The sequence below is a fragment of the Eptesicus fuscus genome, chromosome 2 (assembly GCF_027574615.1).
Source record: "Eptesicus fuscus isolate TK198812 chromosome 2, DD_ASM_mEF_20220401, whole genome shotgun sequence".
NCBI classification, from domain to species: Eukaryota; Metazoa; Chordata; class Mammalia; order Chiroptera; family Vespertilionidae; genus Eptesicus; species Eptesicus fuscus.
Window position 1 is genome coordinate 70,519,018 of NC_072474.1, and position 60,948 is coordinate 70,579,965.

General features: G+C 39.0%; 1 protein-coding gene and 1 long non-coding RNA gene across 2 annotated transcripts; one reads left to right on the forward strand and one right to left on the reverse strand.

Moving 5' to 3' along the window:
• Positions 1 to 28,037: 28,037 nt before the first annotated feature.
• AREG (amphiregulin) lies at positions 28,038 to 40,291 on the reverse strand. The gene is made up of 7 exons (XM_008143679.3): positions 40,249 to 40,291; positions 37,769 to 37,886; positions 36,476 to 36,706; positions 33,637 to 33,835; positions 32,294 to 32,449; positions 30,747 to 30,858; positions 28,038 to 28,205 (listed from the first exon to the last, which is right to left on the reverse strand). Exons 2-6 carry the CDS (start codon positions 37,827 to 37,829, stop codon positions 30,765 to 30,767), a joined length of 741 nt encoding a protein of 246 aa, XP_008141901.1. The 5' UTR covers positions 37,830 to 37,886; positions 40,249 to 40,291; the 3' UTR covers positions 28,038 to 28,205; positions 30,747 to 30,764.
• LOC114232254 (uncharacterized) lies at positions 38,436 to 60,663 on the forward strand. The gene is made up of 3 exons (XR_003618297.2): positions 38,436 to 38,675; positions 40,349 to 40,443; positions 60,262 to 60,663. It is a non-coding gene; the product is annotated as an uncharacterized LOC114232254 (long non-coding RNA).
• The last annotated feature ends 285 nt before the right edge of the window (positions 60,664 to 60,948 follow it).

Below are 60,948 nucleotides of genomic sequence, written 5' to 3' on the forward strand. Positions count from 1 at the left end.
ATCTCCTACCTACCAGTGCCAGGCCCTTCTTATTGTACTCAGGTACAGGAGCATGACCCGCTTGATGTCTTGTATACAATGACTTCAAGACCATGAACTTGGTGCACTCTTTCCATAGCCACACCTCTCCCTGGCAAATCCAAGGACTCAGGGCCATGAACAAAGACTCAAGCTGAGGCGGGTTAGATGAGGGCACGTTGCCCTGTTTTACCAACCTGTCAACAACTTAAGGAGAATTGCAGAACATTTCATTTGGCAAGAGAAAGAGATCAACCTAAGCTGTCAAGTTGCCCAGATTTAAGGGAGTCTTAATTACACATATAAAACTATGAACATCATAAGACCTTTCTCAATCTGCACGTGCCCCCTCCAAGGTTTATCAATGCATTTCCCATAGCTAATCAATTCCCATATCATTTAGATGATTAAGGGTTAAAAAATATCAATGGCTTAGATATACAGTATGTACAAGGTACCAGCTGGAGTGTGGCTGAAGATTGATCTTTTTTGGTTCCTTTCATGATCGATTGCCTGAAAGTGTGGGAACACCCCATCGGCTCTCGCAAGTACCCACAATGACAGCACTTTCTGGAGGAGATGGCAAATCATGAAGTTGCCCAGAACATTTCTGAATCTCTTATTACAATTTGCAACTTCGAAAAGTTGCTGAATAGACAATCTAAGGCTAATTTTCACATTATTCCATTATTACTCTTCCAGTTTGCACTTGTCTTAGAAAACCATCATCTAAAAGAAGAACTTCCAGGTATGCTTAAATACTGAGTAAGGAGAACTGTTTTGCTTAGAGGAGCTAGATTATTCTGACCACACAGAAGTAGCTGAGGATGGGAATGTTGGCTCAACTTTAAAATGTCATATTCTCCCTGTTGTGTAGAAGTTGCTGTGCTATATAGTGGTGATGGTAGGGTATCGATGGGGAACCTCATCTATCAAAAATCAGAGAGTGAGTCTCAGGAATGATACTGGATTATACTTCTAGGATTATATCTGTTTCCACTTTAGGTTTCCAGCTAGGTAATGAGCATGCAAGAGTGGGTAGTCATTTATGAAATACTGGAGAATAATGGCATTGGATAATTTAGCAGGAAATTATATGACCAGCAATTTATTTTTTCAATTATAGTTAACATCCCATAATGTTTAGACATTTATATAATTTACAAAGTGATCCCCCAATGCCTAGGACCCACCTGACACCATGCATAGTTATTAAAATATTATTGATTATATTCTCTATGCTGTACTTTACAACATACTTCTTAATCCCTTCACTTTTTCACCCACTCCTCCCATCACCTTCCCACCTGGCACCATCAGTTTATTGTCTGTGTCTATGAGTCTGTTTTGTTTTGTTTTAGATTCCACATATAAGTGAAATCATATAGTATTTGTCTTACTTTGACTGACTTATTTCACTTAGTAAAATACCCTCTAGGTCTGTTCATGCTGTAGGAAGCAGTTATAGGGTTAAGCCTCAGACTGACCTGCTGGCAAAGTCGCAAACAAGTCCCAGCTTGGAGGGCACAGTCCTCTAAGCATAATTAAGCTTGATCTTGTAACTGCTCCCTAGATCTTTCCTGGGTAGCTAGTGGGCTGTGGGAGGGGCAGCAAGTGCTGCCAAAACAAGTGAAACTTACAAGAACATTGTAAATTACCTTGTTTGTCCCTGACTATAAATAAAGCCTCAACTTTGCAGTCTGGATCTGTTCTGTGGCCTCAGCCAGGCACAGAAGATGCACCTAGACCCAGCTTTTTCTCTTTGTCTATCATTTCTCCATCCTTCGTCGCCCCCGCTCAGGCTCGCCGAACCCTTGGCTGTGCTGGCGCGGCACATATGCTGTCCTGCAAATAGTAAGATTCCATTCTTTTTTTGGCCCAATAATATTCCACTGTATATATTTACCACATCATCTCTATCCATTTGTCTATCACCTATTTTGGCTATAGTAAGCAATACTGCAATAAACATAGGGGTGCTTATGTCTTTTTTAATTAGTGTTTTGAGTTTTTTTTATAAATATCCTGAAATTTTTTGAGTAAACTCCATAGTGTTTTCTACAGTGGCTGCACCAATCTGCATTCCCATGAACAGTGCACAAGGGTTCCCTATTCTTCACAACCTCACCTACACTTGTTCTTTGTTGATTTATTGATGATAGCCATTCTGACAGGTATGAGGTGATATTTCATTGTGATTTTAATGTGTATTTCTCTGATGATTAGTGGCATTGAGCATCTCTTCATAATATGACCAAACCAGGGAGTTCTCTAAAAAATTGATTCAGGGACAGGTAATAAGTGGTTGAGATGCAAGAAATTCATTGGAAGGCTTTGTGACTATTTAAGCATGAGATAATTGGGGCCACTTAATAGCAGTTGAGATGAGAAATAGGGAGTCAATGTAAGAAGTTTTATTTGGATATATTCAGTGTGATTTTGATTTTCTATTCAATGAAGTAGGGAGAAAAGAAAGTATGTAAGGGATGGGCAGAAATAAGAAACACAGAGGTTTAAGAAATAAGGTAATTTCTTCTGTTTGGAAAATACTGGTAGAAATGTCATCCCACGCTATAAGGAATCAGTGTGATGGGGTGACTCCCCAGAGGAGACTGCAGCACAAGTCAGAGATAAACTAAGTAACTTGGGAGAAGGAGCCAACTCTGGGGAAAAAAAGATGTGGAAAAATGGAGAGGTTCTGGAAAAGAAGCTCAAGCATTTTCAGAGTTGGTATATTCTCTGAAAAAGTAAATAAATAGATAAATCCCAATCTAGAGTGGGAGAAATAAGTTCCTGAGCAGGGGAAAAGGAAAAGAGAAATTGAACAAATGGGACCACATCAAACTAAAAAGTTTTGCACAGTTCAGGAAAATATCAACAAAAGAAAAAGACAACCTACTAAATGGGGTAGGTAATTCACAAATGACACATCTAGTAAGGAATCAAAATCCAAAGTGTATAAAGAACTCATAAAACTTAACAGCAAAAAACAATCTGATTAAAAAGTAGACAGAGGACTTGAATACATATTTCTCCCAAGAGGACATACAGATGGCCAACAGACATATGACAAGATGCTCATTGTCAATCGCATAATAAGGGAAATCCAAATTAAAACCACATTGAGATATCACTATACACCTGTCATAGTGACTATCATTAATAAATCAACAAACAACAGGTGTTGGCGAGGATGTGGAGAACAGGGACCACTCATGCACTGTTCAAGGGACTGTAAATTAGTGGAACCACTATGAAAAGCAGTAGAGAGGTTACCCCCAAAATTAAAAATAGAGCTGTCAAATGATCCAGCAATTCCAATATGAGTATTTATCTGAAGAAAACAAAAGCACTAATTTGAAAAGATAACTGCACCCACATGTTTACTTCAGCATTACTGGTAATAGCAAAGATATGAAAGCAACCTAGATGTCCATCAAAAGATAAATGGATAAAGAAAATGTGGCATATATATATATATATATATATATATATATATATATATGAATATTATTCAGTAGTAAAAAGGAATGCATCCTGCCATTTTGGAAAAGACTGTTTAATTCTTTAAATTTCTTAAACTAATTGTGTAACATGACATTATGTTGCATATGACTGGTTTTTCCATGTGCCCTGGATCCCATCAGTGTTGGTAATTTTCATGGTGGCCTACCTTAGGGCAGGGATATACTGAGCAACAGAAAATAGGGGAAAAGCCATTGAACCTTCCCCGTGGCAAGGCCTTTGAGGAGAAATGGCCTAGCCCGCCCATTAATTGCTCAGAAGCTGCCAAGCCAATATTACCAAGGGCAAGCAGTGATAAGGACTTGATGAGGTAGCCACAGATAGACCCAAAAAGTCCCAATACAACTTGGTAAGTTCAAAGAGCCAGCCCTCTAAGAAAACTAACTAGAACACAGTCACAGAGGCACTTCTGTCTCAGTACAGTCGTCAGGGAAGTCTTTTTCTAAAAAGGCTGTTGAGCACGCTGTGTGGTTTTTGAGTACATCTTTGTGAACCAAACTCGCCTCCAACTTGGTGCCCAGACCTGGCACTTTGATGCTGAAGAAACATATTCTGGAATTAAACTGCCACGTTCAATATCCAACTGTGCCACTTAGAGTCTTGCTTAAATTACTATTTAAATTCTCTTTGGCTGAATCTTCCTCATCTGTAGAAGAGGAATAATAATACTCATAAGATTGTAATGGTGATTAAATAAGATAATACATGTAAAACACTTTGAGAAACTCCTGGAAGATCGTATATTCTCCATCAGTGCAGCTGTTTTAATTTTTCCAAACTGTGAGCAAAGAAGATAGTTGTCATATCTGGCTTAAACTGCCTTCCCTTGGAAGCCAACTTAATTCAATTTCATAATTACCTATAGATTATAGCTTCTTTGAATCAATGCACTAAAGATGCACTTGGTATCACTTCATATTATGATGTTTTTTCATGCTGTCGCCCAGTATTTTTAACAACTTTCAATCAATGTGTTGCTATGCCTAATCTAACATAGCAAGATATAATAATGAAGTGTATGTTTTGTCTGAGATAACACTTTTCAGTTGAATGCTTTAAAAAACCATTTGTAGGTTAAAAATTAAAAAAATATTTTATTTTATATTTTTACTTTTTATTTTTATTTTATATTTTAATTAAACTCAGATTGTAGATTCAAACTTCAATTCTGGGTGATTTTGGTGAAGTTCCTAAGCCCTTTTGGATCCCATTTTCCTCAGCTTGCTACAATAATATTTACTTCATAAATTCAATGTAAGGATTAAATAAACTAATTCACATAGAAGCATAGAACACTGACTGGCTTATATGAAGAGCTATGAACCTATTCACTCTTATCATTCCATTAAGTTGGGCTTTGAGCACTCTAGTCGGCAGCTTAGATGTAGCTTCCAAAAGAAGGATCACTGTTGTCTCTTTACTGACAGCTTCCCTCAACCCATCCTTACAACATCCTGCATGGTGCATGAAAGAGTCGGAAGCCACATTTGTCTTATGCATACGGAAGGGACAAATTGCTGTCACTAAGTGAATAAGGCTCAGAATATTTTAATCCAGGTACATATTTCTCATTAGAGATCAGATAATTTGAGCTAGATTTGAGGGGGAACAGGCTGGAATCAATACCAGGGAGCTTGTTTACAAGTCACAGCCCAGGTCTGTAATTCAATTTAGTCCAGGCCAAAGATTAGTCCAGCTCAGTTTTTGTCCCATTTGGCTACCTTAGTCTCTGTTCCTGGCTGCATTCTGGAGGGTGGCGCTGTGCTGCTGCAACCAGGCTCATGACTGGAGACTACACTTGGGCTTGCACAGCTGCTGGGCCCATGCAGCTGTAAGAACCCATGCTTGGAGCCCTATGACTGCTACTGAGAGAGAAGTGCACAAATGGGAGAACAAATGGGGGAAGGGAGAAATGCATGCTACCTATAGGGGCCTTTGTTAAGCTTTAATTATGTGTATTACCTTGCCCTTGGGAAGGGGTAAGCTTTCTTTCAAACTAACCAGATTTTTTTCCCAGGCTCTTTGCAGGCATGTGTTGCCCCTCCGCACCCCCCCCCCCACCCCTGCCTTATCCAACTCTTTTAGATCTTCTGGGGTTTTGTGGTTTGTGTCCCTTATCCAATCTAATTCTTTTATTAGATTAGACACTCCCCCTTTATGGTTGCCATCGTGGCTCCTATTGTGCATGCCCAAGCAGAGGAATTTCCCTTCCTTACTGGTTCTTTCTCCCTCAGGAAATCTGGGATGAATGGACTGGTGGTTCCCTACACAAGAGTGGGGGAGGTTAAACCCTTGGTGGGGGTTTGGCTGTCCCCTGGGATGTCTGAAGCTCTAATTCACAGACTCAGTCAGGCCCAGGTAGTCTAGCTCCCTTCTCTTTTGTTAACAACTAACTGCTTACACTAACAATTTCTTCTGTTTTCAAATGAGGGAGGCTACTGGACAAAGGTAGGTCACTTAGCTGAACATCAATCAAATTTGAAATTATAATTTGATCTATCTGACAATAAACTATTATTTTAAAGGGAAAATAATCCCCTTAAAAAGCTATTGCATACTCTTCCCAAAGAAAATAGTAAGAAAAATTGGAGAAAGCAGAAACTAGAAAGTCAATAAACCTACAAGAGATTGGGACTGATTGGGCAAGTTTCTTTCAAATTAGTCAATTTTTTTTTAACCCATCCCTTCTTCCTAATTGGTCTCTCTCACTTCTCCCTCTCCCACCCCACCTCTTTTTTCTCTGCACAACTCCTTCTAACACTGTGCTAGTTGCTAGTTCCATAATTTTGGTTAAATCCCTTTGCTTCAGTGCCATTTTTTGTTATCTCCCCAAGCCTTGAAACTAGTTGTCAGAGGCCTTGTGTGTGCCCCAATGCCACAGGCACTCTCTGCTTTTAAACAGAAAGCTTTCCCCAGAGATTGCAGTTCTGCCCTGAAGAGCTTTTGTTGTGTTTGGATAGAATCTAACTAATCAGCTGGGCCCTCCCAGAACAAGTTCAAACAGTACCTTTCCCTGAAATGTCTTGCTATATTTCTGAGTTACACCCCCCAACACACACCTGTCTCTGATTGTCTTCAATAAATTTCAAGGAAATCTTCCAACTGAGAAGATAAACTTTCAGTAAGGATGGATTTGACTCCTTATTTTTCATTACCTGGTGCAAATATTCCCTACATCTGCTTTAAACAAAAACATGCAATGCATATGAAGGTAGGCAACCAAACAGGGATGTATATGCAACATAGGAAGGGTTTTGTTCCCAGAAAGTGAAAACTTATCGCAAAGTCCATAATTTTGCCTCTTTCAAATAATTTTAATGGTACTTATTTATTTTTTCTCTTCCCAGATGAAAGCAGTATACTGATTGATCACAGTAAATGTCTGTCCAGGGTTAAAAATTTGTTACATAAGCAGTCGAGTATTAACTTCCTTATATTAAGTTATTGGCACTTGGATCTTTCTATTTTCTATTCACTTTATGAGTTAATAATTAAAATGCAATGTAATATTAGTGATTTTTATTTTTTAAGTTGTATAAAAGTTTATTCATATGAGGACCTTTTTAGAAGGCCATTTCAATGCACAAATGGAAGCAGAGATTCCTAATTGGAATAGGAGTAGAGGACATAGACTTTATGAAATTGTCCCCACCTCAACTCAGAGGATAATACTGGGTTGAGGTGGGGATAATTCCATAAAAAACATTACAGCAAAATAATTAAATAATGGCAGAAATTAAAACTGTCATACTAAAAACAGGGACAATAAATTCCAAACTGAATTCTTAGCTGACAGGAAGCTCTGTCACAACATGACTTGAAATGTTACCAATTGATGCATAAATGTTTAAATAATGTTTATTATAATTCATTTAAGGATGCCAGTTTATATTGCATAAAAGTGAAAATTGAATACCTGAAAGTTCAGGACTACCTTTATAAGATGAAAAATTGAGCATTTTATTGCTGTTATATAATTTTACTGTCTATCAGGGCATCTGGCACATAATAGGTAATCAATGTATGTTTCTTTAAATGAGTTGAATAAGATTATTTTTATGTATTTTTTACAGGATTGATATGTAATATTTTCCTTTGCAAATTGTATTAATAAAGCATGGGATATATCTATTATCATTTTATTTGAGGTGAGACTAGAAAACAAATAAATTGAGAGTAGTTTTCTCCAGTCTCTTGTAGTGCAGAAGATGAATCATCACACCAGGGACATCTTGCATTATGCTTCAACTTGTAGTCCCACTGTGCACCAAAGGAAGCCTGACAGCCTTGAAGTAATAGCTAATAGGAATAAAAGGGCATGGTGCTTTAGTTCTAGTAGAAATATATATTATTTAGAGCAGGTCCTTCTTTATTAGCTTTGAGTGGGGTCAAACAAACCTTTGAGGTATGTAAATAAAACTGAGGAAGAAAGTACCACCCAGAAAAGAAATATTTGGGGGCCACATAATATATTAAAATAATATGATATCCATGGCCACACAAGCCTGCCCATATATGCTCAGTTACACCTTATTGTTCAAGCACCTGGTAATCCAGAAAAATGCTAAATCTGTCAAAGATGTAATTCATTCAAATAGACTGTTACGATGACAAAACAGCTAAAGAGTTAACTTTAGTTTAAAATAAAGGTTATTCTGAAGGAAATTTTAAGTAGAAAAAAAGTCAACATAAAAATAATAAACAGAAATTGAGAAAACATGACAGGTGTGTGTTTTTTCCATTGGAACTTGAGCAAAATAATGTGGTTTTGATGTCCAGAAAGTTTTGATTGGATGCTGGACATTTTGATATTATGTTGGTGAGTGTCTAGATTTTGTTGTCTTCCTGTTCAGAGTTTTTCTTTCTTGGTATGAAGCTATGTTACTTCAGATAAATTTGATGCTTTTGTGACTTGTCCTTAAGCTTTATTTGGATTGGTTTAGAGTAGTCTCTAGTCTAGTAATAAGACATGACTCTACTGAAGTCTCTATTGAAAGTCTCAAGTGCTCAATAAGGTCTCTCCACAATAGATAATTTTTTTGAAGGTTTGGTTGATTCCAAGAATGTAATCCATACAAAAACATGAAGATTTGCCATCACTGAGGATTTTCAAAGGCATGCAATATAGTCTATTGTGAAAATTTCAGTGGAAAGTTTGAGTACCAATGGACTAAGAATAGAGCTTTTCAACAGGCCAACATGGACTTTAGTGGCTAAGTTCTGATACATTTCCAAGGAAAAAATTAGTACGCATTGTGCCTGAGCTCTTATTATTATGCTTTCATCCTTTTATTATGATAGTATAGGCCCACAATAACTCATCAGAAACTTTTAAAACCAAATTCACTATAAAATATATAATTTTTCTGGTTTGGGGAAGGTAATACCTTAGATATTTCATATATTTTATATCTTCAGTTGGGATTGGGCAATATAAGAAATCACTCTCCATATTTCTGTTAATGAAATGAGTAAATATTCTTACTAACTGGAATAAATAAATAAACAAAAAAGTTACCTTTTGGAGATTTTTAGATTTATCAGATGCAGATAAAGGATTAAAGATATGTATTTTAAAGGTCCCTAAGAAGCCTCTAGGAAATGAAATATGTTGAGATATTGTCATTACTAGTGTAACATGCTCACATATATATTATTCATTATATTAAAATGTATGTTAGAAAAGTAATATATATTTTGCTTGAAAAAAAATTTTGTAGAAAACACCTTTTTCCCCCTAATTTATGAGTTAAGTGGCTTACTAATGAAACATCCTGTATAATAAAAGTGTAATATGCAAACCAACTGAACGGTGGAACGACTGGTCGGCTGGGGCCAGGGCCAGCAAGCAGGCAGTGCCAGGCCAGCCAAAGCACGTGCCAATGTGATGGGGGAGTGGCGGCGACCAGCGGCAGTGGAGGGGCGATTGGGGGGCCAGGGCTGGCTGCTCGCCGCCAGGCGTCATCCCCTGATCAGCCTGCTGGTTGCTGAGCGGGCCTAAGCTGTTAGTTGGACATCCCCTGAGGGTCCTGGACTGCAGGAGGGCACAGGCCTGGCTGAGGGACGCCCCCAAGTGCATGAATTTTCATGTACCGGGCCTCTAGTTAAATCAATAATATTGAAAGAAACATAAGGGAAAGTAATGCATTACCACTAACAATTAGGGTGTTGTTATATCTCATTTATTTATAATACTATTATTTGCAAAGCATTTCAGATATTATTTGATTTTTATTAGAATCTTGTGTGGCATATGGGATGGATATTATTATTGCTCTCATTGCAAATGAGAACATTAAGATTTAGAAAAGCCACCTGCCTTGTCAAAGTCCATTTAGGACTCACACCTGGGATTTCTGATGGCAAATTGAGTACTATATTTTACTGTCAATCCAAGTGCAACAACCTTTATTGTAACATATTTTACATGTCAAAAAGTCATTCATTCCCTCTGCAGTTCATAGGAGGCCAAAGAGTCTGTTTGCTAGGCTCAAGTCTCCTGACTCAGGGTTTCCTGTCCTTTCCAGCATTCCTTTCTGTAATGTTCAGAGTATCTTAAAGATAACCTTATCTCCTCTCAGGGGAGAGGCCTGAACCTTTATAAGTGAAGAAAAATGGCACACAGAAAGGAGAAATGCAAAAATTACACAGCAATTCCTGGCTGATCAGGAATGGACATAAAGTCTCTTCTCATCACCCTGGCCCTTTTGGTGAGCACAAAGGACAGGATAAACAGATCACCGATCCAGCATCTTAGTACTATGCCTGTGGTGGTCCAACATAATCAGCTATTTGGTCTCCCTGAAGGCCTCTTGGATTTGAGCAGCAGAGTGCTGATTGGGATTTAATTCAGTATTTTGTTTTCCTTGTTCATGATTTGTCTCTAATCAAATTTTGACCAATTAAGATTCTCCCTGCTCCCTTTTTATTGAAAGCTACTCAGTGAGCCACATCTCTAGCCCTTATCTTTAGCACTTTGGTTATTGGGTCAAAGGGCCTCTATAGAACGAGTCATGTGCTTGAAATGATCCTTGGGAGAAACCCAACAGCCTTGGCAGCCTGCCAAGTCCCTTGTTAGGTGACCTTTGACTAAGAAAAGTACCTGAAAATTAATGGGTCACTGATTTCAGGCCAGACTTGGAATCCCAGAATCTTCTTAATTAACTAATTAATTAAATAAACATTTAATTACCAAGCAACTGGGGATATATGTTTACATGGATGATAGGAACCAGTGTCTTAAAATAAGGCCCTTCCTGATGTGTTCTCCTTCATGATGGGTAAGAGTCACAGAGATGTACAGTGCCTTAGTCTAGAGCAACTGTTAATGTTTCTGAAATGAAGTGAGTATATATTCCCACTAACTGGGATATGTATGAATGTCCATGTTATATTCATTGGCATATATGAATGCTAAACTCGTAATATAAATTGCTTTTCCAGAAATGCCATATCTGCAAAGCCAACATAATTATTCTTAAGTTCACTCTACATATATATCCATTTATTTTCTTAGTAGTGAAGCATGATTTCCATTGAATCTTTAGCCTGCAAAATGAAAACTCTGCAAGGAAACAAGAGTTCATGAATTCTCCTTACCTGGAAAAAAATATGCACCAAATGAATTAGAAAGAAGAAGCAAGGATCCACATCCTGAGCTCACTGATGTATACAGAGCATCAAAGGGCTTTGTTTTTGGCCTGAGCAAGGGTTCGCATCAGCCCTCCTGATCTTCAGACTGTGTGCTCATCCCTGTTATTTTCACAAAGTACTTTGCACATTTTCAATAGTACAAGGAAAAGCTTCTTTCTTTAGCTTTAGTGACATTCTTATCCTGCTAATCTTTCTGCACTATTTCTTGGTGCATCCCTTTCTTGGTACTCCAAACTGCTAAACTTATTTTTTCAACTGCCATCCCTAGTCTTAGCAATTTCCTTCAACTTTCTTCCCATGAATGAAGAGACCTGATTCTTGTGTGTTCTACCAAGCATTCCTGTGTTTAACAGAAGGGTAAGGACTAGGATTACCTAACAGACCCCTAGAATTGGAGTTGAGTCTTTGAGAATACCAAAAACTTTTTGAGTACATTAGAGAGTCAATAAATAAATAAATAAATAAATAAATAAATAAATAAATAAATAAATAAATAAAAAATGAAGGTCCATAGAACCTGAATGGAATTTTTAACCCGGAGTTTTTTTTTAATCCTGGCTCATGAACTCTTGGGTGGCTAAAGAATGTACTTCAGCAAGTCTGTGGCCCATTGTCATTGGAAACCACAAAAAAATATGAAAGGGTGGGGAAAGCTTTCATTTATTTTCAAAGGATTTTGTTATCCAAAGGGTCCCACAGTTATCCCCACAGTAAAAAAAAATTAGCAAATAAGAATGGCTGGTAGTGTGGAGTTTTAATCACTCTCTTCTCCCTATTTTAGGGCTTCACTAACTGGAAATAGAAAAATGCACCTAAATTTGGCCCAAAGAATTAGTGGTAAAGATTGGTACACCTGGACTGAACAATGGTGGGAGATCGGAGCCTCAGATGGGACTGCAGACTTCCTCCTTTCTGAATTAAAGAACGACAGAAGATGTGGACCTCCCTGGCCTACCCTTACTTACAGGCAGAGACACTGAAGTTCAGGCTGCTTGCTCACAGCGATCCAAGAAGAAGGAAGAGCATAGAGCAGGTTCAGGAGCCTTGTCTTTGCAAGCCAGGGACCACTTTCTGACAACCATGGCCCAGTGGATTTTTTCCTATTACTAATTCACCAAGTAGGTAAGTCCTCCATCTTCTTTTAGAGAGGATCAAGGAACAGGAAAAAAGAAGAAAGAGAAAATGAATTTCAAGAGGGCAAGTCACTTTGCCTCTGTGGAAATGCAGTATGGGAATAAGGGTTCCTAGCTAACAGGACACTTGATGTACGTCACTCAGGATCTACTTTTCCGTGAGCCCTGTGAAGTAAGTTCAGTAAGCTCATAAATGTAACCTCTGCACTAACCAGAGGTGAAGGCTGCTCTATGTGTCTTTTGCTCCCTCTGATCCCATGCCTAAGGTAGCACAGCACGGCGTCAGCTCCACAGGACTGGAGCCTGACGTTCCTAGATTCATCACTTGTGTGACCTTGAGCAATGTGCTAAGACTCTGTGCCTTAGTATCCTCATTTGTGACATGGCCGTTAATAGCTGATAAGGCTGTTATAAGAAATAAATGAAGTTATACATGTGAAGTGTTTAAATCTCATTTGCTCATGGTGAGCACTCAATTGAAGTTAGTTGCTACTTGCTAAGGCATTAGAGTTTATCCCATGAGAAAAATCCCTCTAACATTGTTTTTCAGTTCATACAATTTTATAGACTAAGCCATACATTTTATTTAGAAATCTTATCCACACTGTGTTCCATCATCCCACTTTCAAAATTATCCACAAAATGTTCAAGGATTGACTAAATGATGGGATACTATACAGCATTAAAAGTTATGTTATACAATAACATTGAATGATATTGGAGAGATATTTATAATACTAGAGGCCCAGTGCATGAAATTCGTGCATGGGGGGTGGTGGGGGGGGGAGGGAGTGTCCCTCAGCCCATCCTGCACCCTCTCCAATCTGGGACCCCTCCAGGGATGTCCGACTGCCCATTTAGGCCCAATCCCGGTAAGATCAAGCCTAAACGGGCAGTCGGACAGCCCTCTCACAATCCAGGACTGCTGGCTCCCAATTGCTCGCCTGCCTGCCTTCCTGATTGCCCCTAACTGCTTCTGCCTGCCACCCTGATCACCCCCTAACCACTCCCCTGCCAGCCTGATTGATGCCTAACTGCTCCCCTGCCAGCCTGTTTGCCCCTAACTACCCTCCCCTGCAGGCCTGGTCACCCCTAACTGCCCTCCCCTGCAGGCATGGTCCCCCCCAACTGCTCTCCCCTGCAGGCCTGGGTCCCCCACAACTGCCCTTCCCTGCAGGCCCAGTCGCCCCCAACTTCCCTCCTCTGCCGGCCTGGTCACCCCTAACTGCCCTCCCCTGCAGGCTTGATCACCTCCAACTGCCCTCCCTTGCAGCCTGGTCCCTCCCAACTGCCCTCCCCTGCTGGCCTGGTCTCCCCCAACTGCCCTTCTCTGCTGGCCTGGTCACCCCTAACTGCCCACAACTGCCCTCCCCTGGAGGCCATCTTGTGGCAGCCATCTTGTGTCCACATGGGGGCAGCTATCTTTGACCACATGGGGGCAGCCATCTTGTGTCTTGGAGTGATGGTCAATTTGCATATTACTCTTTTATTAGATAGGATAGAGGCCTGGTGCACGGGTGGGGGCCGGCTGGTTTGCCCTGAAGGGTGTCCTGGATCAGGGTGGGAGTTCCCTTGGGGCATGGGGCAGCCTGGGCGAGGGGCCTGTGGTGGTTTGCAGGCTGGCCACGCTCCCCGGCGGCCCAAGCAGAGGCCCTGGGATCTGGGATTTATTTATCTTCTATAATTGAAACTTTGTAGCCTTAAGTGGAGGCCAAGGCAGGCCAGGGCAGGTGGAAAGCTTGGCTTCCTCCATTGCTGGGGAAACCCAAGCCTTCTGCTCTCTCCGTGGCCACAGCCATCTTTGTTGGGTTAATTTGCATACTCACTCCTGATTGGCTGGTGGGCGTGGTTTGTGGGTGTAGCGGATGTATGGTCAATTTGCATATTACTCTTTTATTAGATAGGTTATTTCAAATGTATCAGAATTTTTAAAGAAATATTAAAAGTGTGATAAAATTTTCTTTAGATAACGTATATTTGTTAGTAAAGTATCTGAAAGAATTTTATATCAGAATATTAACAGTGTTATTTCTGTTGAAATTTGGGGTGGTTTTTATTTTCTTCCTTCTTAAAATTCAACAATGATTATGAACGTCTATAAAAACAATTGAAGTTATCAAGAAAATGATTCAAGCTCTGCTCCTTCAAGGAGGTATTTGAGACCTGATTCCATTCATTCCAATGTAAGCACATTACCATGGTAGCAATGCTTTCACTATCCTAGGACTTAACAACACTATGAGTGAATATCTCCCACTTAGTTACATAGTTGTCTGCTCTTTTCATCAAATGAATGTACTTAGCATTGAATGACACTATAAAAGTCATTTAGTCCAGCCTTTTCATACTATGCAGATTTCACTATTGCTGTCTATTCCCTCCCATCACAGATTCAGACATATTCTTGGCTTAAATGACTTCATTGACTGAGAATCCAGAAATTCAGAGGCAGTAACATCTTTTGTTAGACAATTCTCAGGTATTTCCTATTTGCATTAAACAAAATCAACTCTTAAAGATGTGAAAATAGAAACTTGTTATTTACTCTAGAGCAACAGAGTAACTTTATTTTTTAAAGGATAAAGTTTAAACACTTGTCTAGAGTTTTTATTTCTCCCAAATTCTGTATCCTCCAGGCTATGCCTCCCATGTCCTTTCAAGTTTCTTATTTCTCTCCATTACCAGTGCCAACACCACTGCCAGTTCAAGCTACCTCTATCTCTCTCATCTGATCCATTGAAAGGGTTGAGTCACCTCACCAATTGATCACTGCTTCCTCCCCGTCCTTCTCTAGTTAATTCTCTACATAGCAACATGATATGTTGTCTTAACATGTGCCCCCACACTTCTCTTCTCACACTGGTCTCTTCTTTGCCTTCTCAATACCTCCCCTGCCACTTCCCTGCTCCTATCACCCACCCTTCCCTCATGGTTAGGCAACCATTCTGATGGTAATGTTCTATGTGACCTTTTTATATTCCATTGACTTAAGTTTTACTTAATATAAATAATTTGTGACCTGTGTAAAATGTGTATTTAATCAACATAAGAAAATATGAATTGTTCTGGTTTATTTGGTCCTCGCTTTAACATTTTAACATTTCAAAAAACTTACCCATGTTTCTATGAGATTATCTTTGTTTTTAATGGCTGCACAGTGTCCCAGTGTGACCTACCACATTTGAGTTCTACATTAGGCAGTAATAGACACCTAGGTTGCCACTATAGTAAACAACAGTGCAATGAACATCCTCATGTGAGTCCCTTTGTGGGCCTACATGTCTCAAGAATATGTTCACTCTGGGTAATAGGACATGTTTATTTGTCATTTGATTAAATACTATAACTACAGTTCTAGGCTAACCTCCAACCAGTAATGTTTAAGAGTCCCTATGAACACAGACTTCTGCCAGCATTATTCATCTTTCTATTTTTGTAAATCTGATGGACATAAAGAGATATCCTATTGTTGTTTTGATTTGTATTTCCATATTTTTAATAAGTTTGAGCATCTCTTTATATGCAGGGCCATGGTGTTTAGATGTCTGCTAGGTACTCACAAAAGAATGCCCAGCCAAGAATGTGAGTGGGAGCAGAGATCCAGCCCTTGTTCTGCATGTCCTGGCATGTGACTACAGCTATCTAGAGGAAGAGCTGAATTTGCTAATTCTCACTGGGCAAGCATTAGTCTAGATTGCATGCTGATTAGTCACTTAAGCTTCAAATTCTGGGAATTCCTTGCTCATATCCTTTCCCTCCATTTAAGTTGAGGTCCTGTCTTTTCTTGTTGATTTTGTCATTCCTTGCATATCATAACACCTTTGGGGTTTGATAAATTGCACATTTTTTTCTCTAATTCCCTCAACTGTCTGTCAAATTTGCCCATAACTTTTTTTCAATAAAACAAAAAATAGTCAATATTTTGCTTCATGGTTTTTGTGTGTTGTTTTTTTTTTTTTTACCCTCACCTGAGGATATTTTATCCTTTTATTTTTAGAGACAGTGAAAGGAAAGGAGAGAGAGTGGGGGGGGGGGGGCCAGGGACTGAACCTGCAACCCAGGTACATGTCCTTAACTGGAATCCAACCTGTGACCCTTTGGTGCACAGGCCAACGTTCTAACCTCTAACACCAGTGGGGCACTTTTATTAACATAGTAACATAGTAGTGTTACATTTCACATTTTGATACTTAATCCTTGTGGAACCCACATTTGACTATGATATAAGGTAGTTATCTAATTTTATTTTTCTCCACATTCTAATACCCCATATTAATTTCTAGTACTATCTTTATCCTATAATAAATGCTCTCTGGGCTCTCTATGTTATTCCATTGGTTTATTTGTTCATACTTATGCTAGAATTATACTGTTTTACTACTTTACTTTGTGTATGTCTTTATATATAAGGCTCTTTTTATGCTTTTTTGTTGTCGTTGTTCAAAATGGCAAATTTTCATGGACTATTATTGTCCTATGCAAATTTTAGCATATGACTTATAAAGTTTCTCAAAATACGCATTTGGAATTTTGATTAGCATTTTGTTGAATCTGAGGATTTGAGAAGAGAATTAATTAATCTCTTTATATCCTAAAGTCTAAAAGAAGGGGATGGTTCTTCATGACAAATTTCTTTATTTCTCTTAATAAACATCTAAATTTTTAAATGAAATCATATATTCATTGTTAAAACACATATATCTTACAGTTTTCTAGTAATTGTGAATGCTATTTTATATTTTATTTTAATATTTATTTAATTTTTCAGTGAAAAAAAATACTATTAATTTTGGAATTTTATATTACATCTGGAAATCCCAAGAAATTATCTTATAAATTCTAAGAGTTGCTATTCTGGTAGCTTATCATATCTGTGGACAAGAATGGTTTTATTTATTTTCAACAAATTGTTTTATTTTTTGCATGTTTTTTTTCAACTTTAGTCAACATTGAAAAAAAGGTTAGAACGTTGGCCTGTGCACCAAAGGGTCACAGGTTGGATTTCAGTTAAGGACATGTACCTGGGTTGCTATGTTCAACAATAGAAATGTTAATAAGATTTTGCCTCATTCCTAATCACAAAGAGAAAGCATCTCTAGATAAGTATAAATTCCACTGTAAGTTCCAGTATATAACTTTTATGAAGCTTTAGAAGTGTTTTAAAATCATTTTAAATTACAAAGATTTCACACTTAACTGCTTTCTTTGCTTTGTAAGAAAATACTTTTTTAAAGAGCATCCTTTTTTATTCTATTTGTATAAAAGAAAAAAAATTTATTTGTTTTTACTCTATTTTATCTAACAATGATATAGTTTCTAATGGTAAACCATCCTTGAATTCCTGGCAAAAACTCTATTTTGATTATGTAATTTTTCATATCTAGTCTCATAAGTGAAATGTGCCCATGATTTTTTTTTCTTTTCTTTTTTTGTTTTATATTTTTGTTGATTTCAGAGAGGAAAGGAAAGGGAGAGAGAAATAAAAACATCAATGATAAGAGAGAATCATTGATTGGCTGCCTCTTGCACGCCCCCTACTGGGGATTGAGCCTGCAACCTGGGCATGTGATCTTGACCAGATCTGAACCTGAGACACTTCAGTCCACAGGCCGACGCTCTATCCACTGAACTGAACTGGCTAGGGCGTGATTTTTTTTCTTATATTGCCCTTGTGCACATTGGCACTAGTATCATACAACAAGCTGGGCAGATTTTAGTATTTCTTTTCTTTTTCTAAATTAACTTAACAATTGCAAGGTATTATTTTTTCATTATTATTATTTCTAAATATTTTTATTGATTTTAGAGAGAGAGGAAAGGAGAGGGAAAGAGAGATAGAAAAATCTATGAGAGAGAGACATCGATTGGCTGCCTCCTGCAGGCCCCTACTGGGGATCTAGACTGCAATCTAGGCATGTGCCCAAAACAGGAATTGAACCAGGGACCTCTTGGTTCATGGGCTGATGCTCAACCACTGAGCCACACCACCCAGTCTACTCTTTCTTTACATTCTTAACAACTATAAAGCCATATGAGTTGGGTTTCTTTGGAGGGGTTGTGCTGAACTGTGATCACCCTTTCAATTTTTTTTTATTGTTTACTGGTTTATTTAAGTTTTCTATTTGTCCCATTAGACATTTTAAATATATGTAGTTTTTGTATTTTTATAAACATTTATTCATTATATCTGGGTTTTTGTATTTTAGTATCACCTTGCAACATCAGCAAAAGGGAAGGCTTTTAGATCTTTTAAAAAAAATTTTTTTTTTTAATTTCAGAGAGGAAGAGAGAGGGAGAGAGAGATGAAAACATCAGTGATGAGAGAGAATCATTGATCAGCTGCCTCCTTCATGCATGTAACCAGAGCCCTGACAAGGAATCGAACTGTGACCTCCTGGTTCATAGGTCAATGCTCAACCACTGAGCAACACAGGCTGTGCAGGTTTTAGATCTTTAATTCTATTATTGGGTCATTGAATTAAGCAAACTTAGAGCATCTTACCTCTATATTTCATTTGTTATATATAACTTATCCTTTTAAGCCATTAAAATTTATGTATGTGGGTTTTAGAACTCACTCTCTTTTACCTTTAAATTGTTCCTGTGGTTATTTCTCCTTTTTCTTTTTACCTTTCATCTTGTGTATCTTTTTATTTTAATAATTTTAACAGAGGCCTATCTTAATATTTTAAAAAATAATCTTTTGGCTTTGTTTTTCAATTATCTTTATTTCTGCCTTTATTTTAAATAGTCCCGTCTTTGGGTTTATTCTATTGATCTTTTTATAAATTTTGAGTTAAGCTTTTCTTATTTTTCTGAAAAAGATATTTAAATCTACTAAGTACTATTTTAGCTGAGCTTCACAAATTGTGAGCAATAAAAAAGATTTCATTCAGTTCTAAGTATATTGTAATTTTCCTGAAGATAACTTTTAACTCAAAAATTATGTATTATGTTAGTGTCCGGACATATGATGTTTTTTCCTATCCTTTTAAAAACTTTCTTATTGCATTGCATTGTGACCCTATGACCCAAGCTGCCAACCACTTACCCACCAGCACTCACACACATCAACTCTCAGAGCAGTTGATGACACACTTGGTCTTCGCAGAGAGTCCTGGAAGAAGGTTGGATTGCACTATCCAGTGCATCACTGTGTTTATAATAGATGCTCAATAAATATTTATTAATTAACTAGAGGCCCGATGCATGAAGATCGGTGCAAGAATGAGCCTTCCTTCTGGCTGCCGGCACCACCTTTGCTCTGGCTGGAGCCACCTTTCTGCCTTTGCTCCGGCTTGGAGCCACCTTTCCTCCTTCCCACACTGCCCAGAGGCCCAGAGTGGCTGGGGCAGTGCAGAACACCTGTGTCATCGCCATGGTGATAACACAAGCGTCCCGCCCCCAGCCGCTCAGCGCCTGTGTATGCAAATTAACCCACCATCTTTGTTGGGTTAGTTTGCATACTCACTCCTGATTGGCTGGTGGACGTCACAAAGGTACAGTCAATTTGTATATTTTTCTTTTATTAGTGTAGATAGTTAAATGAACATAGTATATGTTGTAATTTGAGCAATTAGAGAGTAATGTAACATATTTGCATGAGGTATTTCTAAGTAATTATGCTGATTTCCAAAACACAAGAAAATCAACATCATTACTTAGGTCACACCTCATAAAGGTCAGATGTATCAAACAAAGTGAATTATTAATTATTGAGAGGATAGTGATCTATCTTGGCACTGTCTAAATCTTTTACTCTGCCATTTCCCTTCTGTTATTAATTTTGCAGATACTTCTCCTTAGGACTTATGAGATGTTGCTTTTCAGTTACCTGTGCTTATCTGGTATATAGTCATTATTTATTGAATGAATGACAAAGTAGCCTAGAAGTAAGGTTACATTGTTCAGCAATAAACCAACCATTTTAGCAGATGCTCATCATGCCCCACCCATATGTCCTAGGTTGTTTCTGTTTCTAAGCACATTGGCCCTACCTATAGCCCACCTGTATCTCATGCTTAGGGATTTTCTCTGGCCCCTGCAATTCACTTTGCCTACACATGAAGCAGGCCAAAAGTTTCAGGGAATTAATCTCCTTCACCCTAGAGCAGCTCTTAACCAATTATTTGAAAATTTATGGATAACTTTTATACAAATATTCTTCTAGCTTCCTTATCCCTTGGGTGGGCTAACTGTAAGGTGTGTGTTCTGTACTGTGAGGATGTATAGATTGGGAAGTTTTGTGAAGGCAGCACAGATAGATAAAAAGTGTCATCTTATCTGAGTCTTGGAGAAATAAACCAGCTATTTTAAGAGGCTTTAAACCATGCTGAGCTGGAATGGAGATAGCCTTCCTATCCAAAACAAGCACCTTGACAATAGGAGAAGCAGCAGAGAAAGGAGGTTAAATAACCCAGCTCTGGAGGCAGAAAACCTGACTGTCATGTACTAGCTGTGTGACCCTGGATAAGTTACTTAATCTCCTTGAGACTTACTTTATTTATTTATAAAATGTTACTTTCTAAAAAAGTTATGGAGATTAGATGGGTTACTATGTGTAAAGCATTTAGAACAGTCTGTGGGGGCCCAGCTGGTGTAGCTCAGTGGTTGAGCATTGACCCAGGAACCAAGAGGCCATTGGTTCAATTCCCAATCAGGTCAGCGCACATGCCCAGGTTGCGGGCTCGATCCCCTGTGGGGGGCATGCAGGAGGCAGCCTATTGATGATGTTTCTCTCTCATCAATGTTTCTAGCTTTCTCTGTCCCTCTCCCTTCCTCTCTCTCTAAAAAATCAATTAAAAATATATGAAAAGCAAACAATCTGTGGGAATATCTGAGTACTTAATAAACTTAAAAGTATCATTTTTATTATGAAAGTAGTAGTTTTTTTCTTCTACTCCACTGTAACAGTTTGCTAAACTTTTATTTTAAGGGATAGAAAAGTACATGGGATAGCAGGTAAGTGTCTAAAACAGGCGTCCTCAAACTACGGCCTGCGGGCCACATGCGGGTGTTTTTGCCGTTTTGTTTTTTCACTTCAAAATAAGATATGTGCAGTGTGCATAGTAATTTGTTCATAGTTTTTTTTTTAAACTATAGTCCGGCCCTCCAATGGTCTGAGGGACAGTGAACTGGCCCCCTGTTTAAAAAGTTTGAGGACCCCTGGTCTAAAACCTTCACAGTGGCTATAAATAGTCAGGGTCCTTCCCCCAAGTGTTTGGTGACAACTGGGAAATTTTGTTAATCTTATATAATAAAACCCTAATATGCAAATCAACCAAATGGTGGAATGACCGGTCGCTATGACATGTACTGACCACCAGGGGGCATACGATCAACATAGGAGCTCCACCCTGGTGGTCAGTGTGCTCAACCTGTGGGGAGCTGGACTCAGGACTGGCAAGTTCAGCACCGGTTGTGGGAGTCTCTCCTGCCTCTGCAGCAGCACTAAGGACCCCTGGGGGGATGTCTGACTGCTGGGAGCAGGCCTAAGCCAGCAGGCAGACATCCCCAGAGGGGTCCAGGACTTCAAGAAGGCGCAAGCGGGGCTGAGGGACCTCCTCTCCCCCAGTGCATGAATGTCATGCACTGGGCCTCTCTAGTATAAATATATTTTCTTTAGACTCATTACACTGAGTGGCCAGATTATTATGACCACTCCATCAGTACTTCGTTGGGCCACCTTTTGCCTTCAATACTGCAGTGATTCTTCTTGGCATTGACTCCACGAGATGTTGAAAGGTGATGCGAGGAATCTGACACCATGCCTGATGAATAGCACTGTCCAGTTCTGTGAGAGTTGATGGTTGTGGAACCAGCTGCCTGATGGCTCTTTTAACTTCGTCCCACAAATGCTCAAGTGGATTGAGATCTGGTGATGGTGGGGGCCACCTAAGCAAGGTAAAGTCTCCCTCATGTTCTTGAAACCACTCCTGCACAATATGAGCACCGTGGCATGGCGCATTGTCTTGTTGGAAGAAGCCATCTCCATTTGGATACGCCATCAACATGATAGGATGAACTTGATCAGCAATGATACTTAGGTATGTTGTGATATTCAGACGTTGTTCCACATGAATTAAAGGGCCCAAATCATGCCAGGAAAACATGCCCCAAACCATAACACTGCCCCCACCAGCTTAAAGGGTTGTACTCATGCATGTGGGGTGTATGCTTTCATGCTGTTTCCGCAAAATTCTCACTCTGCCATCTGCATGATGCAACTGGAAACGTGATTCATCGGACCACATGACTTTTTTCCAATGCTCGACTGTCCAATCCTTGTGTTCCTGTGCGAATTGGAGACATTTTATCTTGGTAACTGCAGACAGCAAAGGTGTTCGAACAGGCCTTCGACTTCCATATCCCATACGATGCAGTGTATGGCTAATTTGCCTACAAACGTCAGGTGGTCATAATAATCTGGTCACTCAGTGTATAGCCTCCTTAGGTAACCCTGAAGCTGCTTTTGTGGTTGCAGTTACCATATATATTGTGGCAACTCTTAATCTATAATTCTTGCCCTTCCTGAACTTCTGACTGTATCTAAATGCTTACTAGGTGTCTTCTGACATCCCAAACTCAACAGTTCCAAAGCTGAACTCATTATCACACTTTCAGAACTAGACTTTTCCTCTTAGTTGCTCAATCTCAGATGTGAGGTAAGGGCCAGGGTTGATTCAGTGGACTAATTGACTGGGCTGGTTGGTACTTATTGCCTCATAAGTTCATTACAGATTGGTAAGGATGACTTTGCAAAATAGAGAAGAGCCATTCTTCAGTCAAGGACAACTAAAAAGCCATGCTTCCCACTTAGAATATTCATTAAGCTAGTTCAAAAAGCTCCCTACTTTAAATTATGCTGTCACCATCTGCCTAGCCACCAAAAGCCAGGAACCTGAGGGTCATCTTAGATTTTCTCTTTTCTCTCACCTTCCTCATTATGCTCAGCCTTACTTTTATAATAAATCACTTGGTTTTTGTGCTTTTAACTATTTTAGAAAAAGTATTCAAATACAGGTTGAGTTTCTCTTTCCCTGCTTTGACTTCCCAGCTTCAGGTGTTCATTTCTCGCTTGGCATATTTCAATTGCTTCCTAGACAACCTTCCACCCTTTGGCTTTGGCTCAAGTCCCTTTTCACACATGGTTGCCTGTGACCTACTTGGAATGAAAATCTGATCAAGTTTATAGTACTGATCAACTGCCTTAAATGGTTCCTCGTGGCCTAGAGTGTAAGTCAAAGGCCCTATGTGACCCTGCCCTTACCACTCCAGCTTCCTTTGCAGCCTGTTGACTTCACACTTCCTGTTTCAATAATACTAAACTATTTTATGTATTTTCACATTCAGGTCATGCTGTTTAATGACTTCATAATTTTGTTTGTACCTATAATGATCTCTCTGTAAGTCCTACTCATTCTTCAAGGATAATCTTGGGGTAGCATCTCTGTAGGAAGCCCTCCCTAACTTATCAGGCTGAGTGAGGTGAGAGCTTCCTGAACACCCAAGGATCTTGGTACACACCTCATCCAGTTATTTACTGCACTTTCTCGCACCAACTAGGAGGAAAACATATCAAAGTCAGAGATTTGCCTCATATTCTAGCACTATACTTGAATCATCCACAATAAATGTCTAGTGAGTAAGGCTGAAGAAAACGTATAATGTAGATGTTTAGGTTGAGGTGAATCAGAGGTTCTCAGCACAAGTTGTATATAGGAAATACCTAAGAATCTTTTAAAAAATACAGATGCCAATGGCCCACCCCCATCTATGTTGTTATTTTAATTTTTTATTAGAGTATAGTTTGCATACACTATTAGATGTTTCAGGTGTACAACATTTGTGATTTGACATTTATATACCTTACAATGTGATCATCACACTAAATCTAGTAATCATCTGTCACCATTCAAAGCTATTGCAATATTATTATGTTTCCCTTCAACCTTTTTCACCTATTCCCCCAAACCCATCCTCTCTGGCAACCATTAGTTTGTTCTCTGTTTCTAGAAATATTTTATGTTTTATTTTTTGTTCATTATTTTGCAATTCAGTGATTTTATTTCATCATTTTTACTGAATTTATTCAGGTGACATTGGTTAACAAAATTATATAGGTTTCAGGTGTACCATTGTTTTACACTAAACAGGCCAAAGCATTGAGTTGCCTGGGTGATTTATCTATAAATGACCTGTGATCCAGTTCACAGCATCTTTTTTTTTTTCCCCACAGCATCATATTTACTTTTCACTTTTTAAATTTATTATTTTGTATTGAAATTACTGGGGTAATATTGGTTAATAAAATTACATAGGTTTTAGGTGTACAATTCTATAACACATCATCTGTATGTGGTATTGTGTGTTCACCACGCCAAGTCAAGTCTCCTTCCATTGTCATTCATCCTCCCTTTCCCCTTGTCTACCTCCCCTGACCCAGCCCCTTTCCCCTCTGGTAATTACCATATTGTTGTCAAGATAGGATGTCCGCTTTCACCACTCTTATTAAACATAGTACTGGAAGTCCTAGCCATAGCAATCAGGCAAGAAGAAGGAATAGAAGGCAACCAAATTGGAAAGAAAGAAATAAAACTCATTATTTGCAGATGACACAATGCCATATATAGAGAACCTTAAGGATTCCAAAAAAAACTACTAGAACTGATAAATTCAGTAATGTAGCAGGATCCAAAATACATATCCAGAAATAGGTTGCATTTTTATACAGCAAAAATACACTATCAGAAAGGGTAACTAAGAAAACAATCCCATGTACAATTGCATAAAAAAATACCTTGGGATAAATTTAACCAAGGATGTAGAAGACCTATACTTGGAAAATTATAGGATACTGAAGAAAGAAATTGAAGAAGATACAAATAAAGGAAGCATATATCATGTTAATGGACATCATTAAAATGTCCATACTACCCAAGAAATCTATAGATTCAGTGCAATTCCTGTCAAGATAACAATGATGTATTTCACAGAACTAGAACAAATACTCTAAAAATTTATATGGAACCACAAAAGACCTCACATAGCCACAGCAATCTTGAAAAAGAACAAAGTTGGAGGAATCATGCTACCTGATATCAAACTATATACTGCAAGGCCATAATAATCAAAACAACATGGTACTGGCATAAAAAACATGCAGATCAATGGTAAATTAATATTTAACAAAATAGGAAGAACATACAAAGGGGTAAAGATAGTTTATTAAATAAATGGTGTTGAAAATTGGACAGATATGTGCAAAAAAATAAATTTAGACCACCTTCTCATACCATATACAATAATAAACTTAAAATGGATTAAAGACTTAAATGTAAGACTCAAAATCATAAAAATCCTAGAAGAAAACATTGGTAGTAAAATCTCAGACATTACTTGTAGTAATATTTTTTTCCTTATATGTCTCCTCAGGCAAGGAAAGATAAACAAATGGAACTACGTCAAATTAAAAAGATTTTGCACAGCAAAATAACCATCAACAAAATGAAAAGACAACCCACTGAATGGGAGAACATATTCACCAATGATACATCTAGGGGTTAATATCCAAAATTTATAAAGAACTTATACAACACCAAAGGAAAACCAAATAATCCAATTTAAAAAAATGAATAGATCTTTCTCCAAAGAGAACATACAGACAGACAATAGATATATGAAAAGATGCTAAAACCACAATGAGATATCACCTCACACTTGTCAGAATGGCTATCATTAATAAATCAACAAACAAGTGCTGGAGAAAAGGGAACACTTGTGCACTGTTGGTGGGAATGCAGATTGGTGCAGCACTGTGGAAAACAGTATGGAGTTTCCTTTAAAAATTAAAAATGGAACTGCCTTATGACCCAGCAACTTTACTTCTGGGAATATAACCGAAGAAAACCAAAACACTGATTTGAAAGAATATATGCACCACTATGTTCATTGCAGCATTATTTACAACTAGAGGCCCGGTGCACAACATTTGTGCACGGGGGAAGGGGGGTGTCCCTCAGCCCAGCCTGCACCCTCTCCAATCTGGGACCCATCAGAGGATGTCCAACTGCCAGTTTAGGCCCGATAAACCGGCAGTCGGATATCCCTCTCACAATCTGGGACTGCTGGCTCCCAACCGCTCGCCTGCCTGCCTGACTGATGGCCCCTAACTGTTTCTGCCTGCCAGCCTAATCACCCCCTAACCACTCCCCTGCCAGCCTGATGGACGCCTAACTGCTCCCCTGCTGGCCCGATTGCCCCCAACTGCCCTCCCCTGCCGGCCATCTTGTGGTGGCCATCTTGTGACCACATGGGGGTGGCCATCTTGTATGAGGGTGTGATGGTCAATTTGCATATTACCTCTTTATTATATAGGATAGCCAAGATTTGGAAACAGCCCATGTGCCCATCAGTAGACAAGTGGATAAAAAAAAACTGTGGTACATTTACACTTAGCCTTTAAGAAGAGGAAATTTTACTTTTTGCAACAGTATGAATGGACCTGAAGAGTATTATGCTAAGTGAAATAAGCTACTCAAAGAAAGACAAATAACATTGATTTCACTTAAATGTGAAATCTGATGAACAAAACAAACACATAAAGTGGAAACAGACTTAAAGATACAGAAAACAAACTGATAGCTGTCAGAGGGGAGGGGTTTGGTGAAAAAGGTAAAGGAATTAAGCAAAAACAAAACAAGACAAAACCCCACGCCCCCATTCATTTAAATCAGAAGATCAGAAAGGGGAGCCTGGGCATGTAGTCATTTAAAACTCAAGTGACAATGTGCAGGTGAGGCTGGGAAGCAATTGGTTAGATGATCAACGGGCAAGAATTTCATAAGTTGTAGGCTAGAGACAGGTGGAAGTACTGATTTGTAAGGCAGCTTTCATTCATGAAATTCTGTGTGATGATTGCTAGGATTATGCTTATTATTGGTTAATTTCCCCAAGATGCTCTCCACATATTTTAAAGATTGTTTTGTATGTGGGTAAGTTAATTGACCAGCCAGGAACCAGACTGTGAGTCATTCCATAACATTAATGTTCTTGAAAGAGTACCCACCACAAATACACATGTATTTGTTTTAAAAGATGTAAGAAAATGTAGCAAGAGGAGGAAAGGGAGGTGTGGATTTTAGATGCTTTATACATTCATGCCATGATGTTAGGGAAAGAGTTTCAATTCTAAGCACTTTCTGGCTCTCTTGAAATGCCACATTTGTAATATTCAAACCTATTCATGTCACCTTCTTATTTATGGTGATGATGATGATGAGCAGTAGATTTTCTCTCTTTTATAATATGAGTGTCTATGCAGTGTCATATGTTCATTTTAGAGGCTCTTATAATTACCAGGACTTGGAATAAATTCTACATGAAATAAGAAAGCCAGTTTGAGACACTAGTATTTGTGGGAGAACTAAGTGACTCCAGTTTATAATTTTCCCATGATGAATGCTTTCTAAGAAAAGGAATATGTTTTGAATATTAACATAAACCAGTAAAAAAAAAAGAAAGAAAAAGGAAGGAATCCTTTTAAAACAATCACCTAAGTGTTATAAGAAAATACCCCAGAGTTTTGCAATCTCAAAACTAACTCTCAATATTCAAACTCTCAATCTGTTTGATTAAAAAAGTTTATTGAGCTGTAAAATAAATACACTTCCATTAAATATTAAATAAATTATTTACAACCTGAAAAAATACTTTTTCTCTCCATGCATCTTTATATACAGACATAAGACTTAGCATAAAAAGTGACAATTGAAAGTTTAAAACCATTAGAACAAGAACGTTCTGTTTTCTTATGATCCGCTGAAAAGAGGAACCAACTCATCACTCCTGGTTGTGACTTGGCAGTGACTCCGATCCCTGTTCAACAATAAAATAAAGTGTTAGAAAGAAGCTCAGTTCCAACACAGCTTTAAGAATATGTCAGAGAATCAGAATTTCTGTCAATTTTTATTTCTAGGATGTCTTATGAAAAATGCTACAAGCGTTTCAGAGCACGCAATACAATATACAGATGCTGTATTACATGCCTACTTAGGTAGAAGGCTGCATATGCTTAAACCTGTTCCATCAAATTCTGCTTAATAAGAGTCAACAACAGTAACCAAATCTATGCAGTGGACATAGTTACAAACAAAGGTTAAGTGGCTCGGTGTATTTATGTTATACAGTTAATTTAAGATAATTAGTAGAGGAGCATAATAATAGTAGCTACTAGTTAATAGGCAGCCACTGTATGCCAGCACAGCATATTCCTTTACCTAAAATCATCTGGGATCTACTTAGGGGGAGGGAGAAGAGGGTAAAAGGGGGAGAAATAGTGACTGAAGGAGACATGACTTGGGGTGGTAAGCACGTAATACAATATACAGATGCTGTATTATAGAATTGTACAACTAAAACCTATATAATTTTATTAACCAATGTCACCCTTAACAATTCAATAAAAATAAAAAATAATAAATTGAAAAAGAAATCTCAGTTGAACTAAAACAAAAACAAAAATCCACCCTCATTCACGTTGGTAGTCTTAGCATCAGCACATTAAGCCCATACGTTAATATGTTTTCATGCATAAGTACCTGAATATAGCATTGGCATGGATAATTACCCATTTCCTGAGTTTACCGAGTTAGTTATGTAATAGGCTTGCAACATACCAATGTTAAATGTAATATTTTCCCAAGGAAAGCATCTAGAGTTAATTTAAAATGGAAATGCTGATTTAGTCAATTTGGGATTTGGCTTAAGAATATGCATATTTAATAAGCATCTCAAGTCATTCTTAAACACATCAAAGGAAAAAAAATAAATGACTTAAGGGTAGGACATCTTTCCTAAATGTCTGAGGAAACAGAGTTCCTTCTTCTGACTGATTTTAAGTGTGTCTTTGAGCTCCTTGCCTCCCTCTTCTTCTAGAAGTTTGCTTCATTAGTGTTCACTTTGTTATCTATCAAATATTCCTCTCCATACTTTTCTTACCTTCTCCCTACCAACTTGCTCAACTCATCTTCTTTACAAAAAAAAAATTAAAAATAAAAACTGCAATATATACTCTAACCAAGCTCTCTCAAATTTGCACTCCCTTCGCCCTTCTTACTCTGTTTCTTTAAAAGAATATTCAACCTGCTGTCTCCACCTCACATTTGTAATGCAAGCACTCTGACTTTGGCTCTCCATCATGTGAGCTCAACCTATCATTTCAAACTAATCTCCCCCAACATGCATTTGAACTAGGCCAGTGGTGGGCAAACTCAGTCAACAGAGCCAAATATCAACAGTACAACGATTGAAATTTCTTTTGAGAGCCAAATTTTTTAAACTTAAACTTCTTCTAACGCCACTTCTTCAAAATAGACTTGCCCAGGCATGGTATTTTGTGGAAGAGCCACACTCAAGGGGCCAAAGAGCCGCATGTGGCTTGCGAGCCACAGTTTGCCGACCACGGAACTAGACTATGTCACAAGTTTCCAAATGACCTAGTACATCTCACAGCATTAATCTTCCTCTCCTTTTATAATTGCTTGTCCCAATCTCATTAGTCCTTTAAGGCTTACTCCAATGCCACCCGATATATCCATCCGCTCCTGCTCTGTAAATGCATCCTACTGGATTCCTTCTACCCCTTCATTGGAAATTCCTCATATCCCATTGGTTCCTTTCATTTTTTTAAATTAATTTATTGGGGTGACATTGGTTAAGGAAATTATATAGGTTTCCAGTGTACAATTCTATGATACATCATCTGTATATTGCATTGTGTGCCCACCACCCAAAGTCAAGTCTTCTGTCACCATGTAATTGATCTCCTTTACCTTTGACTGCCTCTCCACCTTCCTTCCCACTGGAAACCACCATACCATTGTGTGCAACTATAAGTTTTTATTTTTCTCATTTGCTCATTTACTGCTTTCAGTGTTATATCCCACATGAGTGAAATCATATGGTTCTTGGCTTTTTCTGTCTTACTTAGCTAGCTTAGTATGATATTCTCAGGATCCAAAGAAGATGTGGTCTATATATACAATGAAATACTACTCAGCCATAAGAAAAGATGAAATATGGTCCCTTGCAACAACATTGGTTCCTTTCTCATGACACATAGTTTACTTCACCTAGTATTCTGGTTCCTTACCCAATTTTCTATCTACTAAACACTAAGTTTGTTGATAAGAGCATCTATGTTTCCCTCATGTTTATATCCCTTATAATACTAAGGACAGAGTCTTTTCTCAATATTGAACTCCACCTCATGTTCAAAGAATAACACTTTAATGTAGCCCATGTTCACAGTGTATCCATAACTAAGAATACTTACTTTCCTCATTTTTCTTAACAGATGCTATATTTTTTTTTCAAAATTATAGTATGTGATCTAATGATATTTTTTAAAATACAAACCTGTAATATTATCTTATTTTATGCTACGATGTGTGCATTTCCATTTTCTTGTCGAAGTTTCTTTTGTTCTTCAGCTTCTCCTTCATATTCCCTGAAGTATCGCTTTCGAAGCCTTCAGAGAACAAAACATTCTACTGTCATCAAAGTTTTATTTATCATATCTTAACTTGGGTTTTCATGAGTACAGGGAATTCCTTTTTGTGTATCTTTTATAGACCATTATACATTATGCCCTACACCAAACCAAACCAACATGATAAAGTTTTTTTCATGTTTTCCAAAGGATTATTAAATATTTCAACTTGAATAATTACAGGCTTAAATAATTACTTCAAAACATCTTTAATTGACAACTTTTTTTTTTCTTTCTCTCCTTCTATGTCAAATAATAATGGTTTGTCTGAGGGTATCTTTCCTAAACACATCTGCATATCTAGCTTGAGGTACTAACAGATCAAAATCATTTCTAGGGTGTGCAAAACAAATTTAAGCCACAGATCAAACTTTATGTGCACCATAAAACTGTTTTTTTTTATGTGCCATTTTATCATTATCTGATCCGCATTTAAAATAATAGTAAACAATGGCAGAGATAACCCCTTGTTTCCTGAATGGCAAGAGTGGTGGATCATGTACACAATCCAGTTGTTAAAGTAATTTACCAAGACCTAAAATTAGAATAATGAGTCTATTGCTTTTCCCAAGCTCCAGTAGCACATGAGTCATCATAGAGCCATTCACACCCTCCCCCAGCTTCCTTAATTCACTGACTTCTGTTTGACAGACAATGCCATTTTGACATACCCACCAGTGTCTACAAGCTGGAACAGTCTAGTTCTAGCATTCATTGGTCATGAAGTGAAGTATGTAATCTGTTACTGTGAGCACAGAGAAGATACTGCAGGAGTGAAACAAGTAATAGAATTGTCCCTTCTTCCTACGCCATACCATAATTCCATATGGAGGAAATGTTGTGTGTTTTTAATGATTGAGTTCCCATATTGCATTTGACCATAACAAAATAGGCATAAGCTCTAAGTAAATTAGGATCATGCTATACAATTCCTAATTTGGAATTTTGCATTCTAATAAAAGCAAAGACATATCTTTTCAAGGGCTCCTGTTTTGAAGCTCTTTGTGATTTTTAGTATCAAAGAAGTATCTCTGACAACCTACTTTGAACCAGGCCTTAGATTCTGGGAGGTTTGCTTAAGCTTAAGATACTCATAGTATATATCAAAACTCTGAAATTTGAAAGCAGTCTTGAGTAGAAATATGACATGAAACAAAACGATCAATTTTCAAGTTCAAAAAATGTCTACATTTTGTGGAAAAGGCCTTTACATATTAAATTTCTATGGTGGTCAAATGAACATAAATTTGGACCATATTCTGTGATCTTTGTCAATGGAGTATAAAGATATAACCAAAGATCATGTGCCACCAATAGAATAATTTATTTAAAATATGATAGTATGTTATAATAAAAATATTGAAATTAACCTGGCATGATTTTATGAGAAATGTTTAAGTTATGCCATACTTACTGGATTATAATAACAGCAGCAACAACAGCGAAGGTCACAGCTGAGACAAAGGCAGTTATGACTGCTAACGTAATTTTTGATAAGTCACCATCAACCATGCTGTGAGTCTTCATGGACTTTTCCCCACACCGTTCACCAAAGTAATCCTGATGACATCTGTAAACAACCCACATTTCAAAATTATAATCTCTAAAAACATTCTATATATTTTAGGCTTACTTTCTAGGTTATAGCCATTTAATTCTAATATTTAAAAAATAAGGCACGCCTTGTATTTGTACTTCAAATTTTAAGACATACAGTGCTTTTGAGCCAAAGATCTATTCGTAAAAGAACAAGTTGAGATTAGTTTGGGTGTTATTCTAGGAAGACACACCTTTTCATTCTTTGTGCTCCTTTTATGACCAGCTGATGAGTTCAGTGATTGTTATGCAGCTAATACATTCCACTATTGTTTCATGTACTAGCAGCTTTTGGGGGGAAGGAGGATAGAACAACATTATGTGAAAAGTACCTTTAGGTCATTTTTTACAAAGAGATTTTGTAAATCCTGTGTTGTAAAATGATGTACCAGGGGTCAGTCAACTACAGCCCATGGGTCAAATCTGGCCATTTGCCAGGGTTTTTAAAGTGTACAAGCCAAAAAATCGTTTTTACATTTTATTTTATTTTTTTTTAATATATTTTTATTGATTTTAGAGAGAAGTGAGAGGGAGAGAGTGATAGAAACATCAATGAGAGAATCATTGATTGGCTGCCTCTTGCACACCCCCCACCGGGGATCAAGCCTGCAACCTGGGCATGTGCCCTGACCAGGAATCGAACCCATGACCTCCTGGTTCATAGACTGATGCTCAATCACTGAGCCATGCCAGCTGGGTGGTTTTTACATTTTAATTGATTATTTTAAATTGATTTTTAGAGTGAGGAAGGGAGAGGGAGAGAGAGAGACAGAGAGAGACAGAGAGAGACAGAGAGGAACATCAATGTGAAAGAGAAACATTGATTAGCCACCTCCTGCATGCCCCCTACCAGGGATCTAGACTGCAACCAGGGCACGTGCCCTGACTCAGAATCTAACCCTCGACCTTTCGGTGCACATGAGGATGCCCAACCAACAGAGCCACACCTCTCAGGGCTGCCCAGTTACTTTTTAATTTGTTGTATAAGTACATACATAATCTTGACCCAAGAAGTCTAAAATATTTACTGTCTGGTTCTTTAAGAAAAGGTTTGCAGACTTTTGGTTTATACATTGGAAATATGAAAATGGTTTTCTGCAGCTGGAAGTTTCAGACATGGTGTTAGAAATACAGAACTCTACATAATTTAGGAAAACTTACTTGCATGTTACTGCTTTCAGATGCTCGATATATTTGCATTCTCCATGAATGCAGAAATTTTGAAATTTTGTATCACATGGATTTTTCTTTTTGTTTTTTCGATTTTTTCTACCTTTGTGTCCTTTTTTCTTTCTTTTGGGTTTATCTGTAGTATTTTCATTTTCTGTTTTGTTTCCCTTGGGTTTAACTACCTGTTCAACTAAAAAAAAAAAAAAAAAAAAGATTTGTTGACAAGAGTCTCTCTTCATTTTGAATATCACTTTGGAGACATGATAGAAAGAAATCCTAATAGTGAGAGCTCATGTGAATAACCACCACATTTGTCTCATTTATTTAACACAATTCATACACAATAATAGGGCAAAGAGAATACATGTATTGTGTGGCACTTATAAATCTGAACCCCTTTGTTATTTATTCACTTAGAAACATACTTTGAATTTATTTGTGTCATTATTATCATAATTGATGATATGAGTTACCTGTCCAAGAAAACCCATAAAATATTTTAAACAGTTTTCAAATTTCTAGTAAATATCAAGTTCTTAGTACTGGACATTAATTAAATTAAACTCAAATAACAGTAGAATGTATTGTTACCCAGATGATATACGTAGATGCGGATGCAGAAGTTGAGTGAAGATAAATAACTGGCCCTGGGACATGCCACTTGCAAATGGCGGTGCTGGGACTTTAAAGCCTGTCATTTCCCAACTCCATAATGTTTTCTCTTGGAAAAGGTCAATGTCATTGATTAGAGTGGGACATGAGCATATGTGTGGCTTTTATTTATCCATATGGGTCTAGTGCTCACTATCATAATTGGGAATTAGAGTGCATTGCCTGAGGGTGGAAAAACCTGAAACTTATACATTAGAGATCATCAGTTTTCTCCAACCCCCAGATTACAATGGACTATAATTAATCAATACCTTCCAGGGAGTTCATTTCTGTGGTCAATCAATTTGAAAAAAAAGAGTCCAGATATATTTGTTCTTGATGCTTCAGAGACTCACCTTAACTCCCAGATCTACAGAAATGTTTTTTCATTGTCATAGTTATGCAGGGTATAGTTTGTCTACATGCTAAATATAGAAAGGAGGAGTTTTCATGTTAGAGCTGTGCATTTTGTCATACTAATCCCTGAATAGATTTATCTGAGCAAGTACTGAGCAAAGCTCAATGACAAGAGGCAATTATCATAATGCCAATGTCATAATCCCATTAGTCATTATGGTCCTACAGTATCCACTAAGTAGAAAACATTAGAAACATAGGGAAGGGTATCAAGATAGACCCTAGTGATTAAAGAAACAACAAAGAAATATTATAAATATTTCAGTAGGTTATTACAACAGCATTAAGAATAGTCAAATTAGGAGCTATGTATAATAGGTAGCTATTCAATTTTTATACTGAAACTTTCCTCTGATAATAAAAAAAGGTAACACAAGTTAGAATAAGTTCTCTTATAGGTACATTTTAAATGGCTATAATTGCGTTTTATCAGGCATATTACAAAGTTTAGACAGATGCAAATAGTTGCTATTCTGAATAACTAATTGGATTTAATAGCCTTTCAAAGGAGTTAAACCAACATTTTCACTCTTATCACACAATGTACTGCAATTTTAACCACTAGCCATTTTCACCACTAAAATTTTATTTGACCTTTTGAAATGTTAACAACTGGAAACATCTTTAAGAGAACAGTTTCTAGAATCTTAATGGTCTAATATAATTTCACCAAAGATAAGAATTATAAATGGACCTCTTCCCACCCATACATCAAAGTACAAGTTCCGAAGCAAGGGAGTAAAGTGGAGTGTTCACTAAAGCTTTTCCCACCTGTCACTTAAGCAGGTCACTGTCCCTATGGCATCACCTGCCCTCTCTCACCAGTTCTGAGAGTCAGACAGAGAGGGAGAAGTCCAGGAAGCTAATGTTAGTAAAGAAGGGACTTCATGCCCTGCCTTCACAGTGGATGATACTAGGATATTTAGATCTGATTTACTGATGACCTTGTCTGCTCTCAAACTCAAGTAATATGAGGTTAATGAACAATCTTTACCCCCTACTTAAATACTCTCATTTTAAGTAAATGCTCTTTTTTAAAGCTAACAAAGAGAAGAAAACTATGACTCACTATTATTGAGCAGACAAATGGGATTTGGAGTTAAATTGTGATTTTTAGTGATGTAAAATCCATGCACATCTGTTCCTTAATATTTCCAGAAGATGTTATTATAATTACAGGTTATAATTACCCATTCAACACCTAGTGCTTAAGGCTAAAGTCCAATTGCTCCTTTCCCTTTCCTCCCCTGTTCCCTTGTGCTAGAATGTACTTCTTTAGGGAAGAGTGGTGGTGGGAGAGGAAACAGAAGCTGAGAAACAGAGTAGACAGAACTAGCAGGTGTCTGTGTCTGTCTCTCAGAACAGGGTTTGTGAGGCACAGTGGGAACGAGCATAGTATCTGGAATCAGACAGATTAGAGTTCTCATTCTGGCTCATCTGCTTGCTGGCTAATGGAACCTTGAGCAGAACACTGAACCTTTCAAGCTTCAATGATCACATCTGTAAAATGATATTTCCTATTCATAGAGTTGTTGTGAAGATTAGACTTAATAGCCATAAAACATTAGCGATCTTGACATATAGGATGTGCCCTCATATAGCTCTTTCCATCTCCGTTTGTGGCTTACCTAGCAGACTATACAACAGCCATACATACCATAAAGCCACTGGAAGATTCAGGGAGCGGCTTTTCTTTGGAATTAGCTTTGCTCATACAAGCACACACTGCATAGAATACATTTTCGCCTTATCCTCTACTCACCTCTGACTGAATCATCTACGATATAGCCAGATATTTGCCTCTCAATATCATACTCTTCTGCATAGTCATAGTCGATCCCCGAGGACAGTTCACTATCAGAAGGCACCTCACTCACAAGGGAAATCTCACTTCCTGAGGTGACCTCAAATTCATCCGCACTGTGGTCCCCAGAAAAGGGTTCCCCTTTTCCCGAGTAGGTGTCATTGCCGGCCCATCCAGCAGCATAATGGGCTATGGGAGAAAGAACAAGGGAAGAAAAGGTAAAGCAGAGTGCCGTTCTCGCCAGTCAGCTGCTTTCAGGAGAAATGTTTATCTTCTGATATCAAAGCAGTTATTGCATATGTGCTATAGTGATTGCGTCACTCATGAAAGCAACTCCACGTTTTGCCAACAAGCAAACTCAGCTGTTCCAATTACAGAGCTGCTTTCATCAAGGTTTTCTTTTTCACAGAGAGTCTACATTAATTTCCACATCAAAAAAAAAAAATACTGCCAAGTAGGCAAATTAATCTAATATGCATAATCACTTAACAGGTATTGTCTAAATATTCCCATCTCTTCACATACCAAATGCAATTGGTTGCTAGAATGCCACCTGCCCCATTATACCTAGAACCCTAGACAGGTTCTAGATACAAGTATCAGATTTCCTTAACACGTGCTCACCTTTTCAAAAGCCAATGTACATAAAATGTAAAAAAATAATATTAAAAGGTAGTTAATAATGATTCTTAAGTGTCAATTTTATTATTGTTGTTCTTCATTGAGACAAAAACTGGGAACGAGGTAAGGGGGCCCCGACTTTATCCTTTAGATCTCAAGAAAACACTGGTGCTTTGAACTTCAACCTGGGACGCTACGAGGTCCCTCTAAGAAAGTCAACACCAAATCGCTAGACAGAATTTAGACTAGACGCCTGGGTCCAGGGCTTAGCGACTCTGAGCCCTGCGGAGGTCACGTCACCTCTCTGGGCTTCGCTTGGTTCCTCTACCTGTGAAGCGGAGGCTTCGGATCCCAGGACCTCCTAGGTCTCCTCCGGCTGAACTTCAAGCACAGTCCGGGTTCTCCCGCACCCTCCCCTCTTCCCGGCCTGGGACGGCGGGGCACCTGCCTGCTTGTCTCTTCCTCCCAGGGAGTAACCCTGGGGAGTGAGCTCCTGGGAGTCCCTCCCGCGGGAGAGCTGGGAACCCAAAGGGCAGTTTTTTTGGAGGAGCCGCCGCAAACCTCAAGAGGCGACCGCCTTTGCGGGCAGTGGCGGCAGCGCGGGGCAGCTCAGAGCCGGGACGTCCTCACCTGAGCCCAGGATCAGCAGCGACAGCACCACGGGCGCCCGCGGCAGCAGCGCGGCTCTCATTGGTCCCTCGGCGCGGCGGCGTCGCGGTCTCTGGGGCAACCCGATCGGGAGCTGCGGGCTGGAGGAGGAGGAGCGGGTGGAAGACCAGGGGGGACACGGGGGGAGTGAGCGGCTGTGCTCGCCGGCCCGCCGGGCTCGGGGCGCCGCACGCAGCGCGGGGAGCTCGCCTCGGGTTCTCCGGGATCCGACTCGGGTGCTGGCACGAGGCGTGCGAAGTTACGGGAGGCGCGGCGCTCACCTGCGGCTTTATAGGGCGGGCGGGGACTCGGGCATCGCCTGTGCCGTGACGTCAAGGCCACCGCCGTGGGTGGAGGCGGCCGCCGCCCCAGAAGAGGTTACTACCCCAAAACCACACACGGATGGAGGCACCCCGCCTACCCTGCGCACAGAAAGCCGCTGAGAGGAAATGAAACCCCTAGCCGCAAGCAGAGAGAACATCAGATTCCTATTTGAGGGCGGGAGTGGAGTCGGTGACCCAGTATCTGACCAAGTCCCAATTTTTCAAACTCTCTGAAAAACCTCCTATTAAGCAGATCCCAGGGATTCATTGGAACAGAAGATGTAAAAGTACTTTAAGACCGAGGGACTTAATGATAGATAAGATAGCCCAATGTCTTTAACAAGGATAAATGAAATTCAATAAATGACCAGAGAGCGCGCACCTCCTTATATCTCAACCAAGGGCCCTTTCCCACCCACTACTATGAAGTGGCCACAATTTCAAACCACCTCCCTTCCCATAGCGTTAGATGACCCAGGGCGCTCATCAAAATTGAGATTTATTAATCATTCATTACCACCAAACTATACACTTGAAATATTAAACCGTCTCAACAACCTTGCTGGGTAAGTATCATGCCCCTAGTTCACAAGGAGGACAAATGCCAGCCTTTCAAAGCAAGGAGGACTTGACACAGCTGTCATGGCAGCAGCCGGATAGATTTAAATCCACATTCATCAGATTTAAATCCACATTCATCTGACTCTAGAATCTTTCTACTCTGATAAAGGAATTTAGACTAAACTGATCTTTAAAAAGAGAGTTTCTGGAGAGAGCAAAGCTTAGCACAAAGGAATAATCTCTGCTGGCAGCATATTGGCATATGGATGAAGGGTGGTGCCCAAGACTATACCCAGAGCTGCTTAATTTGCCTAACTGTGATGTAGAAACAACCTCAGAACTGGATTTTTCTTGACTTAAGAGAAACAAGCACTGTTCTACGTGTTTCCATGTCCTGAAGATGCATATCTCTTCCCCTGACGGTTCCAGTAAAGCAGGCTTTCTAGCAATGTGGTCACAGAGCATGTGTCCTAATTCTGAGAAACTTTTAAAATGCTACTTTTTAATGGCGTATCATACTGAGTAGGCTAAATGATACATTGAGCAGAATATTGTCATGACTCATGCCTTCTCTCTTATTCAACATTTATTGAGAGCATATTTTGTGAAATCTACTTGTTTTTTTTATTTGGGGGTCGGGGGAGCAGTGCAGAGGAAGATTAAATGATGACTAGCTAGCTCCCTGCTGTCCAGGAGTTCAATGTGCTGTGGGCCAAACAGAAGAATAATCCTGTTACATCAGATGATAAGGATTCAGAGTGCAATGGAAAACAAGGATGCAGTTCAATTTTGCCCATGCGTATCATGGGAAGCTTTGTAGAAAGATGGAGAATATGCTCAATAGCTTTCCCAGCAGAAAATTTAAATGGAAGGAATACCTGGTGACAAGGTGTGACTGAGAATTGAAAATAAGACTAGAAAGATGGCACCACCCATTCGAGGGTAAAGCAGGGGCCTGCATTGTCATCTTTTTTGGCAGATGAGATTCAGAGCCTGCCCACAAATTTCAAAAGATGGTGGAGATTTTGTTTAGACTTCAGGCCATCAGCCTACACTTTTGCACCTTTCTGCTCTCCTAGATTTCCATTTCTTTTTAATTCTGTTCTTCCTCCCTTTCTTGTGCTTTCTTCTTATGGAGGTCAAAGCAAGTTGTGCATGTCTGTCATCAGAAATGTTTTACTTTGAAGTGAAAGTTGGCTCTTTACATTGCAACTGGAAATTTAGAGGCTGATAGTTTACATTTGTGTGGACTATAGCATTGCCTCATAGGGCCACAATGGCTCGTGCTTAGTATGACCTTTAGATCCAATCCAATTAAATTTTCATATACAAATTCTACCACATACTGAGTTACTTAATATTTGAAAGACTCGGATTCTTCATCTGAAAATAGGAATAAAAAATATCTATCTGCTGCTAAGCAGATCAAATGAGATAAGATACATAAACAAGTAGCATAGATCCTAGCACTTGGTGAGTACTCAAGAAATGGTAATTATTATTACTAACCATGACATTATGATAATTATATTAATCCCATTAAAGAATTAAGAAACTCTTACAAATGGAGCTACTCACAGAGCAAGTGAAATAATCTCCTTCAGTATTTTCAAGCCATGCACTCTGTACCTACTTCACATTAAGACTAACCATTTTGAACATTTTATGTGCATCACAGGGTAACTTAGAGCATCATAATCGAATCACAATGGCATTACCACTTGATGACTCATGGCATTCTGGAATAATGCAGGAGAAGGAAACCAACCCCATGTAAGTGTGGGATTCTTTACATTCTGCATATTAAGCTCAGACAAAGAAGAACAATTTCAATAAATTTAAGTAGAAAAGCAATTCTTCTTTATCCTGGTAAATTGATGGCTCCCTCACCTAGAATGAGGTTAAGGGCAGTCCTAAAAGTAAATGTTCCCAGCCAACCACTCATTTTGGTGCCTAGTGTCTGGATCCTGATAATATTTTATACATATAGTGAAAACAAACTCACTTTGCCCATGCCAAAAGCTGTGCTACATAACCAAAGTATAATGATGTGTTTGTTCATATAATTGATCGTAAGTTTTTATGAATAGTGCCCTTTTACATCATGGCCCTTTTTATAAGTAAATACATGAACCCCCAAACTAAAATTAAGAAATTTTCTAATGTATAAGTAATGTTTCCTGTATTATTAGCAAATGCTTTAGTTCCGTTTAGATGCCTATAATTTTTAACTTTTTCACCTTGGAATTTATCCATGCTAAAGAATATATGATTTATAGTACCTTCATAAAGAGGTTTACATGAACTTGATTGTTGGGTACCTTGACATACTAGTAAAATAAAATCATTTGCTCTTTATAGTCTTAACATGATTGGCTTTTGCAGACCAAGGACTAAACAGATGGGGCTGAAGGCGGTGGATGGTTTGATAGGATGGAAACACACAAAAATGAATCGTCTGGGTAGTTTATTTATTCATCAAGTATATTTGGAGAACTAGATACTCTTCTAGACATTAGGTCCTTGTTTTTAAGGACTTTGAATTCTATTAAGGGGATACACATAATAAACAAGGCACAACACATAAAATAATTTTCAGTAGTAAGAAGTGCTAGAAAAGAAATAAAATATGAGCCCTAGCCGGTTTGGCTCAGTGGATAGAGCATCGACCTGTGGACCGAAGGGTCCAGGTTTGATTCCCAGGGCACATGCCTGGGTTTCGGGCTCCATCCCCAGTCAGGGCCATGCAGGAGGCACCCAATCAATGATTCTCTCTCATCATTGATGTTTCTATCTCTCTTTCCCTCTTCCTTCTTCTCTGAAATAAATAAAAAAATATATTTAAAAAAGAAATAAAATATGAGATATAGAGGACTTGGGATGATGGAGAAATAAAAAGAAATACAAAATAGTCCCTACACTTAAGTAATTCCCAGGATAAACAGATGGCAGGATAAAACAGAGGATTATCCTATTGAACAATAATGACAGTGTGGAAGAGCAGTGATATACATAGATAGGAATGAGGGTAGAGTTAGAGAAGAATGGGGGATGCTAAATAGACAGAAGCCTTGAATTGGGCCTCAACAATGTGGAAGAATTTAGAAGATTACAGAATTCCTTTCACTAATTGTTTCTCAAATACCTTTGCTAGCACGGCTAGACAAGAGCTCTCTTTAGCTTACCGAAGGAAGGCAAACTAATCGAATTACCTGAGAACCTTTTCAAAATGTTCACTCTATTCTCCTCACTTGATTCAGTAGGTTTGATGTGGGGTCCAGGTATATATATATATATATATATATATATATATATATATACACACACACATATATATATATGTGTGTGTGTGTATATATATATGTATATATATGTATATATATATGTATATATATATGTATATATATATATATATTTTAAACTTTCAAAAAAATTCTGATGTGTACCTCTGATTAAAATTTTCTCCACTAAGGGATGCAAATATGAAAAAAAGGTATGTTCAGAGATATTATAAACTGGTGGGACTGTACATTCATACAGATGGAAGTTTTATTGGAGATGTGAAAGATGGAAAAATGAATTTCAGCAGAAAGCATGTGAATTAGTGTGTTGCAAACACTTATTTTACCTCTAAGAAACTCATGTTACAAATGGACTCAAATGCTATTTCTTTAAATAGGGAGCTACTTTAGTGTACTAAAAAGACGTCTGGGTGGGGGTGGCAGAAAGTCACTTTTTACTAAGTCCTTCAGGAACCAATTTGTTGCATAAATGGAATCGGAACTACACTGAATTAATATGGAGGCTCTCTAACTGTATTCTCCAGGGAAGACCAGGAAACAGGATATCTGCAACCATCAGACACTAAAATAGGAAGCATGTCAAACTTCAGTATGCTATTAATTCTTCATAAATTTAGGGTTTCGGGATAAGATTTGACATTTTAATATTTCAGAAAAATAATATATCTTAGTTAGATGGTTGAAGTAGAATCCTATGAAAGGTTTTTACTACTTATAGTAATTAAATATTATATCCTTGATTTTTAAATTATGTCCAGGCAATCTTTTCTATGCACTTAACCTTTCTTTAATACATTTTTACTTTCCTTATTGTTTTTGCATTTTATTTTACATTTCATCACTCCAGTTATTGCATATTCAAATATTGTACGATGACCACTTGCTGAGTTGCTGAACTTTTAAGTAACTCTTGTTACTTAAAAATGGATATCATATGCATTCTTCTAAGAATTATATGATTCTATTATTAATGATCCACATTTGATATATTTCTGTTATGAGTTTAGTGTCTAAACATTCATGCATTTTTAGCCAAGCTAGGATTATATATAGATTTTATTTTTTGTTTTCCCATGAGCACAACAGGTTTTTATTTCCAAGTTCAGTAACAGTTTTTTAAATATTAGTGAAGAAATTACTAATTTTTTGTAGAGACCACTCCTGTACAGTCTTTCATATGCAGGGATAGGTTAAACCAGAAAGAAACTGTTAGGCCAGTAGGGCAATGCAATCCTTAACGCCATTTTGTAAGCTTCCCAACACAAGAGATTGAAAGATCAGGAAAAACTCTCTGGACACCAGGAATCAGACCATATAGGGAATGGAAACTGTCCTGAAGGCACCTGAATGATCACACACCTGCATTCCATCCCCATCCCAAACCCATCAATTCAGCCCCCAAACCCACTGATGACAAGTTTCCCACCAATGACTGCATGTAAGGATGAAACTCCAGCTCCTGGGTGCTGTCATCATTGACCCCATCAATATCCCCTTGGCTGGGTGCTGTGCAGCCCTTCCCTTTGGATATCCCTTCCCCTATCTATACTAATAAAAGCCTAGGTGGCATCTCGCCCTTTGCGTCAACACAAGATGGCTTCCCCATGTTGTCACAAGATGGCCACCACAAGATGGCTGCCCCCACGTCGTCACAAGATGGCCGGCAGGGGAGGGCAGTTGTGGGTGATTGGGCCAGCAGGGGAGCAGTTAGGCATCAATCAGGCCAGCAGGGGAGCGGTTAGGGGGTGATCAGGCTGGCAGGCAGGTGAGTGGTTAGGAGCCAGAAGTCCCAGATTTTGAGAGGGATGTCTGACTGCCGGTTTAGGCCTGATCCAGGATCAGGCCTAAACCAGCAGTCAGACATCCCCTGAGGGGTCCCAGATTGGAAAGGGTGCAGGCTGGGCTGAGGGACACCCCCCAGTGCACAAAGTTTGTACACCAGGCCTCTAAATAAATTCAATTTTTATTTAACCACTGTTTGAGATGGCTATTTAGCCTACCCATGTGCACCATCCACTTTAACCTTTCAGAAGCTAGTCTTTGTATGTCATATACTTCCCAGACCTTTCTGAATGTATGAGCTCAAATTTCATGGCCAGAAAGTATTTGTTAATTAATATGGGGAAAAAAAATAGACACATGTAGAACTCATAGAGAATTGAAAATGTAGTTATAAATTTTATAAACATTGTATGTCTCTCAGCATTCTTCCTAAAATGCATAGATTTGTTTTAATCTTGGATTTATGTACTCCCAAATGAATTTGCCCTTTGCAGAATATGTAATAGATAATTTTCCTTCCACTGGAATCCCAAAACTCATTAATTTTGGTCACTTCTCAAGAAAAATATTTTTAAAATTTATTTTTCAATTACAGTTGACTTACAATACAGTGTGCAACATAGGAATTATACATTTATATACCTTATGAAGTGATAACCCCCAAAAGTAAAATTACACCTTTGGAAAAAGTCAAGCAGCTTGCATTTTTACAAGTTCTTTTACTGGCAGAGAGAGAAGACTATAATAACTTGTACAAATTCTGTGTTAAATTTTGTGTTTCTAAATCTGCCTAATTCAATGAATTGAATGTGTGTCTATACTAATTTATAAAATACTAGAGGCCCGGTGCACGAAATTCGTGCACTGGGGGTGTGTGTCCCTCAGCCCAGCCTGCACCCTCTCCAATCTTGGAACCCTCGAGGGATGTCCGCTCCAGGGGCATCTCAAGCCTCCTGCTCTCTCCAGCTCCGGGGCTGCTGCCATTTTTGTTGGGATTTATTTATCTTCTATAATTGAAACTTAGTAGCCTTAAGTGGAGGCCAAGGCAGGCCAGGGCAGGCGGAAAGCTTGGCTTCCTCCATTGCTGGGAAACCCAAGCCTCCTGCTCTCTCTGTGGCCGCAGCCATCTTGGTTGGGTTAATTTGCATACTCGCTCCTGATTGGCTGGTGGGCATGGCTTGTGGGTGTAGCAGAGGTATGGTCAATTTGCATATTATTAGATAGGATGCTTTATTGTTATTTTCCTTACAGTAATATTGCAATCTGTACAAAATGACTAGTTTCAACAGGATTTTCCTGGGAAAAACTGAAAGTGTATCTCTATTTCTACTCATAGATTTGGGATGTACCACACACACACACACACACACACACACACACACACAAGAAGTAAGAAAAAATAGTATAAGAGCAAGTCTACATTTTTAAAGAATCCATTATTTTTAAGATTAAAACAATAAAAAGAGAAAAAGTACATAGATGTGCATTTATTAACATTTTACAAATATGTGATACCTATTATGTAAAAATTTTTAAAAACTGCATATAGTATAAAACTTTTAATAATATATTTGCAGATATTTATTTACATATATAAATATGCATATACATATTTACAGGCACAGAAACATTTTGAAAGCATATATAAAAATGTTGATAATGTTTACCATTGGTTGAGGATCTCTGTACAAAGATCATGTGTTACATCTATTTTTTTTTAGTTAAAAATCCAATCTAGGAAAAAAGATGATTTCCCAAGCAAACTGGTGACATTATTTTTTAGTGTTTGAATTTTTTTATTTTCATTAAACTAGAGTTAATATACAGTATTATAATAGTTTTAGGTGTACAACATAGTTAACATTTACATGCCTAACAAAGTTTTCACCATGAAGTCTAGTCATCTTCTAACACTACACAAGGATATTTACGATGTTATTGACTAAAATTTCCTAAGCTACACATTACATCTTCATGACCTACTGATTTGTAACTGGAAATTTGTATCTTTTATTTCCTTTTTTGCCTTCACCCTACTCCCTTCTCCTCTGGCAATCATCAATTTATTCTCTATGACTATGAATCTGCTTTTGTTTTTGTTTTTACCTTTTGTTTTGGTTTTTAGATTCCACATATAAATGAAATCATACAGTATTTGTCTTTATCTGTCTGACTTATTCACTTAACATAAAACCCTCTAGATCCATTAGTTGTTGCTAATGACAAGGTTTCATTCTTTTTTTATGGATGAGTAATATTCCATTGTATATATGTGCCACATCTTCTGTTGATACGATGTTATTGACTAACTTTCAAATCCATCTTGCTTCAAGATTGTAGTTATTGAAAATAATATTGCAATGAACATAGGGGTGTATATATTTTCAAATTAGTGTTTTTAGATTCTCATATACCTAGATGTGTGGGTCATATGGCATATGGTAGTTCTATTTTTAATTTTTTAAAATATATTTTATTGATTTTTTTACAGAGAGGAAGGGAAAGGGATAGAGAATTAGAAACATTGATGAGAGAGAAACATCAATCAGCTGCCTTCTGCATAACTCTTACTGGGGATGTGCCCACAACCAAGGTACATGCCCTTGACCGAAATTGACCCTGGGACCTTTCGGGCCAACACTTTATCCACTGAGCCAAACTGGTTAGGGCTATTTTTAATTTTTTGAGGAACATCCATACTGTTTTCTTTAGTGGCCGCACCAATTTGAAAGCCCACCAACAGTGCACAAGGGTTCTTTTTTATGCTTTTTATAATCAAGTACATCTGTTTTTCCAATGAGGATGTCAATTTAAAAGAAAATGATGACTTAAGTTGTCTGCTTTTTCAGAACCTTTTGTACCCTTGTAAAATTTCCCTCACATCTGTGCTCTCCTTTGCCATGTGGTGTAGCAAGGAATAAAGTGAGGTGATTAAGGCTACAGCATCTGAAGTTGAAACTACTGGATTTTCATACAGCTCTTCCCTTTACCAACCAGAGTAAATTATTAAATGTTTTGTGGCTCTAGTTTTCTCATCTTTAGAAAAAGGAGATTATGATAATAACAGTAGCTAAGTCAGGGATCCTTGTGAGGTGTAAATGTGATAATGCATACAACACTTGGAACAATATTTGATTTCATAATTATTCAGAACTAGAGGCCCTGTACATGAATTTGTGCACCAGCAGGGTCCCTCAGCCTGGCCTACGGGATTGGGCTGAAACCGGCTCTCCGACATCCCCCACGGGGTCCTGGATTGTGAGAGGGCACAGACCAGGCTAAGGGACCCCACCGGTGCACGATTGGGGCCAGGGAGGGACGCAGGAGGTTGACCAGCCGGGGAGGGAGTGCGGGAGGGCTCCAGGGCATGTCTGGCCCATCTCTCTCAGTCCCAGTCAGCCGGACCTCAGCAACAAGCAAACCTACCAGTTGGATCATCTGTCCCCTGGTGGTCAGTGCATGTCATAGTGAGTGGTTGAGTAGCCTTAGCATATCATTAGCACATTACACTTTGATTGGTTGCCTGGACGACTGGACACTTAGCATATTAGGCTTTTATTATATAGGATATTTCTATTATTAATATTGAGAGCAATGAAGAGAGTACTAGGGATGCCAATGGAAAATTTCCCAATGAATATTTATGTCCAGAGAGGAGTAAAATTCTTTTAACTGATTTCCTAACTTGAGAACCTCTGTTTACTGTGACACATAGCTTATAAGAATTCAAAACTTTTTAGAATGATAAAAACCACAGAATGAGACCTGTTATCTAGGTCTTGTTTCAAATAGCTTGTACTGCTGATTCAAGAGATAAGACATTTCCAGAGCATTGCTTGTTCTTAAACATCTAAACCATTAAAAAATTTTCCTTTTCTCACTTGACTTTAGCTGTGTAATATTTTCTTATCTTGTGATGTAATTGTACCAAAATTTCCTATAGAATCAGGCCATTTTTGCTGTGAATACATTGCTTGTTAGTTAGTTAAATTTCATTTCACTACAAACTAACCAGTTGACACAAAAGTAAAAGGGAGAGCTATTTTTCTTAATACTAGCTACCATATCAATAATTTTGTCATAGATTCTACTCAATATCCAGTCTTATCTCTTTCCTTAATAACAGAACCTTGGTATTACTCAGACTAGAAATAAATGCAAATAAAATATAGCATTCCCAGGGTTCCTCAAAGATATTGATGACCATGTGACTAAGTTCTGACCATGTGACTAAATTCACATCTGAATTTAAACAGATGTAATGTGTAGAATTTCCTGGGTGTCTTTCTGAAGGGAGCTGATGAAGGTGGGGTCCACACTGTTACTGGGCTTCTCCCTTTACTCCTTTCCAAGTGTCTGAAATATGGACCCTTGTCTGCATCTGTAGAAATCACACTGGGCCTAACCCTGTGCTAGAATGGTGGAAGAGAAAGACAAGAAGAGCCCGAATCTCTGTACATCAGCCCTGTACTCTTTACCTTCAGACTTCTTTTACATGTGACAGAGAAACTTCTGTCCTGTTTAAGTCAGTGTTGTTTTAGGTTTTCTGATATAAATCATTTAGCTGAGTCCAGTACTGAATGATTTGGTAATCAGACACTAGGTTGTATTCATTACACTATTCCTTTCAATGTCAATGTCCTCCAGCCAAAAAACCACCAGGAACACAGCTGGACACGTTGCATTGAGGGAGAAGTCACACTATAGGGAACTATGAATATCTCAGTGTAGTGTTAGAAAGGACATAGGGGATTTGGGCTTGTGTTAAGTGACTTAGGTGAGGGTTGAAGGAACAACATTTTGGATTGGATGCTATCAGGAATTGGGCACAATTCTATGAGTATCTTAATAAATCTTCTAAAAAAGGAGAGAGGCTAAAGCCATAATTGTTAAATAATTAGCAGTCACCCATAATAGTTGGTAAAGGAGGGTATTTAGTCAGTGTTGTACTTTGGACAATGCTCATGTTTTGTCTGTGTTCAGACATGATTGTAAAATGGATTTTTGCCATAATCCATCATAGCCATGCAGTGGCCTTGTTTGATGTGGATGTTTTAGAAAATTATGTTCAACAGGGAAACATCAAGGCCAAGGTACTAGACCAGCTCCTGGATGCCAGGGCTGCCTTTTCTTTCTCACCTACAGCAATGCTTGGTACAGGGTAGAGGCTCATTTAATGTTGGTTGAATGAATGGAACAAATTAACAAGTGTTTATCAAGAACATAAAGTTACTATGCTTATTTCACATAAATTATTTTAGTTTTTTGTGCTTAGGTATTAAAGAACAATAAACACATATATATTGCATATTCAATGTTAATATATTGTACTAGAGGCTCAGTGCATGAATTCGTGCACCGGTGTGTTCCCTCGGCCCAACCAGCAATCGGGGCCGATAGGGGCCATCTCGCCCAGTCCTGATCGGGGTCGATGGGATCAGCCATCTGGGGGGAGGGACCACAGGAGGTTGGCTGGCCATGGGAGGTTGGCTATGGGAGTGCACTGACCACCAGGGGGCAGCTCCTGCATTGAACGTCTGTCCCGTGGTGGTCAATGTGTGTCATAGCGACCGGTCGACCAGTTGTTTGGTCGTTCGGTAGTTCAGTTGCTTAGGCTTTTATAAATATAGACTAGAGGCCTGGTGCGTGAAATTTGTGCCCGGGGGAAGGGGGGTGTCCCTCAGATCGGCCTGCACCCTCTCACAATCTGGGACCACTGGCTCCTAACCGCTTGCCTGCCTGCCTGCCTGCTTAATTGCCCCTAACCACTTCTGCCTGCCAGCTGGATCGCCCCCTAACTGTTCCCCTGCCGGCCCGATTGATGCCTAACTGCTCCCCTGCTGACCTGATCGCCCCAACTGCCCTCCCCTGCTGCAACCTGCCTCCTCCTGCACGGAGCCACGGGACCCCAGGCCTCACCACATGGAGCAGCCAAAGGCCCCTCCTCTGCTGTGCACACGGCCATCTTGTGGCGGCCATCTTGTGATGATGTCGCATGCGAGGGCCACCTAGGCTTTTATTAGTATAGATATGATATTCATATAACTAGCCTTATATCATGTGAATGAATTTATATCATTTTTAAATAATTTTCTTTCAAATAAGAAAACTGTGGTGATGAGATTAAAATTATTTTCAGAGTTCAGTGAGATATTTAAAAGGTACTGAGAATGAGAATTAACTATATCAAAAATGAATAATTTATAAGAATAGGGGCAGGGATTTTATTCTTTTCATCTGTTCATCACCCTTAATCCCTAGCACAATTTTATATATATTGGATGATCTTAGTAAATAATAGTATTTATCATTGTATAGAGGTCCTGAAAAATCCATTAAGTGTTTTTTTATACTTAAAAAAATACTCATAATTTATTGTTAACTGAAACTACTAGTTTGGGTTTCTATTTCCTTTATAGTAAGAGGAGCCTCAGACTGGAAAGAGTAACGTCAAGCTGTAAAAATTATCATATAATTTAGATAACATTTATTAAGAGTTTTTGTCCTAAATACTTTACAGATCTTACCTCATTTGATCTTTATAGAACTGTATGAAGTAATTGTTACCATCCCAAAGTAACAGATGAGGCAATCACTTGCTAGAGGTCACACATTTATTTGATAGAAGTGGATCCAAACCTAGGTTTCTTTGACCCCAAGTCCAGGCATTTAGTTGCTATTAAATATAATGTCTAGCATAGCACTAGGTATATAGTAGGTGCTCAAAATTTCTTTTAAATGGAAATTGCTTGGTAAACCAAAATACTAATTATTCTGTAGTGTAAAAGAATCTATTAATAAACTGACCTCTGACTTTATAACTGATAGGGCAGAGAAGACATATGAAATAACTCTTGAAGATCCAAAATATTCATAGGCCTATAAGACATTTACTGTTTTAATAAAACTGAAGGACAAATGTACTAATTATAAGGGAGATTTAAGAAAGCTATAGCTCGTTCTGTCCATCCAAACACATTTCTAGGAAGGATCTTCTCTGGCCTAAATAGTCCAACTTTTTTATTTTGGTAGCTGACAAATCATTATTGAAAAAATGTAGATATATCCATTTCACTCAGTCTAATGCCATTGCAACTTTCTGATTAGAATTTGTCTTTCTGTCTAGTTGTTCAATGTCAGTACAGGCTAGAAGGATTCCTATAACTAGGTACACCAACAGTCATATTCTCACTATAAATTATTAACTTGACGTATGGATTTCCACCTTGATACTATGTAAATGATATATCCTGAGATCTACATAGTGTGGAAATGTAGCTTGGACTTAGGAGTTCAGCAAGGCTTCCTGGGAGAAATGACATCTGAGAAAGATGAGTTGGACTATTAGATGAAGAGTAGGTGACAATGTATATAAGTTTATTGTGAGAGTGGGAGTGAGGATGAAAACACTAGTGTTTCAGGCAAAGGAAACCATAATTGTAAAGGCCTATATTTAATCAGGAGCTGGGGACTATCTGCTGATACAGCTCTGGCTACTAGTTAACTGGGCCACTGTCAGCAGCCTTACAAAGTTACGGTAAAATAGATCTAACTCTTGAGACATATGTGGTGTCTCATCCTTATAACAACAAATACTCTTCTTTGACCTTTTTGTCATAAGCCACATAGACAGGAAACCAAAGCCCAGGCAGTGAGTGGTGCTCCTCTAGACTTCATCCTCTATGACATCAGCTTGCTTTGTTTCCTCATGTTTTGAGAAAGACTATTACCTACCAAGAACTGCTGCTGTGGCAGGCCTGTTAAACATTAATCATTCTGGAGACCTTAGCTCATGTAGCACCTTTCATGCATTCAAGAGTTCTCAATATGTGTACTATTTGCAAATGACACATAGTTCAGTGATTTGGAGCCTACAGTTGAAAGCCTCTAATATTATTCTATAAAATTGTGTAGAAAGAATCAAAGGATAACTTTCATAGTACAAGCTGAAGATAACATTTTTAAGGGTGTCAACATGAGAAAGGCAAATTTCAGTATCTATACTAATAAAAGGGTAATATGCTAATTAGACTGGACATCTTCCAGACATCCTTCCAGACAAAGCCACAGTGGCAGGGGCCAAGGCTGAGGTGGTTAGGGGCGACCAGGTTGGCAGGGAAGAGCAGTTAGGGGTGACCAGGCCGGCAGGAGAGGGCAGTTAGGGGTAACCAGGCAGGCAGGGGAGGGCAGTTAGGAATGACCAGGCTGGCAGGGGAGAGCAGTTAGGGGTGACCAGGCAGGCAGGAGAGGGCAGTTAGGGGCAACCAGGCAGGCAGGCAGAGTGGTTAAGGGTAATCAGGCAGGCAGGCAGGTGAGCAGTTAGGAGTCAGTGGTCCCAGATTGCAAGAGGGATGTCCGATTTAGGCCCGATCCCACAGGCACCCCCCCATGCATGAATTTCATGCACTGGCCCTCTAGTAGAATAATATTGGGAATAGTGTAGAATTATAGAGAATATAGACACATCTTACATATGAAACCTCAAGTGTGTGTCCGTTAATGTGGATATGCATTTTAAGAACAGTGGTGGAGTAGGAGAATGAGGATGTGTTTCTCTAACATCTGCTAAATCATTAACATGTTGCCTTGTAGCAACCATGTATTTGTTTTAAGGACATTTCCCTTCAACTTCTTATATACTCAAGATGTCCAAAACATACCTTGGAGAAAAAAATTCAATTGTTTTGTTTATGAGAGAAAATACTTTTAATAAATATAAAAATCTCATGAGCCTTCTTAAATTATTTTTGGAATGCCAATGAATAAAAATAACTGGCTAGATCACAGAATTTAAAACGAGTTTTATTCATTTCATCGTTAAATTTCCAAAATAATTATTGGACATGATTAAATCATATCAAGAGTAAAAGTGTGCATAAAATAATTCAGAAAGGCCTCTGTCTCCACCACCATTTCCCCCAGTGCCATTTCTCAGATGTAATCACTGGTATCCATTTGTTATGGGTTCTTCTGGTAGTTATTATAACTTTACATAATACAGTGGTAGCTCTATTCTTAACTTCAGTTTCAGACATTATAAAGTTTCTTCAATGAAGGAAAAGAACTATAATACCTAACACTGTTCCCAATCCCATTTGGTTCCCATTTTTTTGTAAGTTACAGCATAGTTATATTTTTCTTCATTCAGTTACCTTTATAAAAACTCTTTAAACAACATACTTAAAACACTGTTTTGAATTTATTGAATTTATTAGTACATAGAACATTTTGACTTTCTCTAAATAAAAAATAGAAATGAGTTAATGCTACTGTTTTTCTTTTTTCACTTTTTACTTTGTCACTTCCTAATCTCTTCAGGTTACTTTATAACATTAATTTTACCCTATTTTGTAACTCCAATATCCTATTCTATTACTACTAGAGGCCCGATGCACAAAATTCGTGCATGGGGGAAGTCCCTCAGCCTGGCCTGTGCCCTCTTGCAACCTGGGACCCTTTGCACCTTACTGCCCACCTGCTCACTCCTTACCATTTGGCTCACTGCTCCTTAGCGCTGCCACAGAGGTGGGAGAGGCTCCTGCCACTGCCTCTGTGCTCACCAGCCATGAGCCTGGCTTCTGGCTGAGTGGTGCTCCCACTGTGGAGTGCACTGAAAACCAGGAGGCAACTCCTGCATTGAGCATCTGCCCCCTGGTGGTCAGTGCACATCATAGCGAAAGGTCGTTCCTCCATAACAGTCGCTGGGCTTTTATATATATACTAGAGGCCCGGTGCACGAAATTCATGCATGGGGGGAGGTGTGTCCTTCAGCCCAGCCTGCACCCTCTCCAATCTGGGACCCCTCGAGGGATGTCCGACTGCTTGTTTAGGCCCAATCCTGGTAGGCAGTCAGACATCCCTCTCACAATGCAGGACTGCTGGCTCCCAACTGCTTGCCTGCCTGCCTTCTTGATTGCCCCTAACCACTTCTGCCTGCCAGCCTGATCACCCCCTAACCACTCCCCTACCAGCCTGATTGATGCCTAACTGCTCCTCTGCCAGCCTGATTGTCCCCAACTGTCCTCCCCTGCTGGCCCGGTAACCCCTAACTGCCCTCCCTTGCCAGCCTTGTTGCCCCTAACTGTCCTCCCCTACAGGCCTGGTCACCCCCAACTGCCCTCCCCTACAGGCCCGCTCTCCCCCAACTGCCCTCCCCTGAAGGCCTGGTCCCCCCCAACTGCCCTCACCTGCTGGCACAGTCACCTCTAACTGCCCTCCCCTGCAGGCTTGGTCACCCCTAACTGCCCTCCCCTGCAGGCCTGGTTGCCCCCAATTGCTCTCTGCTGGCCCAGTCACCCCTAACTGCACTCCCCAGCAGGCCTGATCACTCCCAACTGCCCTCTCTTGCAGGCCTGGTTCCTCCCAACTGCCCTCCCCTGCTGGCTGGATTGCCCACAATTGCCCTCCCCTGCCAGTCATCTTGTGGTGGCCATCTTGTGTTCACATGGGGGCAGCCATCTTTGACCACATGGGGGCGGCCATCTTGTGTGTTGAGATGACAGTAAATTTGCATTTTACTCTTTTATTAGATAGGCTAGATAATTAGTGTCACTTTGCTTTTTTATATAGATTATTTTTAAATTGAAAATCAATAAATAGCATTTACAACATTATAGAAACAAGCAATACATTGCATCTGTGAAGAAAGATGTCATTTAAATGCTGCTGCTCAAAAGAGAATCTTGTCTATCAATCTATTTCAAGGTGTCTTTCTATTTTGTTTTCTCCGCTTCTTGTGGTTCATATGATTTGCTACTCTTTCTTGAACTGCATGTCATTTCCTGTCATGTTCTTCCATTTAGGTTTGTTTTTTCCTCCTGGAATTTCTCCTTGGATACATTTTTTGACATAGGGTGTGTGAGTTGTTAAGTTCTTATTCATCTTGAAATGTATTTCCTCTTACATTAGGTTGACAGTTGGCTGTTTATCACATTCTAATTTCAGATTATTCTGCTAAGAACATTATAGTCACTGCTTTGTTGCCTTTCACTGCTCATTGTTGCTGCTGAGAAGTTCCATATCACCAGTACAGTATAACACAGGCTATCACACCTTTCATTTATCATTTATAAGCTTTTAGGAATTTTCTCTCAAGGCATATGGTAATGAATTTTGGATGGTATTTTAAAATTAAACAAGATCACCATTCCATTTTCGTTCACTGTTAAAACTTTCAAGTGTAAGTAAATTTAATTTTTTTTAGCTGTAAATACTTTTAAGTGAAATTTTAGTTCAATAAATTAAAAAAACTTAATAACTCTGACAATAAAATGCAGAATGACAGAATTAAAAATTCTTGATATAGCTTTAAGTGAGAAATATGATGCATTTTTCCACTTTTATTATTAAATGTTCTGTACAAACTAAACTATATTTATAATGTATATGTCATTTTACAAATGAAATGTTAAAAAAGAAAGAATACGTGGGTATTATTCATTCTCTAAGTTCAGTATAATTGACTTTCACCTGCATGATGTTAGGAAATCATTTGAGATTGATTCTTAATCAGATGTGATGATTTTTTCCCCAAATGATTATTATTTAAACCACTGGCTTTCCCACTTATCATTTTGTTCTAATTCATTTCCATCCCAGAGTTTTAATAGACTTCAAGAGGAACTATGTGGGATGCAAAGAAAGAGGCAGATGACTTTCTATAAACATACTGTGTACCGTCTGAGTCATAACCATTTTGTTGACTGTTTACTTTCCCTGTTGTCAGCACTATAGAGCTGACACCAACGACTTGGAAGTGAGTTACACACTATTCTTAGTTTATTACCATCAGGTCTTGATAACTCTGGGACTCATGTACTCCGAACTGGTTTCATTTCTTACTGTGACCTGGGATATGGCCTTGCCCTGAGCATTAGACCCTTTAAAACCAGGCTTTTATCACAGTGTTAAAGTGTAAAGTTTCCTCAAGAAATTAAAGCTATCATAGCATCCAGCAATTCTTCTTCTAGGTATGTATCCAAAGTACGTGAAATCACTTTCTCAGAGATATCTGCTCCCCCATGGTCACTGCCTCATTATTCACAATAACCAAGAAATGGAAAACTGCCTAAGGGCCCATCTATACTAGTATATATAAAAGCCTAAGCGACCATTATGACCGAAGGACCAGAACAACCAGGCAACCAGTCGCTATGATACGTACTGACCACCAGGGGGCAGATGCTCAATTCAGAAGCTGTCCCCTGGTGGTCAGTGTGCTCCCAAAGAGGGAGCGCCGCTCAGCCAGAAGCTGGGCTCACAGCTGGTGAGTGCAGCTGTGGCGGCGGGAGCCTCTCCCAACTCCGTGGCATGCTACCAGGTGGCAGCAGCAGGTACAGCAGGCCAAGATGAGTGCGAGTGATGCAGCGACCAGCCCCAGCTTGGGCTCCTCCCTGGACACCTGCCACTTGGCACACTGCTACATTCTTCAGGGGCTGTCCGACTGCCGGTTTCGGTCAGATCCCCACAGGATTGCAAGAGGGCACAGGCCAGGCTGAGGGACCCCCCTACCTATGCACAAATATGTGCACTGGGCCTCTAGTTAATAAATAAATGGATAAAGAAAGTGTTTTTTACACACACACACACACACACACACACACACACACACATATTAGAGGCTCAGTGCACAAAATTCATGCTCTGGAGGGGTGTCCCTCAGCCAGGCCTGCACTCTCTCCTAGTCCAAGAGCTCTCAGGGAGGATGTCTGCCCTGGGGATCAGGCCTAAGCAGGCAGTCAGACATCCCTCTTGCAGTCCTAGGCTCTCGCAGTCCAGGACCCCTCACTCCATACCTCTCACTCCATACAGCTTACTCCATACCACTTCACCTGTAGTGAAGGCAGGAGAGGCTCCCACCACTGCCTCTGCGCTCACCAGCCATGAGCCCACTTCTGGCTGAGTGGCACTCCCCCTGTGGGAGCACACTGACCATCAGGGGGCAGCTCCTGCATTGAGCGTCTGCCCCCTGGTGGTCAGTGCACATCATAGAGACTGGTCGTTCTGCCATTCAATCAATTTGCATATTAGGGTTTTATTATATAGGATATATATGTATATTAGGATATATATATATGTGTATATATATATATACTAGGATATATATATATGATATATATATAGGATAATATATATAGGATATATATATTTTATTATATAGGAGATATATATATATAGCAATATTAGTCATGCATAAAAAAGGAAATCCTACCATTTGAAACAACTTGGATGGACCTTCAGGGCATTATCTATAATAATAAAAGCATTATATGCTAATTAGACTGGACAGCCGAATGACCTTCCAGACCTAATTCCAGATGTCCTTCTGGACGAAGCCATGGTGACGGGGGCCAAGGCAGAGGCAGTTAGGAGCAATCATGCAGGCAGGTGAGCAGTTAGGGGCGATTAGGCAGGCAGGCAAATGGTTAGGGACGATCAGTAAGGCAGGCAAGCGAGTGCTTAGGGGCAATCAGTCAGGCAGGCAGAGTGGTTAGGGGTGATCAGGTAGGCATGCAGGCGAGCAGTTAGGAGCCAGTGGGATCGGGCCTAGACCGGCAGTCAGCCATCCCCTTAGGGGTCCAGGATTGTGAGAGGGTGCATGCCAGGCTGAGGGACTCCCCCCCTCTCCTAGGCACCAGGCCTCTAGTCCTATATAGTAAAAAGGTAATATGTAAATCGACCAAACAGTGGAACTAGTGGTTGCTATGATGCACACTGACCACCAGGGGGCAGGCGCTCAACACAGGAGCTGCCCCATGGTGGTCAGTGTGCTCCCACAGTGGGAGCACTGCTCAGCCACAAGCCAGGCTGACGGCTGGCGAGCATAGCGTTGGTGGCGGGAGCCTCTCCCCACTCTGCCGCAGTGCTAAGCATGTCTGACTGCAGCTTAGGCCTGCTTTCCATAGGGAGCGGGCCTAAGCCATCAGTCGGACATCCCCCCAGGGCTCCCATTCTGTTAAAAGGCGCAGGCTGGGCTGAGGTACCTCCACCCGAAGCACTCTGCTAAATAAAATATGTCAGGCAGAGAAAGACAAGTACTATTTGATCTCACATATGTGTGGAATCAAAAATGCTGAACTCACAGAAATAGGGAGTAGAATGGTAGTCGCTAGGAGCTGGGAGGGTGGAGGCAATGGGATGTTGGTCAAAGCATTTAAACTTTTAGTTATAAGATGGATATATTTTGGAGACCTATGACAGCTGACTATTAAAACAAAATACCATAATACAGAATAATAAAATAAATATCAAAAAATATGAGCATATTGAGTAGTGGATGAAAGTTTGGCTTTTGGATCCTTTTTTCAGATCTTGATATTTCTACTTATTACATATAGGACTTGAAAAGTTACTTAATCTTTGATTGCTTCAATTTACTAATCTACAAAATGGTAGGGTTATTGTGTCTCAATAGACTTTTGTGAGGGTTAACTAAAATAACCCACGTAAAGCACTGTTTTGGGCTAATTGAAGCACACAAAGACTACTTCTTTCCTCTCTCTCTCTCTACCTCTCTCTCTCTCTCTTTCCCTGAAACATATTTTCTCACTCATTGACCACCATTTATTCAGCCTTCAATTAGAAACTAAATCCTCTAAGGAAGCCTTCTATGGCTTTTGCCCCCTAATCAAGAGTGCATGCCCTTCCTACATAGTTCCAAAGCACCCTGTATTTTTCCCACCATCTTGCAATCCCTTGTGACTGCCTTGCGTTCCAAATTGCATTGAGATCTTAATGAGACCAGGGACATTAGTATCTTGAATGAATCTTCAGCGGAGGACCCTTTACTTACCCAAGTTTTGGCACACTGCCTAGCACATGAAAATGCTAAATGAATAATTACTTAATATTTATATAGTTCATTAAAAATATTTTTTAATCCACACTTATACATTCACTTGATTTTTCTACCAAGATGCCAAATCAATTCAAGGGGGGGGGGGGAGTTAAGTCTTTTTAGCAAATCTTGTTGCCACAACTGGATATCCATATGGAAATAAATGAACAATGATACCTTCTCACTCTACTTATGAAGATTAATTTTAGATCCATCCTAAATCTAAATACCAGAACTTGAAAACTTCTTAAATTATTCTGTCACATAGACTAGTCACTAGCTACATGTGTCTACTTAAACTAAATAAAATTTAAAAATCAGTTTCTCAGTCATACGAGGCACATTTAAAGTGCTTAATAGCTGGATATGCCTCCAGGTTATTGTACTGAATAGTGCAGCCATGGCAAGAAGTTTCATCATCAAAGAAAGTTCTATTAGACTGTACTGTTCTAAAAATAAAAGTGTGAAATTTCTTTATGACCTTGGCATGGGCAAAGATTTTCTGGACAAGATAGAAAAACTCTAAACTATAAAAGGAAAAAAAAAATGATCTTTTGCATTTCTTCAAAATTTCCGAGTCTCAAAAAATCACCATTAAGAAAGTGAATAGACAAGCCACAGACTAGAAAAAAAATATTTATAACACACATATCTGACAAAGAGTTTCCATCTAGATTATACAAAAAATTCAATCAAACTGACAATACTAAAATGAACCATCCTGTAAAACAACAGGCAAAGACACGAAAAGGCATTGTACCAAAGATTATATGAGTGGGCAATACATGAATGAAAAGTTACTCACTATCATTAGTCATCAAGGAAATAAAAATTAAAACCACAATGAGATACTATTTCACAACCACGAGAATGGTTAAAATCGAGAAGACTGACAACACAAAATGTTGGTGATGATACAGAACAGCTAGTCTCACCTTCATTGCTGGTGGGAGTGTAAAATTTGGAGAATTTTTTGTAGGCTTTAATAAGGCTAAACTCACATCTAACTTATGACCCAGTAATTCCATTGAGTTGGGAGGAGTAAGATCCTGACACCTTCCCAAAGTTTTTCATGAAAAACTTAAGTTTCAGCACCTATTCTCCTCCTATCTCCCCCTCTCCACCTCATATACACCAACTTCTCCCCAACCTTATTTAAAGATATGAGTATTTCCTTAAAAAAAACACACAAAAAAACTTACAAAGATAGCAATAAAAAAAGAATCTCTCTGTTAAAGGTTGTTTAGCAGAGACCATAAAAACCAAACAGGAGGCCAGAAATTGAGTGAGAGGAGAGTGATACCTGTGGGAAGAGAAAAACATAAAATCTAGATTGATGCTGAGCCAGATATTTTGGCACAAATGCAGGCAAGGTGGCTCTCTGTTCAGTCTTATTTTCTTCAATAGGATATATAAATGTCTATATAAAACAGGCCAAAAAAAATTTTTTTTAAATGACAGGCAGGATCATACTGCCCAGAGCCTTAATATATTTATCTTCCTGCTGTCCTTCTTTCCTCCATCCCTTTTCTCCTTCTCCCTTTCCTTCCTTTTCTTCTTCATAGATGCTAAATTGAGTCAAAGCCACAATGGAAATGATATCTCAGGGAGAGAAACATGTACATGAAGAGGCAGAAGTGAATAATCTATGTTTTTTCTTCATATTTCAAGGGATTCTACCATTGCCACAAGCTGTCATGTTTAAATACCATGTGTCGTGGGCAGGAAGGCATGGAGACAGTGGTAATAGAGTTGGCTTTCTTCTTCACATGTCCTCGGCCTTCTGAAGCACCATGGTACAGCAGAAAGCATCAACTTTGGAAGCAGAACTAGCTTTACTTACAAGTTATATGATGTTGAACAGGCTATTAAAAGCTCTTTCAATCTCAGTTTCCTCATCTGATAAATGGGGACGGCAGGAGTATTTTATAGGCTCCCAGTAAAGGTTGGCTCCCTTCCCTGTGCTGCAACTTCACACAGTTTATGTCTTCATTCTCCCCCACGTAACACAGGTTGTTTTTCTCATCTTCAACAAGGAAGTAGATGAATGTAAGAAGACTCTTGGTAATACAAATTAAAATATTTTATGTTTATAAAGTACTTCACAGTGTACAAAGTGTTTTCACACACATAAATTAAGACCATCTGGGAAAAAGAAAGTAAGCAGATAAAAGGGAACCCCTAGGACCTATATTCATCTTCTGAGTTTTTGCTCAGAGAAGGACCAATTCTCATATCATACTCAGAATGTTTTCCTTTTATTTGCTTCAGCTTTCAATTGACTAGCTCATTGCAACAAATAAGCTTTCTTTATTGCTTTCAATAAAATTGTTTTATCAGTATAGTTTGCATCACTTG

What these genes read in the sequence shown, in the direction of transcription:
- AREG (XM_008143679.3), bottom strand. Translation starts at nt 37,829, where the DNA reads ATGAGAGCCGCGCTGCTGCCGCGGGCGCCCGTGGTGCTGTCGCTGCTG. An exon ending in CGTAGATGATTCAGTCAGAG is followed by an intron (nt 33,836 to 36,475) that starts GTGAGTAGAGGA and finishes TTTTTTTTTTAG; the next exon opens with TTGAACAGGTAGTTAAACCC. An exon ending in CTGAAAGCAGTAACATGCAA is followed by an intron (nt 32,450 to 33,636) that starts GTAAGTTTTCCT and finishes GGTTGTTTACAG; the next exon opens with ATGTCATCAGGATTACTTTG.